This window comes from Equus przewalskii, chromosome 2 (assembly GCF_037783145.1).
Source record: "Equus przewalskii isolate Varuska chromosome 2, EquPr2, whole genome shotgun sequence".
In the NCBI taxonomy this organism is placed as follows: Eukaryota; Metazoa; Chordata; class Mammalia; order Perissodactyla; family Equidae; genus Equus; species Equus przewalskii.
Window position 1 is genome coordinate 11,315,360 of NC_091832.1, and position 71,102 is coordinate 11,386,461.

At 46.6% G+C, this 71,102-nt stretch overlaps 2 protein-coding genes and 1 long non-coding RNA gene across 6 annotated transcripts; 2 read left to right on the forward strand and 1 right to left on the reverse strand.

Moving 5' to 3' along the window:
• Positions 1-5,505: 5,505 nt before the first annotated feature.
• On the forward strand, positions 5,506-28,250 carry LOC103565681 (cytochrome P450 4B1-like). Its single transcript, XM_070592910.1, is given in 14 exon segments — positions 5,506-5,821; positions 17,307-17,448; positions 17,629-17,673; positions 18,242-18,322; positions 18,325-18,368; positions 19,151-19,186; positions 19,188-19,279; positions 19,579-19,730; positions 19,882-19,994; positions 20,775-20,965; positions 22,990-23,131; positions 23,853-23,936; positions 24,037-24,119; positions 24,534-28,250. Coding segments are annotated over 14 exon segments (1,575 nt in total). The 5' UTR covers positions 5,506-5,644; the 3' UTR covers positions 24,727-28,250.
• On the reverse strand, positions 27,432-47,651 carry LOC103565698 (cytochrome P450 4A6-like). 4 transcript variants are annotated; one of them, XR_011532612.1, is made up of 13 exons: positions 47,356-47,645; positions 42,823-42,964; positions 42,111-42,155; positions 41,507-41,634; positions 40,386-40,510; positions 39,856-40,010; positions 39,296-39,402; positions 39,019-39,209; positions 38,786-38,919; positions 37,812-37,876; positions 37,594-37,670; positions 36,424-36,661; positions 27,432-28,447 (listed from the first exon to the last, which is right to left on the reverse strand). XR_011532612.1 is itself a non-coding variant. In XM_008541828.2 (12 exons), the coding sequence occupies exons 1-12, from the start codon at positions 47,605-47,607 to the stop codon at positions 28,279-28,281; spliced, it is 1,590 nt and encodes a 529-aa protein (XP_008540050.2). In that variant the 5' UTR covers positions 47,608-47,651; the 3' UTR covers positions 27,432-28,278. The 4 variants fall into 4 exon arrangements, 2 of the variants coding, with proteins under 2 accessions (XP_008540050.2, XP_070448986.1); XR_011532623.1 differs by having other exon boundaries at positions 36,424-36,763; XM_008541828.2 differs by lacking the exon at positions 36,424-36,661 and having other exon boundaries at positions 47,356-47,651.
• On the forward strand, positions 46,476-57,540 carry LOC139079237 (uncharacterized). The gene is made up of 5 exons (XR_011532659.1): positions 46,476-47,227; positions 49,814-49,907; positions 50,009-50,077; positions 50,444-50,520; positions 57,407-57,540. It is a non-coding gene; the product is annotated as an uncharacterized lncRNA (long non-coding RNA).
• The last annotated feature ends 13,562 nt before the right edge of the window (positions 57,541-71,102 follow it).

A 71,102-nucleotide genomic window follows, 5' to 3' on the forward strand; every position in this document is an offset into this window, starting at 1 on the left:
GAATGTCTAGGCAGCCTCCTACAGCTATCCTGCTGGCAGCAGCAGGGAAGCCCTGGGACAGAGCACAAGAGGTGTGAAGTGAGGTGAGGTGCCAACAGGCTACAAGTGGGTGCAACTGGCTACTGCAGAAATGGTCAGAGCAAAAAGGTGGGCAGAGAGGATGTGAGACGGGGCATAAAAGCTGCCAGAGCAGCCGTGCACAGTTTGCACACAGGAGAGCACAGAGCACTGCCATAATCTCAGGATCCTCAGCACAGCTCTGTGAACCCCTAGATGCCATCTGATTCACTGACATGGGGCAGCTGAGGCACTGAGAGCAGAGGGTGTCATCTGAGGTCACCCAGTGAGCCAGAGACAGACTTGAAACCAGAACCTGCATTTCCTGGCTCCCACCCAATGGTCTTCATTTGATAGGGCTTATATGCAACTAATCTTCCCATGCGCAGGGTCACCTGGCGGGCAGGGGAATGCCTGAGTTCTGGACTCAGGCTCCTGGCAACACAGGGAGAAGTCTTTCTTTTGGCAGAACCATGTTAGAATGTGAGCTCCTTGTCTGTCTTATCATTTTATTTCAGTCCCAACAGACTTTCTGGCCTGTGGTAGGTGCTCAGTACACATGTGTTGATGCACGAATGAGTCCGTTTGGTGACTGATAGGGGAAAAGTGGCACCACTCCTGGCTCCTCCTCTTGCATGCAGATGGGGGCAGTCCTCTTCTTTGGTGTTGACCTGCACAGCACTGACAGGCCTTCCTTCCCTTCCTGTAACTCAGGTCTGCTGGGTTTTGCCTGTTCTCTTCCCTCACCTCCCTTTCTCCTCCCGTTTGCCAAGATTGTAGTGTTCTTCCCAGGGACACATCTCTTACTCATTTTCTTCAGAGTGACACACGGCTCACAGTTTTTCCTGGAACCTGAAGGATCCCACTATTCCAGGTGGTGCCCTTGGAAGAGCAGGGATTCTGAGACATGCCCTCCCCCATCATGCTGCATCCTTAGTTAGCTGTCCTCGTGGCAAAGCCATCCTTGGGTGGATCAGAGCACCTTGGAAGGAGGCCCCTACCGTCTCCAGAGCCTCCACTCAGCACAGAGCCTGCAGAATGACCAACTCCTGCCCAGCCCAGCCACTTCACATTCCTCACTGCCCTCCTGCCCTCCCATCTACACCATCCACACCTCCCTCTCCTACATCTCACTTTCAGGAGCAAGATACTCAGCCAAAGCGGGTTGGGATTGCTCATGGGCTAGTACAGTCTAGGTGGAAGGAGCTGGGCAGACCACAAAGATCGGGAAGTTCCACATGCGGGGGTCGGGGGAAGCCATCTCCCCCGCCTCCCCTCACCCATTTTGGGCACTGATCCCTCACCTGTGCACCAAGTTTACCATGTGCACAGAGCATTGCCTGCTCTCCAGATGCCCCCCATCCCCTGAAGAAGGTCATGTGAGCAGGAGACACTGGAGTGGACAAGCCCAGAGGACAGGGAGGCATTGAGGGCATCAGACATTTCTAAAGCTGCCCAGGAGATCCCACGTGCAGCCAAGATCTAGACTGTTTTGGACACAACACTTCTCCTCCTGGATATAATCTGGGCCCTCCTTTCCCCTATCAGGAAGTCACACTCAGCACTCCCTCAGTGTGCCTGACATCCCTGGGAAATAGAGGTGGGTGTCAGGTTGAGGAGGATGGTGAGCTTTGGGCTCCTCATCAGGCAGTGGCTGCTGGGACCCAGCCACAAGAGGTGCCAAATGTGCTGTCCAGAAGGACACTAGTTTGGCGTTTCCAGTATATTTTGCATTAGCCAGTCAACCTTTCCTCACCTTCTCCTCCCCACAACCCCCAATATAATAGCCAATCTCTTCAACATCCATTCACCGAACAAATATTTATGAAGTTCCTACTGAGTGCTGGGTGCTGGGGTGGCAGAGATGACCCTGACATGGACCATCCTCTGAAGGTTTATGGAGTTGTGGGTGGGTATGCACAGGGCGGTATGGTGGGTGCACATTGCCAGTGTTCTCTCAACCCTGCAAACCTCAGTGCCTGCACAACCCTCAAAGGTGGTCCATTCTTTCTTATATGCGCCTGGTCATTGATTCCCTGAGTGCTGGTATCTTGCCTGTCTCAGCTCAGCCGTGCAAAGAAGGGGAAAGACAAGCTCAGGCTCTGGCTTGCAGCAGAATGGGAAGATTTCAGGACAGGACAAACACTCTGAAACATGCCATGAGGGAGAAAGTCAACAAATCCAAGAAGAGTTGCAGGCAAAGTCTTCAGAGTCAGAAGACTGGCTCTAACTGGTGTTTCTGAAGTGGAGGAGGGGTGTGAAAGAATGCTTTCTGGAGGAGAACTGGAAAGCATTTGGATAAATGCAGAGTCTGACGGTGTGCATCTTCCTGACATGCACACTACTGCACTGGGGCTCATCTATAAGCTTTTCCTTATGGCTGACATTTTCCACTGGGCCCTTGAGGGTAGACTTTAGACCAGTGGGTGAAAGCTTCAGCAAGGCACATCTTGGCTTCCAAGAATCACACTACCAAGGTGGCCTCAGGGGTAGCTGGTAGGATCAGGACCCGGGAGTTGGCGGCTGGCCAGTCTCTGATTCTGGCCACATGATGACCTGTCCTCAGCTCTAGAAGTGGGGATGACTGTCAGATTCCAGCCAGGGAGTGGAGAGCAGGGTGTGTGACAAATAGACCATGAGTGCTGGGAGTGGCAGGAGAAGGTTTGCAGGACCTCAAACGCCATAAGCAATGTCCACCCTGCTGGGCCTCCCCCTGACTTCCTCTTCCTGATTGCCAACCCAGGCTCCCGGCCCCTTCCACACCAGGCCAGCTCAGAGCCACTGCACACACAAAGGGGGAAATCTTTCTGGAACATACCTCTGACCACCTTTGTTCCTCTGTTTAAGATCCCTCCATGGCTCCTGTCAGCATGGAAGACAAAGTCCAGTCTCCTCACCCCTCTGTTCTGTTTGAGGCTCATGTTAACTCTGCTCTTGACATTCCAATGTCCTGACCCGCTCCTCCCCGTGTGGTTTCTGCTTCATATACCTCAGATGTTTGCTTCACCTCCAAGCCATGGCCTTCAATTTCTCCATAACCAGATCGTTTCTTGCTCCCTCTGAAGGGAGCTTTGCTGAGGTTAGTCTCACTTAGAGCTCCTCTATGAGCCCTCTCAACACTTCCCAGGCTAGCCCCACTGCTCAGAGGCTACCATGTCTTTCCCACTTGTCCCTTCCCAGGTAATTCCATTCAATTTGTTGCAGGCTAGCTCCCTAAACAGGTTTCAGCCCAACTTAACCAAGCCTTGCCCACTTTCCTGGGCTTTCCCCAGTATACCACTTAGGAATCCTTTGGTTTTAGGTAACAAAAAACCTAACTCAAACTGAATTTGAACAATAAGGAGGATTCATTTGCTCACATAATTCAAATATTTGGAGGCACTCCTAGCGCCAGGTGAAGCTTGATCCAGGAGTTTGAACAATGTGATGAGTGTTCAGTTTCTCTCTGTCTAGTTCTCAGTTCAGGTACTTTGGCATGGAGTACCTTCTCGTCTGACTCTCCCCACACAGATGGCTCATGAGAACACATGCTTCCAGGTTCAAATCCAATCCTGGAGAGAGAGTCTGCTTCCAGAGAGCTTAAATTAGAGACTGAAATAGAATTTTAATCACCCTGATTGACTGACTTTGGTCACGTGCCGACCCTTGAAACGTCACTGTGGGCAAGCTCAGTGCAGACTGTCCTGAATAAATATGGGCCATGCTGGAGTTGGTGAGGCCAGTCCCACTGCACCCAAAGCCAACGAATTTGCAGACCGGTTGGACAGGGGAAGCAGGGAATGAACGCTGGGAGTCATTCAACCGAGGTCCACAACACCGACTTACCACCTTCTAGGCTAGCCCTATTCACTTCCCAGGGGAGTCCTAAATGGTCCTTGCCAGGAGCCGTGGCTCTTTCATCAGGTGGGAGCTCCTTGAGGCTCTCCCCTAAACACTGCCTTCATTACCCCGCTGGGCTGAGACCACGCTGATAAACAAATTCACCGTAAAGCATGGACATCTGCTGATAGCTCTTCCTGCTCCCTTACTCTGACCTGGATGACTTGCATTTTCCTGGGGCACTCAAGTCTCGATCTAGGGACATGAAGCATGAATGCAGAATTTCAGGAAGTCCCTTGGAGTGTTGTCATCTTGCCTCCTCTGCCTATGGGTAGGAAGGGGTGTGGTGTCTCCCCAACAGAGGAGGAGGAGGCCATGTTGACACTTTACCATTCTCTGAGTCGCACCTGTGATCTGAGCTCTGAGATTGAGTTCCAAGTCCACCTGTTCGCTAGTTTTCCCCCTGCCACCTCCATGCCAGGCCCAGCCTTTGCTCTCTCTGCCCTGCTGGGAAGCTGATTTCCCAACACTGACTGCCCGAGCCTCCCTTGCCCTCTCACTGCTGGTTGGGTTTGGCGGATAGGAGACACCAGGAAGAGATTGGAGGGTGGGGGAAGAAAGGCTGGCACATTTCTTCTCTGCTCCTTCCCTGTTCCGGCTTCCCTTCTCCGGCAATAGCTGCCTCCACCAGGCTCCAGCAATGCTGTTTCCTCTCTTGTTCCTTCAGCCTACGGATGTCGAGGGGCCTCTGCTGTTGCTCCTCTCTGGATGCCCCATCACACCTTGTTTGATTCCCGACTCTGCCTCCCCTCTGAAAGGAGCCCTGCATCCAAGTCTCTTCATCTGAAGCATCAGCAGTGAATTCTGTTTCCCGTGGGATGCTGACTGTTACCACCCAAGACTGGAGGGAGAAACCGCAGACTCTGCCAGACAAGCCTGGGGCCTGGGCCAAGCTTGTTCTTCAACAGAGCCTGGGATAGGGAGTTGAGAGCTGCCACTGCCCTGCTGTGAGCCTTTGGGCTATTCCCTGCCCCTCTCTAGGCCCAAGTGTCTCGCTCCATCAATCCAGGAGTAATTGAATGTGATGATTTCTCGTTGTCACCCTCAAAGTAATAGTCTGTGTTCCTAAGCGTCAAGGTTGTACTGTGGTCTTGCGGGTGGAGTTGGCTTCTTTCTGACCCAGGATCTCCCTTCTGGGGCTAGAATCTTGTCCCTGAAAATGTCTCACAACAAAGGACTCAGAGCATCATGAGCCGGGCATAAATGCATCCCACCCAGTGGTCCATACTGATGGGGACAGTGGAAGCTTTCTTGTAAGAAAGTACAGGCAAGCTGAGCCTCAGTCTCATTATCTGGAAAATGGGTATAAAGAGTAAGTACTTATGACCTGCTTGTTTGGGTTAAATGAGAGAGTGTCTAGAAAGTGCCTGAAACAAACATGCTTGGATGAAAAGGCAGTCATTATTAGGTGATGATCACACCAAGAATTGCCTTCTGTGTGCTCCTCCAAGGAACCAAGGCCAGACACCCATTGCCTGGTTTCTTTGAAGTCCACCGCCTGGTTTCTCTTCAGCTGAGTTCTGTCTCCTCTGTTGTCTGTGGCTCCTGAGGCTGCTGTCTCCGCGCTGTGGGGCTCAGCCTAGCCCGGGCTGCTGCTGGCTGCAGGGCGTGGCTAGGGGTGGGAGCTGGCAGGTGCCTGGGTCTAGAGTATAAGGGAACCTGGGACAGCAGGAGGCAGGCCAGAGACTAGGTGGCTACATCTCCAGCCATGGTGCCCGTCTTGCTCTCCTTGAGTGTCCGCCTGGGCCTGGGGGCTTCTGGACTGATCTTGGACTTAGGCTTCCTCAAGCTCCTTAGTCTGCTGCTGCAGAGGCAGAAGCTGGCCAGGGCTATGGACAGCTTCCCAGGGCCCCCCACCCACTGGATCTTCGGGCACTCCCTCGAGGTACGTGGAGGGGAGAGAGGGACAGAGAAAGAAAATGGCCTCCTCTGCTTCAGAGAATCAGGCCTAATCCCCTGGAGCCATGGAGGGAGACCCTATGTTTGGGCAGGAGGATGACGTCCTGGAGCCATGGTTCCCGTTCAGCTTTCCACTGATCTCGCCCTCACTCCTGCCTTCTGAGCTGGCCTCAGATGGGGAGCACTTCAAAGTTGGGGCCAAAGCAGGTCACAGACTCCTTCCCATCATTCTGAGGGCCAAGGTTCAGGCAACGCTGTGTTAAGGGCTCAGCAAGAGTGTTGGGGAGAAATCCCCTGGACAGTCCGATAGAACTGGGCAATGTTGTTTAGAGGGTAACCAGCGCCCCCTTTGTTCTGTGCAGTGTAAAGATTTCCATTTTTAAGACTGAAAAGGAAAGTGAAGGCAGAGATGAGTGCTGTCACCTGAGAGACCTCCCCGAGTGTCTAAGCAGTTGGTGCCCTGAAGGTGGGGTTCTCCCTGTCATGCCTCTGGGCTGGCTTGGGAACCGTGGCATCTCCTGGCTTCAGATCCTGGCTTGTTCTGCCCAGTTATTTCAGCGTGGTGGGGCCCACATTAGCACCCAATGTCAGGAACACCTCTTATCTCCCTGCCATAATGGGGATCTGGACCAGAGATTACTGAACACAGGGCAAGGGACACCTGCTTGGAACCAACTGGGAGAAGCAGATTCCTTGGCCCCTGGCCCCTGGAGATCCTAATTACCATCTTGGAACCAAGAGTCTGAAGTTGCAAACCTCCCCAAGTGTTTTGATCTGCAGCCAGGGTTGGGAAGCCAGAGATTAAGGCTCAGAGAGAGGCATGATGATTTCTTCCACCTCCTGAGTACACTTTCCCATTTCCAGTCTAGGGAATTGCCTCTGCTCCATGGTTGATGTTGGGAATGAGCTGGACCTCCGGTGAGGACTGCCCAGGCTTATTCTTGCCCCTTCAAATAATGACCCTCTCAGGATGGCCTGGTAACCTACATGCATCCTGGAGACACTCAGCAAAGCAAAGGGTGGGTCTGGGAGATGAATTAGACCCAGGCCCTGCTCTCAAGGAGCTTCCTGTCTAGAGGGGAAAACAGATAGCAGAGCCTTCCCTGCCCCAGGCGAGGTGGGGTGCCTAACCAGGATTGAGCATCAGCCCCATGCTCTGTATCTCACCACTTGTCCCATTGGGTTGTCATCTTTTGTTTACTGGTTCATCTTCCTCACTAGACCTGGAGGATGGAGATCTGGTCCGATTCACCACTGTACCCTCAGGGTCCTGCACAAAGCCTGGCACAGAGCAGGCATCACCAAAAGAAACAAACAGTGAATGTTCGAGTGCAGGGAGTCGACAGAGCAGACAGAGTGATGGAGAAGACAAGTGGAGGGACCAGGAGGGGTTTGGGAGAGGCTTTGCTAAGTCCGCATGGAGGTCATGGGAAGGTTGAGGTCTAACCCTAAAGGGGGTATGAGAGGCACTTAAGGAGACCTTCAATCCCTTCCCTCTCGTGTCCTCTCCACTTCTACTTGCCTCCATCAAGCCTGGGCTTGCCCTTAGCCCATGGTCTTCCCTAGGACAGGGACCTGGCTCCCTCATCCCCATGTCAGAACTGGCTTCCCTCTTTCTCCCAAATGACCCTGCCTTTCACATTGAGAGTGTGTGGAGGGCCTGGAACACAGCTCAGCTCTGGCTTCTTGGCTCTAACACAGTAACTGAAGGGCCTTGGTGCCAGGAGTGGTGGGCAGGGCTACAGAAGTTGCTGCTCTTGGGAGCTACAAAGGTTTCCTGGGAGCCTTGGCAGACACCACACCTCTGCATTCCTCCAGGTCTTGGCACTTCTGCTCTCAGTTGGAGCCAGACCTGAGCCTGAGAAATGAGGATGGAAGAGAGGGATTATTTTTTCTAACATCAAGACAAGGAAACTGAGGTTCAGAAAGGCAAGGTGTTTGCTTATGTCCATGTGGTAGCTCAGGAACTGAGTTGAGGCAGGGCCCAGGACTCGTGCCTTTCCATTCAGGACACGATCAGTCCATACAGAATGACTGATGTTTGAATGCTGGGCCTGGCAATGACGGGATAGGACGGGAAGGAGGAGGACTGGTGGTGGAAGGAAGGGCCCGGGGCTGGGAAGAGCTGTCCATCAGGATTAACTGCTCCCTTCTCATCTCCAGTTACAGTGTAGAGGCCCTGGAAACATCTACCTGTGATCCTCAATTCTCAGAATGTGTCCCCTTGAGGCGGGGTCATGTCCCATTCTTGTAGGGTCCCCTTCATTCCACTCAGAGCCCAGGGAGGACTTTGCACATAGGAGGTGCTCAGCCATATTGTTGGTCTGAGGTTGGGGCTCCTGGTAGGGGCCCATGAATCTGACCTGTGTGTGTCTGTATGCCTGTGTTGGAGGTGGGGGATGGGAGGGGAAAATGCCAGCTCACAGTCTGGGAAAGGTGATCTGAGACTACATTGGCCTCTTTTCTGGCCCCACTCATTGCTGCCACCGTTCCCTTGACCTTGTGCTGTGCAGTAAAGAGCCCAGGTCTGGGGCTCTGGCTCATTTTCACTCAGCAGATGTTGATCATGGGCCTTCACTGTGCCTCCTCTCTGGGCTTCCCTTTCCTTGTCAATAACATGGAGACAAGCCTTTTTGCCTCACTGGGTTAGAAGAGGATCAGAAGAGATCAAGTACAGGTGCTTTTCAAACTGCTGGGCAGATGGATGTCAGGTGCTAAAGCATTGTAGAGGTTTTCTTGCTACAAAACACCCTCAGGCATTTGCTTCCTTCCTCCTCTTCCTTCCTCCCAAATCAACCCAGTCTTTGGGGGCCTGATGAAGTTTCTCTTTTCCCAATCAATGAGCACTGTCTGATCAATAAATCTGGACTTGGCCCTATCCTGAGGCCAGAGGATGAAGAAACAAGACTAGAGGTGGCCTTAGAGGACCCCGGTCTGTAGGAAAGAAATAACACAGCTCAGTGCTCCAGACCCTTGGGCCCAGGGAGGGGATGCTGAGGTGAGACCTATGCGATCTGGAAGTAGCAGCCTGTGGACGTGCAGAAGGAAGAGTGGAAGACACTACCTGCGCAAAGGCACAGACGCTGGAAAGAGTGTTGCGTGTTTAGGAAATGTTTGTTCAACAAACGTTTGTTTCTCGAAGTCTCATATGTGTCTATGTTACCAGCTCTGCACAGCTAGAGTGATGAGAGGGAGACAGAATGTAGAGGATGAAGCTGGTAGTGAGTAGGGGCAGATCACATAGGACCTTGTAGGCCACGTCTGAAGGCTTTACTGTATTCTGAGAGCAATGGGGGACCAGCAGGGGAGTGACAAGCTCAAATTCATGTGGTGGAAAGATCACTTTGGCTTTGGGTGGTGACTAGATTGGCAGAGACTTCAGATGATTTAGGGAGACCTGGAAGAGGCGGAGGCAGCGACACAGGCAGATCTTGGTGGAGTGAGGCAGCGAGACAGAGAGAAGTGAGAGGTAGAGAGGCTGTCTTGGCACCGTGGGCACGGGAAAGGGAGGCATTAATGCCCCACCACAGCCAGACGTGGGGTGTCAGTGAGGCGCCCTTCATGCACTAGGGAAAGGGGGCACAGGATTGCCCTGGGAGCTTTGTTACACTGTGGCATCAACATAGCTTGATCAGAGCAGAGTTCGGCAAAGTCACCTAAAGAGAGAAAAGGATCCTTGAGCCACAAGACTGGACTGTAACCAGGAGGAATGAATTCCTACTTATAAATGTAAACATGTGAGGATCTGAGACCCAGGAAGAGGAGGCTGAGGGGCTGGCGGCAGCTGTCAGTGTCTGGGCACAGGAGCCTTGGGTTCTGGATTTGGAGAGTGTCATGGCAGGACCCTCCTCATGGGAGCTGCTCCATCTGGCTCTCTTAGTTGCAGCTTCTGGATACCAATGTGAGAATCACTTGGTGGACCTGCAGGGGAGAGGGGCAGCCTCCACAGGGTAGCCACCTTGGTATCACTATAAATCATGGGAAAAACTCCATTCCGTGATTCTGACTGGCATCAGGGTGGGCGGTGGTTCTATTCCTATGCCTATGAGAGGCAGATTTGGGGGACAAATGGGTTGCATTCATGTTTGGAGATGCTGGGTCTGAGGAGTCTGGGGGTGTCAAGCAGAGTTATCCAGGGGTGGTTGGTCTTGTTTCTGGAGCTCAGGAGAAAGATAATCTGGGAGGAGCTTTTTACTTAGGAAGCAGTGTCAGGAGGATGGGAAAGGAAGCCATGGGAGCTGGTGAGCACCTATGGGGAGAAGGTGCAGCGTGGGAAGAGGCCAAGGGCTGGATTCTGGTAACCTCAGTCTTTCTTTAACAAATGATGGGTGAGAAGCTGCTGAGAAGGGGCATCAGGAGAGGTGAGAGGACATGTAGGAGATAGTTCCAGAAAGAGAGGGGAATTGACTGTGTCACAGCATCTGGAAGTCCTCTGGGCTTACCACCAAGGAGGGCACTGGTCATCTTAGCAAGATCAGTGTCAGAAGGTGGGTGCTGAAGAGGGCGGAAGTGGAAACAGTGGAGTCAACTTTTCGAGAAGTTAGGTAATGAAGGGAGCAGGAAATGGAGTGTAAGCTAGAAGAAGAAGGGGAACCAAGGGAGATTTTGTTTTGTTTTTTAAGTGGGAGAGACTTGAGCCTATCTTATATGCAGATGGGCAGGAGCCAGTGGAGAGGGTGGAGTCTGTGATGTGGGAGAGAGAGAGACTGATTGATGGGTGAGGTGCTTGAAGGGAGGGTTGGAACCCCAAAGATTGGCCTTGGAGAGGCCCTGGACACCTCCTCTACTGGAATGGAAGGGAAGGTGGGGAGGTTGGGTGAGGGCAGCTGGTTCTTCAGGTCTGGTGGCTGACCTTTAGGGATTTCTTATCTAACAGCTTGTATCTTCTCTGGGAAGTGAAGCAAGGCTACTTTTCTGGGAGCCAGGTGCAGAGGGGTGGAGGGGACAGTTGGGGAAAGAGAAGTTATGGAGGTGCAGATTGTGGCCAATGCCATGGGGCTTTCTAGAAGGTATTTCCGCTGATCACTGCTCAAATGTCACCTCAGAGGGGCCTTCCATGACCCTACCAACCCCTGTCGACAGTAGCAGCCCTGCACTTATCCTCCTGTATTTTTCTTCCTAGGGTTTTCCTGCCTGAAATTATCTTACTGGTCTATTTGATTCTTGCTGATTTCCTTTCTCCCCATCTGGAATGTAAGCTCAGGGGGCAGGGCTTGTCTTGTTCCCACTGTTTTCCCAGGGTCTAGCATCTCACCTGGCATTGAGAGTGGGTGCTCATGCCCTTTTGAATATGTGAATGAATCCCTGGGGGACCCAACTTGGGGCAGTAAAGCTGCTCACACAGGGTGAGGACCAATGTCTGCAGCCCCCTGGACTCTTGGGCACTTCTCTCCGGTATTCTTAGGTGTTTGGGTGCTTCTCTGTGCTCCCCCTCCAACCGGGTCATCCCTGGAGCTGTGTCCCTCTTTGGTGCTGGCACAGGGAGGGGCGGGGGTGGAGTATACACTTTGGAACAGAAACACCTGGACTTGAAAGTTGTGAAACTTTGGCAAGGCCCGCTGTCAATCTTCAAAAACAGCAACCAATTTAAGAGGGAAGAGAGTCCATCATCATCAATCTTTGTCTCGAGATGTGTGTTTTCCTATTAGCTTCACAGTTGTTTGGAAGACAATATTTGTTTGGCCCAGTCTAAAGGTCTGGCCCAGTTCAAAGAGTCCAAACTTTCAAGGAGTATGACGTGTAGGCAGTTCCTCTGAAATGGCTGCTCTGGCTCTATTTTAAAAAGGCTCCACTCTCTCAACTTTTCACACCACCAGCACTTCCTAGCCAATACGTGTGCCTAGGGGAGTCGTGGTCACTCATGTCAATCTCACCCAAAGTCCCTCTGCTCTTCCTATTGAGCCAGAGTTTCCTTCAGTGTGTTGCTTGTTCACATGTGTTCTTGTGTTCACACGTTCACACGTATATGTGTGGTTGCACACTTGTCTCTGAAAAAGAGGCTGGAGGATGAAGCCACCTATTGGTCACTCTGTTGTGGAGGACGTCACTTCTCTGTTCCTTGGGGCGTTACACATTAGATCCCCTCTGTCCAGGCTCCCGTGGCTGTGCGCTCAACCCCATAATTGAGTCCCCAAAGAGTTTGTGTAAATTGAGTCCATTTTGTTTGATGATTTTTGTGGTTATTTCAAAGATACTGCCTCTTCTCAGTTTTACTTGGTTCTTCTTGGTGGGCACTCCTAACCCGTGAGCTTTGAATACACAGCTTTGCTGTCCTTGACACTGGCTAGGGCTCACGCACACACAGAGTGCTGACCCATCTTGTCAGGGGCACAATGACTGTGGGGTGGGGGTGATGACTGTGACTAGAGCCCCCAAGGGCACCTGAGGATGTCCATCCTGGAGGAGAGCAGACCCAGGAGGACCTGGCCCCCAAACCCCAATCCCTGCAGGACGTTCTGGGCTGTGGGAGCCTGTGTGGCCCCAGAGACAGAGTGGAGACTCATGGGGGGGCCACAGGCCAGTGGCTTTCTGTTCAGTGACCAAGAAGTATTTTAAAGTAATTAAGACAGTCCAAGGGTAGCTGAGCTGTTTGAAAGGCATTCAGTTTTCTGTCCCCAGAGATGTGTGAGCTCTTGGGGCTGGATTTCCACATGGTTAAGGTGCTGGGCCAGGCCGCCCTGGGTACTGGGATTGGAGATCAGCATGAGCTGCCTGGAGGGAGCCTCACCATGTTGGGGAAGAGAAAAGCCCTGCCCGCTCCCCTCCATATCCATCTGTTTTTCTGAACTCTCATCTCCACTTTGAACATATTTATTTTTGTTCCCAAGCAGCCCCCTGGCAGAGCTGTGGCCGAACAGACTGGCTGAGCAGGTAGCTTGTTTCTTGAAGACTGGCCAACTGAGCTCCAGTCAACTGGCTGCTGGCCTGGGCAGGCTTGCTAACAGGGGAGGCAGCAACAGAGCCTCAGTCAGTGTCGCGGTCTACCTGACTCATGTGGGACAGCTCCCTGTGGTCTATGGGCTGCGCTGTTCTGACCTATAAAGACAGAGTGTGGTTCCTCTAGGTGATGTTGAAGTCTCAGATCTGATTCTCGGAGGAAAGCTTACTCGGACTGGTGGGTGAGGAGAGAAGAGGGTAGTGACTTATGCTTGCTCTTACTAATCTGCCCTGTTTTGTTTTCTTGGCGAGGCCAACAAGGAGTGCAACTGTGAGGCTGAGGGAGTGCGGCTGGGGAGCTGGGCTCAGTGAATTACCTCCATGCTTTGCTCTTTCCCTACTTCCTTCCTCCTGGAGAAAAACAAGCCAGCCCAGACTCAGAGCTCTATAGGGATCCCAGCTTGGGGCATCTGAGGACGGCTCTGGGGTATCCAGTTGTGTAACCCAGAGGAGCTGGCCAGGCAGCCATCTGGCCCCCAAAGGGGATGCCCAGTACTCTTGGAGAGGTTGCAGCTCCACTAGTGGGTCCAGGTGTGGAGAGCTGTCCTCACTCCTACCAGGTTCCTGGGACAATCAGGGCACATAGGAGAAGGCTGGCACGGGGAGGCAGAGGCCAGCTCAAGCTGTGAACATGTGGTCAGCATGACATCAGGGTCTCCAGTCCCTGGCGAAGATGTGGCAGAGAGTCACACTCATGGTTGATGAGGAGTGGAGTGGAGTTCAGATGAACCAGATCCACCAAGAGCTCCTTCCAACCCTGAGATCCCGTGAGTCTGGCTTCCCTCTGACTTAAGCCTCTCTTTGCTCTCTGTCTGGTTGGGCTCCCTGGACCTGGGGGGAATGGAGAGCATGGGAACAGCCATGGTGATCAGAAAGTTGGTAAGGGAAATCCAGGAAAGCAGATGGAAAAACAAGAGAGTACACAGGGGGAAGGGGGCAATTCCGGGGACACAAGCCAGGAAGGAGGCAGGAAAGGGAAGGGGTTAGGGACACCAGAAGGTTCCCTCTTACCAGTGGATGGAGATGAGCTTCATCACTCTGTGCCGTTTTTGACAGCTGTGCACAAGGGCAGTGAAAACTCTCACAACCCCCCTGGGTCAACTCAGGATGCCGAGTTCAGAGGCAGTGAGGGAGGGGATCCGCGGGGGAGATTACACTGCCTCTGCAGAGGGTCTGGAGAGAGGAACCCCAGAGAAAGCACAGACGAGTGGCTGGAGACCAAGGTAGCCAGGCCCAAACCCCAGGTCCCTTGGAGAACATTGAAGTGGCTTAGGTCAGACAGGATCCCTGGGGGCTGCATTATCAGATGCCCTGTGTCGTTCCTCAAGACAGTTTCCTGGAGATACAACATGGATCAGTTGTGTGGCTGAGGACTATAAAGGGTGCTTTACAGGGAGAAAGAGCAGGACCAGCACTTGCACAGACCTTAACGTGAATGGCACACAATGGATTGTGCACTTCCCAATTTATGCAACTGAACACAACATCCCTGACAGACTACAATGTACAGAAGAAAGTGTGGGGCTCTAACCTGAGTTAGAGTACCACTAACCTACAAGCAATGGGCAAGTCAGTTCACATCTCTGAGCCTCAGTTTTCTCATCTGTAACAAGGGAGTAATTATCTGTTTCACGTTAGGTGCGTGAAGCAATCTGTGAACTCCCTCACATAAAACCCGGCATATAGTAGATACTCAACACATATCTGTCCCCTTCCATTCTCTATGTGCAGAGACAGAAAGTGGAAACACGTGGTGAAACTGGACACTAGCCAGAGCACGCAGACTAGGGCCTGCAGGAAAAACAAATGGAAATCTGCAGTGCGGCTCCCACATAGGAAGTGCTGGTGGGGCCACCACCTGGACTGTGTCTGAGGCCCTGTGCAGAGTTCCACGGTGACCTGGAGATGCCACAGTGTGATCTGTGCACTTGGGAAACTCACAGCCCAGAGGTGCAGGTAGGGGTCCTTGATGTGAATCCAAGCTCCATGGCTAAAGAGCCATGTGATCGAGCTTCCTTTCCTAATCTATGGAATGGAAATTATGGTTGTGCCCATTTTATAGAATTTTCTGAGAATTAAAGGAAAGATTTTAATAGCAGGATTTATGCAGTGTCTGAACACATTAAATGGTCAATGAATGTTAATGTTAACAGTATTAATTTTGTTTTGTTCTGGATGCAAGCAATTGTAACATCAAGCACAATGTGGATAAGGCCCCAGCAGTGCTGAGAGGCCCAGAGGAGGTAGAGATTTCAGTCACGGAGGACCAGAGAGGTTTCTGGAGAAGGGCATTCAAGATGGATGTTGAGCAACAGGTGGAATTTCAGCAGGCGTCCTGGCTAGAGGGTGTACGAGGAGCAAGGAATGGTCTAAGCAAAGGCACAGAGGTGATGCCACACTCCAGGAGGCCATCTTAGCTCTAAGCATTAACACTCACAAGGCTACTGTGGGCACAGTGAGCATCAGTCCACTCCGAGGATCTGGGCAGCTTGCCAGCAAGGCAGCGTCACTCTTCCTCACCACATCCACACAGACATGGGTGATGCATACCAGTGGGTGTGGGCCCATCCTGTCTTAAATCCCAATGCCCCACAGAATTCCAGCACCCACTAACAATCCCAGGGTTCCTGCAGGGGCCACGCACATTACAGGATTCATCAAACTCAGGGAAGCCTAAAGCATGGTGTCCTCCTGATAGTTCATTCATGGTTCTTCCCAGTTCAGAAATTATTTACCAACCATGTTCATTTTTGCCATAGCCATGTTGCCGAGTGTCAACATAAAAATCAAAATTACTTGTTATTTTGTCATCAAAATTAGTTTATTCGGGAATAGCCAAAAGAACTGCGATTTGGGATGTGCACGCTATGGCACCATAGGCAAATTGAGAAAACAAAGGAGGGAGCTGCTTTTATAGAGAAAAAGGTGGAGTAGGGAGTGGCTTTTCTAAAGTAAAGTCCATTGAGGGGAAGTAACAGTTCAGGGCGGCAACGGCTACTCATTGGCTGGGCTACAGCATTTCTCATTGGCTGAGCTGTTGCCAGGTGGGGAGAGAAATCTTCCTTCAGTAGTAAGGTAGTTTTAGTTCCTGTCCAAGATGCAAGCATCCCTCTCTTCCTGGTTGGTGTAAGTGACATATGGGGTATGCGTGAGTGTTTCCCCTCCAGGTCCTCCTGACTCCAACTTAGTTAAGGTTCCTTTGATTACTTTCCACAGCAGTGACACGGTTAACATTCTCCAGTTATCAGGTTTCCTGGGAGACTGAGTAGGAGAGTGTAACGCATGGTCTGCTTCCTAGGGGACCGGGACAAGGTTTGGTTAGTCCTTACCCACAGGTGGAAGGATTTCAGGGCGTGTTCGGAGCACGTTCTCTAGTACAGTTTGGGGGCGATCGGGAAAGGATGTGGCGGGAGAGGCAGGGAGGGGGCTTGGAGGAAGATGTTGGGGGAGGGGAGGCTTGAAGGGAGAGAAGTCAAGGCTTAGTCTGTGCGGGATCCAGTGCTAGATGCCTCCATGCGTTATGTCACTCAAGGGCCTGGAATGCCACACGACGGTTATGGACTAGTTTGAACAGAGGGACAACGTATATTAAATGAAAAGCAGAAGGTTTCAGAAAAGTATTTATCACAAACTCCATCTACATAAAACCCCTCTGGGTGAGTAGTTGAGCTATAAAACCCCCAGAGAGCACACAGCTCCCTCTGGATGGTCCCTCCAATCTCATCTCAGACCTCTGTCCCACCAAGTGGCAGCTCCTGGAAGACCCAACACTCTTTCCCACCCCAGAGGCTCTGTGCTTGCTGTTCCCTAATCAGCAAGGCTCTTCCCTTACTCTTCTCCTGGCCAGCTCCTTGTCATCCTTTGGGTTCCACCTGAAATGTCATCTCCAACAGGAGCCGTCCTGGACCACTCCATCTAAGCAGGTCTCCTTGTTGGTCTGTCTCATAGCACAACGTTTATTTCCTCCTTCACAGACACTACTGTCTGTAATCATTTTACCTAATTGTTTCCTTACTTATTATCAGCCTTCCCCAGAGAATGAAAGGGCAGGACCATGTCTGCTTCATTCCCCTGAGACGTCTAGACAGTATCCTGCACATACCAGGTCCTCAATAAAACTGTGTCAAAAGACTTAACAGGGGTGGAATCGAGGTGTTTCTGTATTGCACAAGCTGGTATAATCTTTCTAATGAAAAAGCTTTAGTGCTGAAGAGAAAGCTCTTTCTGGCTGCAGTGTGGACAGAGTCTTGGTGGCAGGCAGGAGATGGAAGCAGCTTGGGCAGTTTGGGCTTGTGGAGCCAAGCCAAGTGCAACAAGAGTGTGGCTTGGGCTTAAAGCAGTGGCTCTGGGGCTGGAGAGGGGCCTGAGCCCAGAGATGGATGGGACTGGGGGACTGGCTGGGAGGGGGTGCAGGAGGAGGGAGAGACCCTCCAAGGGCCTGTCTGGGAATCCTCCTCTCTTCCCAGCCCAGGGTCTTGGGGCCTGGCTGGTGGTGTTGGGTTCCTGAGTGGCCTGGACCTCTGTTGCCATTTCAGATCCAGCAGACGGGGAGCCTGGACAAGGTGGTGTCCTGGGCCCACCAGTTCCCCTACGCCCACCCACTCTGGTATGGGCAATTCGTTGGCTTCCTGAACATCTATGAGCCTGACTATGCCAAAACTGTGTATAGCCGAGAGGGTGAGTGCTCCTGGGAGAGGGTGGGGCTTCCTGAGAACAAAGGTCTTAGGGCACCATGTGGGGAGGAACCCAGGCCTGCCCACTGAGTCTGGGAAGGTGAGGTCCCCATCCTATTTATGAGCAAGACTCCTCTGGGCTCCCCCAGTCCCCAGCTGGCCTGATCTTCTCTTTTTCCTGCAGACCCTAAGGCATTGGACTTTTCTGACTTCCTCCTTCAGTGGACTGGTGAGTGGGCAACTGCCCTCCCAACCCAGACCTTTGGAGCTGGGTGACCAGGATCCTTCCTGCTTTGTCCCTCCCTGCCCCGTCCACTAGTCAATTATCCCATTAACCAGACTACCAGGCTCCCATGGGCCCCTCCTAAGCTCAGCTGCTCCGTGGGGAGACAGGGAAGGAGGCAGGACATCTCCTGGCTGGTTGGGAAATGCGGCTCAGGTACCTTCTCCTGCCGGGTGAGTCCTTTTCCCTGAACAGGCAGGGTCAGGGCTCTGCAAATGTGTGAGTGTCCAGAACAGCTTCCTGGAGGAGGTGGCCCAAGATTGGTTCTGGGAGATTTTATGGGGTTTGGTGACCAGGGCAGGGCCTGAGGAAAGGAGGGGTGGTAGGACCAAGGCAGGTGTCACGGAGGCTGTGAGGCTGTCTGGGTGGCTGGAAGGCAGAGCTGGGTGGGGATACGAGGCTGTGCAGGCAGGACAGGGGTGGGATTAGGTGGGGTGTGCTTGTCCACAGGATGCCAGGGGTGGGGCAGGATTGTGTGGACTGACCGGCCCTCCCTCTCCCATCCTTTCCCCAGGGAAAGGCCTGCTGGTCCTTCATGGGCCCAAGTGGTTCCAGCACCGCAGGCTGCTCACGCCTGGCTTCCATTATGATGTACTGAACCCTATGTGGCTGTGTTCGCCTACTCTGCATGCGCCATGCTGGTGAGCACCCTGCCAGGCTCCTGGAGGCTGTGGCTGCTGGCCAGCCCCTCCCCAACCGGTGTTCCCCCAAGGCCCCCTTTGCCTGCTATAGCAGTGCTGAGCCTTCTCCACCTGACCCCTGCTGCCTGCAGGTGCTGACCAGGTGCGAAGATCCCAGTGGCCAGGCAGCCCTGGCCCTCCTCTCCACCAGGAGACCCAGCCCTCCCTGCCAGACCAAAGGGCCTCCATGGGGCCCCAAGAAGGCTCCTACTGTAGCAGATTTGAGGGCTGCCTGTGTGTGAGGATATCAGGAAGGTCTTTCACATATAAAAAGTGTCTCCTCCTCATTCTCTGTCCCCCTCGGCTGCCTAAAACAACACCATTAGCACCTCGTCTCTAAAAGGGATGCCATGGTCAGGGGGCAGGCTCAGGGTCTCAGGGCTGATAATCCCAAAGGTTACCAGGGCTATGATCTTCCCTTTGCATGAACTCCTCCCCAGCATGGCAGCAGGCCTGAGTTACTCACAGACTGTGCTGGGGAGCTCATCCCCATTCAGGCCTCCTCTTCCCATCTGTGCAGGCTGCCCTGGCTGGGAGGAAGTGTCCTTGTGCCTGTGCAAGGCCTGCCTTTAGTTCTGCCCTCTCACCTGCAGCCCCTACCCATCTCCACCCCGACATTCCGACAGGATGGAGGCCAGGCCAGGGACTGGGGTGCACGGGAGGACAGGCTGTGGGTTCTGGAGGGCAGGGGTGGGTCACTCAGTCCAGCTGGCCCCTCATATTACCTTCCATCTCTGCTCCAGGACAAGTGGGAGGAGAAGGCTCGTGAGGATAAGAGCTTTGTTTGACATCTTCTGTGATGTGGGCCACATGGCGCTGGACACGCTCGTGAAGTGCACCTTTGGCAAAGCAGACACTGGCCTGGGTCACAGGTCAGGGGGCACTTGGGGCTGACCACACTCTCCACCCAGGCCAGCTCCGAGGGGAGACTTGGCAGGACTCCTGGGCCCTGGTCTGAGAGGAGATAGGGTCCTGCCCTGGGGAGCCCCAGCTCGGGGGGAGCAGGGCTATGCCCATGGTGGGGGAGACAGATTCTGTCTTTAGTGGGGAGACTTAAGGACAGGGAGAGGAAGGCAGAAAGTGCTGCAGTTGGGGAGGCTTCTGGAATGGAGCTGCTCGGGCTCTGCTGGAGGTCAGTGTCTGAGAGACCCTCCCTTTCTCGGCTGTGCAGGGACAGTAGCTATTACCAGGCAGTCGGTGAGCTCACTCTGCTGACACAGCAGCGCATCGAGTCCTTCCAGTACCACAACGACTTCATCTACTGGCTCACCCCCCATGGCCGCCGCTTCCTGCGTGCCTGCCAGCTGGCCCACGACCACACAGGTGGGCCTTTGCTGCCGGGCCCACCCACAGAAAGCCTAGCTTCTAATCCAGCTCCTCTTGACCCCTCCAGGGTCTCTCCTTTTGCAAGAGCTCAGTTCCCCTTAGACCTGAGGATGGGTCCCCAGGAGTGACACCCTGTGCTCTGGCCCAGACCAGGTCATCAGGGAACGGAAGGCAGACCTGCAGGATGAGAAAGAGCAGGAGAAGATCCGGAATTGGAGGCACGGGGACATCCTGGACATTCTCCTGAGGGGTCGGATGAGTGCAGGCCAACTGAGATTGGTCCCAGAGGGCCTGCACACCATCCTATGGGACAGGGCTCACTGGACAGGAGCAGGGGCTGTTAACCATTGTTGTCTTCTTTCTCCTGCAAACATGACCTGTTCCTTGTCCCATGGCACATATCAGCACAGGCTTGGACATGAGATAGTGCTGGGTGTGTCTGGCTGTGGCCCTGGGGAGAGATGTCCTAGCAGGGAGGTTGGGGCACATGCTGAAAAACCTGAAGACCAGCTCCAGACTTCTAAGACAGAAGAATCTTAGTGTCCTAGAATCATAGAATCTTAGACTTTCTTCATTCATTCATTCATCCTTTCATTTGGGCCTTTATTCATTTGCTCACAAACTCCCTGAGCCCCACCTTGGGTTTGTTCCTGTGCTAGGGATGCAGAAGATGAGAAACACCTGGCCCTGCCCTCCAGACTCTTACAGTCTAGTGGAGGAGACAGGAGCTGCACGTTGACGGAGATCCCTTCCTCCACCAGGTGGCATTCTGTGTGTCAAGTGAGCAGAACTGGCAGTCAGGGCTGGGTAAGGTCACAGGTCACGTGGCCAGAGGGATCAGGGAAGGCTCCCTGGAGAAGGAGGTTGGCAAGCTGGGCTTGGGAGAACAGATAGGAATCTGCGGGAAGGTTCTAACCCTCAGTCTGAAAAGGAACTGTCCCTCCCTCCCTCGGATGTTCATGTGACAACTACTGTTGTGGCTTCTTCTTGGTACCAATCTCAAATGCCTTGGGCCATGTCGTTATGCCTCCCCTAACCCAGGATGAAGATGGGATCAAGCTGTCAGATGCTGAGCTCCGCACTGAGGTGGACTTGTTCATGTTTGAAGGCCATGACAGCACCACCAGTGGCATCTCCTGGTTTCTCTATTGCATGGCCCTGTACCCCGAGCACCAGCAGCGTTGTCGGGAGGAGGTGCGCAAGGTCCTTGGGGACCGAGACTCCTTCCAGTGGTGAGTGAGGCTGCAGGTGAGCCCAGTCTGTCCTGCTCAGCCCCAGGGAAGGACTGTGCCCATGCTGTCTGGTGTCATCCTTGGATGACACAGCCCATCCTGGAATCCAGGTGAGGGTGGTGGCAGCTCTCCTGTTCCCTCCAGTGTGTGGCGTTTTTGGGGAGCTGTGATGGACGCACTTCTGAGCCCATCCTCCCACAACGGAGGCTTTCCAGGTGTGAGTCCTGAGAGAAGGTTGTCAATAGGAGCCTGATTTCTTGTGCGCTGCCTCCTCTGACGGCAGAATCAGATGACCTTTCTGGGTTCCTGCATAGAGCAGGGAGCTCTGGGAGAGAAAGAGGCCGGAATCGGGAATGAACAGAGCTGGGAAAGCCAGGGGAGCTGATCTCTCCACTGCCGTTGCATGTGCCCTGCAGCCTCCAGAGTTGTCTAGGGAGGAGAAAAGGCTGTTTCCCAAACTCCGTCACTGAAAACCTTTCCATCGTTTTCTGTTTCTTGGTTCAAGCTTGAACTCATTAACAGGACACCGATTGATGCCGATCTCTCTTTGCAGCATGATCTCTGGGACCTCCCACAGGCTCCGCTCCCACCTCTGTCCTGACATCCCTCTCTCCCTGCCTCCCCGCCTCTGGTGTTAGCATCTGGTCACACACCTCACTTTTCTCTCTGGGCTCCATGAGGCAGGCCCACAGCAGGGACACAGAAGATGCCCAATCGATGGGAGAAACTTCAGATTCACTTGAGGGGGGCTGACCTAGGATTCCAGGGCCTAAGGTTTGGAGGACGAAGTCTTCACTACCCACTTTTTTTTTTCTCTTTTTTAAAGATTTTATTTTTTTCCTTTTTCTCCCCAAAGCCCCCCGCCGTTACAGAGTTGTATATTCTTCGTTGTGGGTCCACCCAGTTGTGGCATGTGGGATGGTGCCTCAGCGTGGTTTGATGAGCAGTGCCATGTCCGCGCCCAGGACTCGAACCAACGAAACACTGGGCCGCCTGCAGCGGAGCGCGTGAACCCAACCACTTGGCCACGGGGCCAGCCCCCACTACCCACTTTTATTGGCCAGCTGTTGGAACCCTCCCAGAGTGTCCAGCTGTGTGTCAGGTCTTGTTGGGGGTGCGAGTGGGGAGAGGAGGAGGAGGAGCCAAGTTGCTGCCCTTGGGGAGCTTTCAGAGACAAAGTCATCTGACCACCACTAGAGAAAACCCTGGAGTAGGGAAGATGGAGTGGCCCCTTACTGAGGGCAGAGGAGTCAGAACGGGTGGAGCTTGAGTTCCTTTCTAGGGAGGGGTGAAACTCAGATAGGCAAAGTGAGAGAGGGCTGGGCATTCCAGGTTGGGTAACACTGTGAACACAACCTGCAGGCAGTGAGTTAAAATATTGACTTTATGATCACTTCATTGCATCTAGAGCTTGAAGCAACTTAAAGGACATTATTTAATAAAACAGTAAAACACAAATGAAAATGGACCAGAGTGAAAACCTTAGAGTTTGGGGCTCTGTAATAAAGTGTTACACAAGAGTTGTAGTTAGACCACTGTGAGCTTACTGGTGGCAAAAGGGAAAATAAAAACATATATGTATATATTTTTACCTGAGATTTCTGTTGTTCATGCATTTATTACCTCATTTGACCAGTGTATATCAGCCCCTGTTCCTTTCCATTCTAGCTCCACAGGGGACACGAAGCAAAACTAAAGCATTGTCCTTGTGTGGCTTCTGTGGGGCCCTGGGAGACCCAGGGCTGACATTGTCTTTGATGGCTGGGTGCACATACACCTCTAGGGTCCTGTGCTTTCCCTTCCCAGCAGTGAAGATGAGGGAAGGATGGAGGCAAGCGGCACCAGAACCCTTGGGTCTGAGTGGCCATGCCACGTCCAGTCTCGCCTGGACCGTTGGAGCGCTTGTGTCCCTCTGACTCTCGGGTGTGTGCTGGAGATGAAAGGGAGGCTGGGGCTGGAGCCTGCCTTCCCGTGGGAGCCTGAGGCTCCCCATCCCCAGGACGGCCTGGTCGTGTTGCCGGCAGGGATGATCTGGGCAAGATGACCTACTTGACCATGTGCATCAAGGAGAGCTTCCGCCTCTACCCGCCCGTGCCCCAGGTGTCCTGCCAGCTCAGCAAGCCCGTCAGCTCGTGGATGGCTGCTCCCTACCCCCAGGTGGATGGGGTGGCTTTGGGGATGGTTCTCTGATACTCTCTGTGCCTTTGGCCAAATCTGTGCACCAATGGGGAAGAGCTCAGGCTCTGTGTTTGGCCTGGTTCCAATCCTGGCTGCACATGAATGGGTCCCTCTTCCCCTCAGCCTCTGTTTTCTCTTCTGTGAAATGGGAGTGTGAAGTGTCCCTTCCTTACCAGGTTGTTGTCAGGATTAGAGACAATGTCCATCAGGGCTGTCATGGACCACCATGCAGGTTGTGCCCTGAACAATTTCAGGAAGGATCATTCCCATAGACTATGATGCTGTGCAGTGCACGACCTGTCCAACTGTAAGTGGTGGCTTTCTAAAGAATGTTTATCTCGGTATCCGGCATATAGTAAGCATCAATGAATGGTAGCTGTCACTATTGATAGAATAACATTGTAAATAATAACTTCCCTTAAGAGTCAGTTAATTGAAAGCAGAAAGTGTGTAATGGTCCTTGCCTGTCCTACCTCGTGGTGGGGTAGCTTCAGTGCTCCTTTTTGTGCTGGGTGCTGTGCCCAGTGCTGGGGCTGCAGGAGGCAGGTGTGACGATGATCAAAAGCCCTTTGATGTGTTGAGTATGGTTGTGAAGTTTCTGTCACTGCCAGTGCTCAGGCAGAGGCTGGTGCCCAGTTGGGGGGACACTGGGGGATTCTGGCCCAGTGAGGAGGTGGACCTGGCTCTCCCAGGACCACCTGGTCACCAGGCCTCCGCTCTGCCCGCAGGGATCCTGGTCTCTCTGCACATCTACGCCCTCCATAGGAACAGCGCAGTGTGGCCCGACCCTGAGGTACCCCAACCCCAGGCCGGGGGTCAGCTGAGGTGGGAGGCTGTGGGGGTCCGCCTTCCACAGCACCTGGCAGGTGTTTAAGCAAGGCCTGTCCCCTCAGGTCTTTGACCTACTGTGCTTTTACTCTGAGAACGTGGCCAGGCGCCACCCCTTTGCCTTCATACCCTTCTCCGCTGGGCCCAGGCAAGGAGAGGCCCAATTTCCCCAGATGTGAGGGGCAGGGTGGGTGAGGTTGGAAGACATTGTGGGGGAGGCATCATTTTGGGGAACTCTGTGGTGAGGGGGCAATGCTGGGTTTGTGGTGACTCTAAGGCAGGGTGAGTTCCAGGGACCTTCTTGCCACTAGCCTATTCATGTCCCTGGCAGGTGGTGGGTGGGTGAGTCATAACTAGAGAGAACCCCAAGCCAGAATGTGAATCTACCCGGTCTGGACCCCTCACCATGCCCCCAAGAAGAGTTTCTTAAGCCCAGGTCAATCAATCGATCAGCCAATTGTTCTCCTCACAATCCTTGCTGATTTTTGTTGGCCACTAAGAGCACTGCATCCCTCACTCTGGACACCCCACAGCCTGATGCCGTGTTGTGCTCTCACCGCAGGAGCTGCATCGGGCAGCAGTTTGCCATGAATGAGATGAAGGTGGTCACGGCCCTCTGCTTGCTGTGCTTTGAGTTCGCCCTGGACCCCTTGCGGCTGCCTATCCCGTTGCCCCAGCTGGTCCTGTGGTCCAGGAATGGCATCCATCTGCACCTGAAGCCGCTGGGCCCGGGCTCTAGGAAGCAGCTCTGCTGAGAGTAGGGCCTGGACAGCCCAGGCCATGGCCTGTCCCTGGGCACCGCCCTCCCCAGGCTGGGTTGTGCAGTAGCTGTGGCTCTCTGCCTTCCAGGGGCTTGTAGATTAGAAGGGGAGGAGGCGCTAGTGTAGACAATCACCTCGAGGGCAGGGCCATGTTGTCTATAAATGCTTATCATGCCTGTATGTCTAGGGCTTGCACCTACTTGCTGCTAGAATCTTCGCTTATCTCCCATAATTGGCAGTCTTTCTAAAATGTAGCAGAAACTTACATCCAGCCTGAATGACACAGTGAACGCCTTGGAAATTGTGCCTCGGGATTCACAGTTATGACCAGGCACTCACCCATCCCATGTGACAGAGAGGTGACTTTGTCCCTTCACTGAGATGTGTTTCTTTGTTTCACTTTTGTGTGTGTGCTTAGAATATAACAGAAATAAGGGAAAATCGCCTAAAGCAAAAATGTCCAGAAGAATGAGTTTCTCCAGCAAACTCCCAGGTGACCGCCGCCCAGGTCGAGGAATATGGAAGAAGGTCTCACGGGTCTGCCTTCTGCCCCCCGAGATAGGGTTCTGTGGCACTCCTCACATCGTCAGCATCTGTGTCACTGTCACTTGGTGCTCTAGGCATTTGGGCTTTGGCTGGGAAGGGGGCAGAGTGGCATTTGAGGGGTCTTCCTGGAAGAGATGGTGCTTGAATCAGGCCTTGAGGCAGGTGAGGCCCGAAGCTGTAAGGAAGGACTTTTGGGGAGGCCTTAGGTGGGGCCCATGCTGAACCAGAGACCCTTCCCCAGGAGTCCCTGCAGCAGCTGCCTGATGGCTGGGGGCACACTCTCCTCTAGCGCTCCGGCCCAAGGCCATTAAGTGGGCTCCAACTGAGGAATTAGACAGCTGTGGAAGGGAGGGCATGGAGAATGGGGGAGGGACGGGAGAGGGGAATTCTGGACCTGGGACTTGGGAGGTCTCTATGCTGCCCTGGAGATGCACCATCTGGAGAAACATCCTTCCTGGTATTGATGCTTCCCCCCTCAGATGTAGGCTGCAGCCCTGGAAGGTTGGCATGGGCCACCTGCTCACTCCTACAAAGCCCTCTTGAGACCCAAACCTCCTTGCCCACCTGAGGCTGGGATGCTGAGGCTCCAGCCAGAGTGTCCCCCATACCACTGGCTTCCCCTCTGTCCTGACCCTGGACAGACCTTTCTCTGCTAAAGTGAAGATAGGGTTTCACTAACCATCACCTGGGAGCTGAGCCCAGCGGTCATAACCACCTCTGGCCCATGAGTGGTGCCCAAGTCTAAGATGTGTCTACTTCCCAATGTCTTTGGATTATCGGGAGGCCTGTGAGTCAGGACAGGAGGAGGCCAGCATCCCACTTCAATATTAAGGGAAGGAAGCTGCCAAGATGCTCCTTAGGGAAGAGCTTGAGCTGGGGCCTTCCAACTCAGGCCTCTTTTGACCAAGACTCTGTAGGGAGCAGTGACTCTCTCTGGGGCCAGGAGTCAGTGGGAAATAGAGCTGAGAGCTCCGGAGCCTGAGGGAAGGGGGAGGCTCCCTGTGGGAGGGGAGGACAGGCTGAGGACCCACAAGCACCAAAGATGAATTCCATTCAATCCTTCTGGCTCTCCGAACACAGCCTGCTGCCCCCAGTGATCCCAGGAGTTTTCATGCATGTGTGTGTGCACAGTGTGACGTGAGAGGGGCACATGCAGGAATGGCTGCACAGCAATGTCTCTGTGGGTGTGTCGGGAATATGCATATATGTGTGAACTCAGCCTGGGTTTTTCCCCTTGTCTAGAGCCAGTAGGGTCATGTCTTGGTCACTCTGTTTATCTCTGTGGAATCCTGTGGTTGGAGCTCGTGACCATGGCCTGCTGCCCAGAATTCAATGTTCTTGTTGTCTTGTACTCTCTGAAGCAGTCAGCCGAGCCCTTCTGCACCACCTGATGCCAGGGACCTGCTGACCTTCTTGTCCAGGACTCTCCTGGCTTACTCTCATGCCCAAACCACTGGTCAGGCTCTGAGTGTCTATCCTTCTTCTCAGAGCAGGACTGAACTAGCCCAGTGACCTAGGAGACCAGGGGACTGGGAGGGACGTCCTCGCTGCAGGCACTGGCTGAGGATGAAGCCCCTTCAGAGAGGCAGAACATGGCATCACAGCACAGGCGGAGGGCTTCAGGGAGGTCAGTCTATGGCATCCATGGCCCTGGGCTGGGAATGGTAGGGGGTACAAGAGGGAAGGACCTGTGTGCAGAATCGGCAGGAGAGCAGGGCTGGGTTGAGAGAGACCAGTGGAGGAGTGCAAAGGGGCCTGGTGCTGGGACAGGGCCCAGGGTCAGGAGGATCAGCCCCCAAGCAGTCAGCCAGCATGATGGGGTTGAAGAAGCCGCTCCTCCCACAGGGTGGCCAACCAGAGATACAGGGGACTGCCAAGGGGCTGTCCTGTGAGGGAGGTGCCATGGCTGTTTGCTGCTTGGGGTGTGACATCCTCTCCCACCAGCCAGCCAGTCTGCCTCTCTGGGCTCCTTCTAGTCCGTCCCAGACAGACGCCCATGCTGTAGCCTCTGAGGAAATGGGTCACAACTGGCCCTGCTGGGGTCCTGGCACCACAGATCAGATATTACCTCCCTTCCTTGTCTCCTCTGTCTTCCCTCCCTTTGTCTCTCTCTTCTCTTCATCCATCTCATTCCAAGGGAGGACAACACTCCATGCGACACTGTGAACTTTATTGCAGACAGTGGGAAAGAAGGAGAAGGTATGTGAATGACAAACGGGTAGACAGTTCACACATCAAAGTGATTGAAAACATATAGCAATGGTGGTTACACAGCGACTCAGCAGGCTGAATATTGGCTCCCCATGGTGTCCATGTCCTGATCCCTGGGCCCTGCAACCACATCCTGTTTTAACTCAGTGGGGTCTATGTAATCACAAAGGTCCTCACAGTGAAGAAGGCCAGGTGAAGACAGAGGAGAGAGATATTTGAAGACACTGCTGGTTTTGAATATGGCGGGGGCTCCAGGAGCCAAGGAATGCAAGGAATGCAGTTCTAGATGCTGGAAAGGCAAAGAGGTTTTCTCTCCTAGTGGTCTGGAGGTAGGGTGACCCTGCCAACACCTTGGTTGTGGTCCAGCAAAGCTATTTCAGACTTGTGGCTCCAGAACCGTAAGAGAATAAATTTGCATTGTTTTAAGTCTCTATGACTGAGGTAAATTATTATAGCAGCAAAGGAAACTAATATAGGGACAGGCAGGCAAGCAGAAGGGAAAAAGACAAGGATAGAACAGACAGGCTGGAGGACAGGCAGGTGATGAGGAAATTGATGACAGTCATAGATGCAGGTGAGTCAGAGACAGACAGACACACAGGTAGGGAGCCTGGAGAAAATGAGAGAGAGAAGGGCCACAGGTTAATGGGCAGGAGGCAGGAGATAAGGGAGGCTGGCAGGTGGCAGAGAGAAAGCGGGAAGTGGGCAGGTAGGTAGGGGCAGGAGAGAGCGACAGAAACACAGGACGGCTGCAGGGGCCCCTCAGAGCCCACCCTTGCCCCACAAGAGTTAGAGGAGCTTCCTGAGATGCAGGTGGATCCCATTCTTGGACTTCAACACAATTCTTGGAACGGGAACAGCGACCCTGGAGGGATCTGGTGCCAGCTCAAAGCGAAGTAGGGTCAGGGCCACGGCCACCTTCAGCTCGTTCATGGCAAACTGCTTCCCGATGCAGTTCCTGGGCCAGGGAGGGGAAGCAAAGTGAGAAGTGGCCTCAAGTTTGTTCTGAGTTCGACAGTCATTGTCCACTGAGCCCCAGCCAGGAACAGGGCGTTCAGGGCTTTTCTGCATTTGATCCAGCCCTGATCCTATCCATACACGGTACACACACCTCTACCCCAAGCCTGGTTCACACCCTCCCCCTGACCTCTGATAAAGCCTACCTCTCTCCCAGGACTAGCTCCTAGGTGCTAACTCTGCTCTCAGCGGGCCTGAAATCCTGGTAGGTGAGGGTCAGTGCTCTAGGCCACCAGTCAAGTCAAGTGAATCACTAAAAAAGTTAATTATTAGTTTGTTCACTCCCTCCACAACCATCATGGCAGAGTTAGTTGTTCCCTTTATCTCTCCCCTCTAAGTTACAACCAGTCATATATCCATTGAGCCCAAAAGGACTCCCTGCACAGCACAGCAGAATGCCTGAGAGATCCATGGATCCGTATATCTGAAGTTGGGTGGACTGGACATCCGGGAAGCAGTGAAACTATGGGAGCATCAGAGGCCCAGTGGCTCTGATCCAAAATGCAGATCCTCACACTGGCAGGTGTGCCGGTGACTACAGGCTGTAGTGGCAAACACGGCATTTGTAGCTTAGCCCTTGTCCCGCCCCCCAGCAGTGTCAAGTGGCACACATGTCCTGAGGATTCAGGACAGAGCAGAGCCTGTGACCCAGCCTCCTACCCATCTCCCAGCAGTGGCTCCAGTCTTTCCAGCAGTGGGGGCAGCATCCAAAATGTGAATTTCCCCAGTAGGGGCAGGGTGCCCTGACATGAGGTTTTAAAGTACACTAGCACAGGTCAATGGCCAGAGGCTACTGGATCAGCAACAACATTTGTGGCTTAGCCCCTGCCTCTCCCCCACTAGTGGCAGGTGACGCCCATGACTTGAGGCTTCAGGTACCACAGCAGAACCCATGACCCAGCCTCCATTGATGGTACCCCCAACACTGGCTATACCAGGAGTGGAGGCTGCATACAAGAACCCAGGCCGCTGGCAGCCACATTGAACCTGTGAATCCAGCACCCTTGGCAGCAGTGCTGCCAGCACCTTCAGATGACAAAGGAGCAGCAGTGCATGTGGTGCATGGGCAGCAGCACCCAAGGAGAACTCACAGAGAGCTAGTGGGGGAACACAAGACCCAGGAAACCCTGGAAGCAGCAGAATTGCTCACAGCCTGGTTATCCTGGTGGTGACACATGAGACTGCAGTGACATCATAAGCAGCAAGGCACCAGAAACCTCAGGGGCACAAGCAGTAGAAGGAGGGCATAGATGATGCCTCTAGCAGTAGTTGAGGGTGGAACGTGTAGGCTTTCAAATACAACCCACAACACAGTACCAAAGCAATCAAAGCCATACCAAAATAAGAAAGGTGGTTACTACCACAAATACACAAGCAGAGGATCAATTTACCAAACACCATGAAGAACTATAGTAACACGGCAGAAGGGAAGCAGAATGACCGCTTTCCAGAAACCAAACTTGAAGTCACAGCATATTACAATCTGATTAACAGAGATTCAAAATAATTGTCATAAAGAAACTTGAGTTACAAGAAATCTCAGAAAGACAGTTCAATGGGCTCAGGAAAAAAATTAATGAACAGAAGGAGTACTTCACCAAAGAGAAACTCTAAAAAAAAATAAAGAAAAAACAAACAGAAATTCTGCAGATGAAGAAAATTATTAATGAGAGGAAAAATAAAGTAGAAAGCATTAAAAATAAAGCAGATTATATGGAAGAGAGAATTAGTGAGCTCGAAGGTCGGAATCTAGAAATGATTCATGTGGAGGAGGAGAGAGAACTAAGATTTTTTTAAAATGTAGAAATTTTACAAAAAATATCCAAGTGAATTAGAACAAGTAACAGAAGGATGATTGGTAGCTGAGAAGGAGAAGAGAAGGGGAAATGAGCAGAGAGTTTACTCAAAGAAACAATAGCTGAGAACTTCTCAAACCTGGGGAAAGAACTGGACGTCCAAGTACATGAAGTTAATAGAACCCCTAATTACCTCAATGCAAAAAGACCTTCTCCAAGGCCTATTATATTAAAAATGCCAAAATTCAATGACAAAGAAAAAATGCTAATGGTAGCAAGAGAGAAGAAAATAACCTACAAAGGAATTCTCGTCAGCCTTTCAGTGGATGTCTCAGCAGAAACCCCACAGGCTAGGAGAGAGTGTAATGATATATTAAAAATTGAAAGAAAAAAGCTATCAGCCAAGAATACTCTATCCAGTGAAGTTATCCTTCAGATATGAAGGAGAAATAAAAGGTTTCCCAGACAAACAAAACCTGGAGGACTTCACTGTCCCTGGACCTGCCTTACAAGACATGTTGAAAGGAGACCTTCTACCTGAAACAAGGGGGCATAAGTTTATAAAGCTTTGAGGAAGGAGATAAATAAATAGACAGAATCAGAAAATTGCAGCTCTATATCAGAATAGGTTAGTAAAATCTTAATTATTACATGAGACATAAAGGGAAAAGGGCATCAAAAATATAACCATTTCAATTTGGTCACAAACTCACAACACAAAAAAGAGTAATTTGTGACAACAAAAACAGGGAAGGGGAAGAGGAAAAGGATGGAACCTGCATGGGCTAATGCAGATAAGAGGTTATCAGAAAAATGACTATGTCATCTGTGAGATTATTTATACAAACCTCATGGTAACCACAAAAAAAAAAAAAAATCAAAGCAGAGTCATAAATCATAAATAAAGAGGAAACTGAGAAAACCACCCAACTGAGATGGTAGTCAGAAATGCAAGGAAAAAGAAACAATGGCAATATAGAACACCCAGAAAACAAAAGATAAAATGGCAGTATTAAGCCTCCATATCTCAATAATGACTCTAAATGTAAATGGATTGGATTCACCAATAAGAAGAGACAGAGTAGCTGGATGGATTAAAAAACAAAACCCAACAATATGCTGCCTCCAGGAGATCCATCTCAGCTCCAAAGACAAACATATGCTCAGAGTGAAAGGATGGAAAATGATACTCCAAGCAAATGGCAAGCAAAAGAATGTAGGGGTAGCCATACTTATATCAGACAAAAGAGACTTTGAGACAAAAAAGATAACAAAAGACAAAGGTGGGCACTATATAATGCTAAAAGGGACATTCCATGCAAAGACATAACACTTATTAATATATATGCACCTAACACAGACACACCAAAGTATATAAAGCAACTTTTAACAGATCTAAGGGAGAAACTGACAGCAAAACCATAACAGTAAGGGACTTTAACACCCCAGCTATATCAAAGGGTAGATCATCCAGAGAGAAATTCAACAAGGAAACGGTGGGCTTAAATGAAACAATAGACAAGGTGGACTTAATATATACTATATAGAGAGAACATTCCATCCAAAAACAGAGAAATACACTTTCTTCTCACGTGCACATGGAACATTCTTAAAGATAGACCATATGTTGGGAAACAAAGCAAGCCTCAATAAATTTAAGAAGATTGAAATCATATCAAGCATCTTTTCCAACCACAGTGCTATGAAACTAGAAATCAACTACAAGATAAAAGCTTGGAAAGGCACAAATATGTGGAGTTTAAGCAACATGCTACTTAACAACCAGTGGATAAATGAAGAAATCAAAGTAGAAATCAAAAAGTACCTGCAGACGAATGAAAATATAAAGACAACATACCAAAACTTATGAGATGGAGAATAAGTGGTATTAAGAGGGAAGTTTATAGCAATACAGCACTTCTTCAAGAAACAACAAAAATCTTCAACAATCTAACACTATGTGTAAAAGAACTAGAAAAAGAAGAACAAGGCTCAAAGTAAGTAGAAGGAAGGAAATAACAAAAATCAGAGCAGAAATTAATGAAATAGGGACTAAAAGAATAACAGAGAAGATCAATGAAACTACAAGCCAGTTCTTTGAGAGACAAAGAAAATTGACACACCATTTGCTAGACACTGAAAACAGGAGAGAATTCTCAAATAAAATCAGAAAAGAAAGAGGAGAAATTACTATAGACGCTGCAGAAATACAAAGGATTATAAGAGAATAATATGAAAAGCTATATGCTAACAAATTGGATAACCTAGACAAAATGGATAAATTCTTAGAATTGTGCAACCTCTCAAAACTGAATCGAGGAAATAGAGAATCTGAATAGATCAATCACAAGTAAAGACACTGAAAGAATAATCAAAAACCTCTCAAAAACAAAAGTCCAAGAGAAGATGGTTTCTGTGATGAACTCTACCAGATATTCAGAGATTTAAAACCAATCCTTCTCAAGCTCTTCTGAAAAATTGAAGTCATTTTATGAGACCAACATTACCATGATACCAAAACCAGACAAGGACCACAGAAAAAAGGAAAATTACAGGACAATATTGCTGATGAACATAGATGCAAAAATCTTCAACAAGATATCAGCAAATGGAATACAATGAGACATTAAAAAGATCACACTTCATGATCAAATGGGATTTTTTCCAGGGATGCAGAGATGGTTCAACATCCACAAATCAATCAATGTGATACACCACATTAACAAAATGAGTAATAAAAATCACATGATCGTGTCAAATGATGCATTTTCTCAAGCATTGACAAGATCCAATATTAATTTATTGTAAAAACTCTCAATAAAATGGGTATAGAAGGAAAGTACCTCAACATAATAAAGGCCATATGTGACAAACCCACAGCCAACATCATACTCAATGGTGAAAAACTGAAAGCTATTTCTCTGAGAACAGGAATAAGACAAAGATACACACTCTTATTACTCTTATTCAACTTAGTTCTGGAAGTTTTAGCCAGAGCAATTGGGCAAGAAAAAAGAAATAAAAGGCATCTAAATTGGAAAGGAAGAAGTGAAACTGTCACTATTTGCAGATGACATGATTCTATATATAGAAGACCCTAAAGAATCCACCAGAAAATTATTAGAAGTAATTAATGAACACAGTAAAGTTGCAGGGTACAAAATCAACATACAAAAATCAGTTGCATTTCTATACACTAATAATGAACTAGCAGAAATAGAAATCAAGAATACAATCCCATTTACAACTGCAACAAAAAGAATAAAATACATAGGAATAAATTTAACCAAGAAGATGAAAGACCTATACACTGAAAACTGAAAGACATTATTGAAAGAAATCAAAGAAGACATAAAGAAATGGAATGATATTCTGTGTTCATGGATTGGCGGAATAAGCATAGTTAAAATGTCCATATTACCTAAAGCGATCTATATAGTCAATGCAATCCCAATCAGAATTCCAATGACATTCTTCACAGAAATAGACCAAAAAATCTGAAAATTTGTGTGGAACAAGAAGGGACTCTGAAAAGCCAAAGCAATCCTGAGAAAAAAGAACAAACCTGGAGGTGTCACACTCCCTGAATTCAAAATATACTACAAAGCTATAGTAATCAAAACAGCAGGATACCCTTAGAAGAACAGACACAGAGATCAATGGGACAGAAGTCTTTTCAATTAAAGGTGTTGGGAAAACTGGACAGCCACATGCAAAAGAATGGCAGTAGATCATTATCTTAACACCATACACAAAAATTAACTCAAAATGGATTAAAGGCTTGAATGTAAGACCTGAAACCATAAAACTCCTGGAAGTATACATAGGTAGTATGCTCTTTGACATTGGTCTTGGCAGTATGTTCTCAAACAGCATATTCACTCAGGCAAGTGAAACAAAAGAAAAAATAAACAAATGAGACTGCATCAAACTAAAAAGCTTCTGCACAGCAAAGGAAACCATCACAGAATGAAAAGATAACCCACCAACAAGGGGACAAAATATTTGCAAATCATATATTTGAGGAAGGGTTAATTTCCAAAATATATAAAGAACTCATACAACTCAAATGACAACAACAAAAACAACCCAGTCAAAAAATGGGCAGAGGACATGAACAGAAAATTTTCCAAAGAAGATATATGGATGACCAACAGATACATGAGAAGGTGCTCAACATCACTAATTATCAGGGACTCACACCTGTCAGAATGGCTATAATTAAGAAGACAAGAAATAACTAGTGTTGGAGAGGTTGTGGAGAAAAGGGAACCCTCATATACTGCTGGTGAGAATGCAAACTTGTGCAGCCACTATGGAGACAGGATGGAGATTTCTTAAAAAATTAAAAGTAGAAATACCATATGATCCATCTATTCCACTACTGGGTGTTTATCCAAAGAATATGAAATTAATAATTCAAAAGAGCTTATGTACCCCTATGTTCATTGCAGCATTATTTACTATAGCTAAGACATGGAAGCAACCCAATTGCCCATCAATGGATGAATAGATAAGCAGTGGTGTATATACATACAATGGAATACTACCCAGCAATAAAAAAATAATATTGTGCCATTTGTGACAATGTGGATGGACCTTGAGCGTATTATGCCAGGCAATGTAAGTCAGACAGAGAAAGACAAATACCGTATGATTTCATTCATATGTGGAAGATAGACAAACACATGAATAAAGAGAGCAGATTAGTAGTTACCAAAGGGGAAGGGGTCGGGGGAGGAAGAAAGGGGTAAACAGGCACGTATGTGTATGCGGTGACAGATAAAACCAGACTATTGGTGGTGAACACAGTGCAGCCTACACAGAAACTGAAATATAATAACGTGTACGTGACATTTACACAATGTTATAAGCCAATATAATCTCAATAAAATAATTTTTAATCAGTTAATCATTAGTTTGCTCACCCCCTCCACAAGCAGTTTCTGGCTTCACAATGTGGAGGCCGGGTTAGGTCATAGTAGGAGGAGGTAGGCCACACTCTCAGATGCTCACCATACAGGGGGACACACAGGGACATTGAGCCTCAGAGAGAGACTACCATGGAGTTGTGTAAGGACATCAGAAGGGCAACAGGGAAGCTTCCTGGGTTGTCCACAGGTTTGTGAACCTCAGCCTGTTGTACCATCTGCCTCCCAATTAGTGGTCCAGACTCCTGCCTCCCCCTCATCCTCTCAGTCAACCAGCTTCTGTAGCCTTCCAATCTAGTTCCAGAAATGTCCCCCTTGCCATCCCTCAGTCTCCTCACCTGGGCTTTTCTGTCTGTCTGCCTCTCCTCCCTCTACACCGAAGCAATGGCCCAGCTCAGACGCTCCTAAGCCTCCATCACGGGAAGGACATGTCCAAATGCCTCAGCTGGCACCAAAACTCTAGATGGGTTGTTGCCTCACTCGCCTCTTACCTGTCCAGCTCCACTTCCTAGCTCATCTCATGTTGAGATCGCCGAGATCGCCTCCCTCCACTTCTGCCTGCCACATGCTCAAGGCTAAGACCAATGACAGCCTGCACTTACCCCTCTGCTGGCTCTACCTCTTCCTTTCCAGACCCCCAAGGCACCATTAGTGTTTTACTCAATGACACATCACCGTCCTGTGCCCAGGACAGTGCCAGGAACATGGAGCATCCAACAATCTGCTCAATGAGTGAATGAGTGACTGAAAGAATGAGTGAATGAATGAATGATGTGTGTCTTGAGTAGAGGTATTTGCTTCTTGACTGTGAACTCTCGGAGGCAGGGACAGTATCTTTCATCTCTGTGTTCCCATCTCCCAGCACAGGACTTGGCAAACAGAGGCAGGCTTAGTACATAGTTTTATAATTGAATCCAAAAGGGAAAAAACCCAGAATGGCGTAAAATAAAAGTAGACGTTAGTTCTAACCTAGGAATTGAGCTGTCTAATACTCTCCTGTCCTCTGGTGGCAGCCACAGCCTGCAGTTCAAGTCTGTGATGAAGGACCCAGTTTTGGGAGAAACCAAGTGCTAGAGCCAATTTCTGGAAGCACAATTTGCTTAAAGCCTGTTTTGTGAAAGTTGATTCACCATTTGAAGAATTTATAGAATTATGGATTCAGAAAAATCTTGTTTCTAGTAACTACTTACAATGTTTGTGGAAGTTCCTGTTTCACAGGACGATTTCAGCAGCCCTGGAGGATTTTCACAGCAGCCGCTCTGGAGTGGACTCGTCCAGCTCAACAGCTGTCTCGAGTGTGCTTTAGATTTTACACACCAGGAAGCTTTCGAAGGCGTGTGTCATACACGGAATAGTGGATCTTCTCTCAAAAGCAATTGACTGTCCTCATGTTTTTTTTGCCAACGTTGGACTGTAGAGACTCTGGGACTATAGTGTATATATTCCACGTCACATAAAGGTTTTTGCCAATTGGAAGAGTTGTCATGGTTATGTGAATATTAATATACGGTCAAATTTTATTGGGATAGACTGCAAAAATAGAGAAGACACACACTGGTGTGAAACCTTCTCCCAATGGCTACTGTAACCTTCCATGTATATGGCTGACCAGTTAGGACAGGGAAGGCCTGGAAATCAAGATGCATGCAAACATCACTGAGGCAGTGAGTAGCAGATTGGGGAATTAAGGAGAAAAGGCCCTGGGCTGGACTGTGAATGTGGGAAGAGAGAAACGACCTGTTAAGATTACTGACAATTGAGGAAAGCAACCATCTGAAGTTTAATTTTCTTCTTCTTCTTTTTTTTTTTTTTGTGAGGAATATTGGCCCTGAGCTAACATCTGTTGCCAATCCTTCTCTTTTTGATGGAGGAAGATTGTCGCTGAGCTCATATCTGTGCCAATATTCCTCTATTTTATGTGGGATGCTGCCACAGTGTGGCTCAATGAGTGGTGCTAGGTCTGCACCTGGGATCCGAACTCGCAAACCCTGGGCTGCCAAAGCAGACCACACGAACTTAACCACTACACCATGGGGCCGGCCCCTGAAGTTTAATTTTTATGGAAAATTGTAATTCTGAAAAGTCATAATCCTAAAGTGTGGAGAACACTGAGTACACTGAACTTTGGAACAGCTGCTATCACTGATCATAGCTGGCCATCGGAAAAGTCAGTGGGTCAAAGTCCCCGTGGCATGCCCTGAAATGTTACCTTTCTTGTGTACAAAGAGACACATGCCTCCTTCTCCACACACTGACATACAAGGGCATGTAGACTCAAATATAAACATGGGAGGTCACAAACATTGAGTGGGCACCCAGTGACACTCCCCCACCCCCAGACCAAATATGGAAAATCTCACCTTGATCCTCCTGAAAAGGGCAGGAAAGCGTGGCTGTGTTGAGAAGAACCTGGTGCAAACCGGAAAGGATCAAACACCTGCAGAGAGCACCAGGACCAGGCAGGTGGAGTCAAGTCCTTCCTTCCACCCACGAGGGGACAGGAGTCTCAGAGTTTGGAGTGAGAGGAAGTATTGGTCTTGAAAGATCATCCCATACCCTTCTCCCATGGCCATCATACCTCTGGGTTTGGCCACACTTTCGGATTGTGGTGAAGGGCATAAAAGGAGAGCATGACCATGATTCCTGTGGGGCAGGAGGAGAAGAGAGAGCACTGATCATACTCATGGGGAAGAGCACTGTCCCTCTGCTGGCAGGGAGCATGTACATGCAGGAAAGACTTGGGAGCTACAATGAGAGCCACTTCCCATCACTCTGAGTGGAATGATCCTGACGTAAGAGAGGTGGGGTGGACATGGCAAAGCTCATGGAGATAACCATGATCCAGGATTGAGAAGCAAGAAAGAATTGGAGGCTTACTTTTTGTTTCAACTCAAGTGAAAACTCATATGTATCAGATACCATCCATGAGCCCTTGGGGAATATGCATTAACTGATTTAATTCTCACAACCCTCTAAGGAAGACTCTCATGTCCCCATTGTTAAAACAAGGCACCTGAGTCTCAGAGAGACTGAAGGACTTGACTATGATCACACGGCCAAGATGTGTCAGGGCTAGGATTCAACCCAATGGAGGTGAGCCAAAGGATGACCTCCAACAGGCAGAGGTCTCAGATCTGGTCATCAGCTGCTTTCTGCCAACAACCTGAGGGATCCTCAAAGACTGGACCATCTGATCCATGACGATGGATTACCTAATCTCCTTCATTTGATGAGACCCCATAAGAAAAGAACTACATCTCCCTCTACCCCTGTCTGATTATCTCTCCAGCCCTCAGATCTCAGGGAATTATAATTTTATGGCTACTTCCCGAGCCCACATTCAGAGGCTAGCATTTGTTTATTGAGCTTTTGCTGGGTTAAAGTTCTGTGCCTAGTATTTCACACACCTCATCCTAACTACAAAGTAAGTATTGATTTTCTTGAGGGGAAAACAAGAACCAGAGAGGTTCAGAACTGCTCTAGGACACGTGTATTTCTGATCCTCCTTGTGTTCTTCAGGGCTCAGGTTAGTGAGTGTGATGAAGCTCATACCTCTGGGTAGGGAGCGTCCATCAGGGAAGGTGATGGGTTTGCTGAGCTCTCTGCCAATGCCTGGTACTGGTGGATAGAGTCGCAGTGCCTCCTTGATACACATGGTGGTGTAGGGCATCTGGTCCAGGTGGTCCCTGAAACCGAAGCTTATTCTGAAGGGAGGGCAGGGTCTGGGCAGACCAGGGGCTTCTCTAGCTGAGTGGGCAGGGCTCTCCCATTTCTTGAGCACTCACCAGCTGATGGAGGTGCCATCCCCCAGGAGGCCCTGGATCTCCTCCCGGCACTTCTGCTGATGCTCGGGGTGCATAGCCAGAGCATAGAGAATCCAGGAGATGCCACTGGCTGTGGTGTCGTGGCCCTCGAACATGAACGTGTCCACCTCGGCACGGAGGTCCTTGTCAGACAAGCTGCTCCCATTTTCCATCTGAGGAAGGCATGGTGAGAGTACAGCATTTGCCCCATGTTCTGCACTCCTGGGCAAAGCCTCAGGCCTCTCCTACACACACTCACTCTGGCAAAGAGGAGGATGTCCAGGAAATCCAAGTGCCTCTTCTTTCTGACCTTCTCCAGCTCTCCCTCCTTCCGCAGCTGAGCCTTCCTCAACTTGATCACTTGTTCTGTCCCAAAAAAGTGTTTCCCAGGTAGAGCTGAGAGGTCTGGTTGCCCAGATACAGCAACCCACAGTAGCCCCATCTTCCCCCTGCCCCAATCTGGGTGCCTGGTGGATAAGGATGAGTGTGGGAGTGGGTGCACACATTAGGGGTGAGAGCCCTTGCACCATGTGATTGCAGGTCAAAAATCCCTTAAATAGCACAGCCCATAGATTCTCTGTTTGAATGCTGCTGGGAGGGAGTCTCATGTAACCATCAACCATGTGGTACAGAGTTCCTGGAACCCTAACATCATTGGGACAGTTCCCATCCTCTGCACCAGGGAAATACCCAGCATGAGTTTGTCCAAGCTCCTGAAGAGGAACATATGAGCCTGGCTCTACCTGAAGGGTCAGGGCCAGTCCCTTTGAGATGTGCCTGATGATGGAGGGGAGCAACCCATGGAGAAGAAGCCAAAACCTGTGTGTTGATGGGCGAGCTTGCAGGCCCGGTGGTTCCAGCTGCCTTCACGGGTCAGCCTATAGATGATGTCACTGTGGTAGAAGACATTCCTCAGGCGGACATAAAACCGATTGTTCAGATCCTCAACAGCATGGGTATAGGATTGGGAGTTCCTAAAGGGAGAGGATGCAGAAGAGAGTAGAGTGGAGGAAGGTCTCTGACCTGGAGGTGGAGTGGGGCTCTGGATGGAGGTTTCCTCAGTCAGTGGGGACAGGACGCTGATGCATGGGACATTGTTGTCTTCTGGCCCTCAAGACTCTTAGCCTTCTATAAATGGTGTGGGCAGCCAGGCTTCTACCTTAGCCAGAGATCAGGGATCCATGATTGAGTCGCAGTTTGGTCTGGCTGGGATTTGAACTTGTCTAGAGCTGTGGGCAGAATCTTGCTTCATGTAGAGGTGAACATCTAAGTTGTCCCATTTGCTACTCAGGTAAGTCCACACCAGTGGGTAAGAAAGAAGACACAGCAGCTGAAGGGCAATCACTGACCTATCTGTCTGGATGCTGCCCTGGTGGCTGAAGGCACACTTCATGATGGTGTCCAGGGTCATCAAGGAGATGTGTCCAAAGATGTCCAGATGTGAGTCCTGGTTGATGAGCTCCTCCCATTTGTCCTGTGGTGAGAAGGGGACATTGACCCTACTCTGTCCCCCAGAAAACCTGTGATGACAAGGCCATGCGCTCTCTGTGTCTCTCCAGATATCTTGTTTGGAATCCCTCACTTTCAAGAACAGATGCATTAGAGCAAATTAAGACTGTAAAGCAAATGTTTGTCAAGTGAGGCATATTTCTCAGAAACTTTTATTATATATAATTAAACACATTCTGTAGCAATAGTCTGAATTGGTTTTGAGGTTTTAGGAACAAGTTACCATTATAATCACCTTTTAGCAGCCAGAAAGCATTGTTTTTCAGGGGACAAAGGGGGAATCTTCTCTGTCCTGGGGCTGAGCTAGACCTGAGGGATAGGTGAAGTCCAACTTTAGGGAGCAAACCTGTCAAGCCAAGAAAAATCCTAAGGGGAGACTACTGGGGCTCCTAAGGAAGGGACATCAGGGGCTTCAATTCCTTTCATTCCTCAAATGTTAACTGAGCACAGCTGGTGAGAAATCAGAGTCCTGATCAGAGGTATGGTTATGGCAGGTCCTGGCTCTGAGAGTGTAGATTTTGTCTCCATTTCCATCCATGGAGTAGCTTGGCTCAAATGCATCAAGAAGCCCTGGGACCCTGGCCAGAGCCCACCTGAGTGACATCCTGGCATGTCCACCTTGCCAGTTAAGCTGCCATTGCTTAGGTAAGTCAGGGTCAGCTTGTCCTGCTGTCAAGGGGAGTAACACTTGCTCTAGTCGACTGTGCTGAAGACGTGGAGGTGAAAGGAGAGTGGACTCTGTATCTACTATGGCCCGCCTTTTCATTGGCTATAAAGGAAGTGTGGATCCAAGATGATACCTGGTTACCATCCTTTCCTATACACTTTTGGGGAGCCCTGTCTCATAGAATTATTCTGGGTGCCTCTACTTGATGGATGTCTTAGGGACATTGTGTCTGGACTGGCCTCTGTGAGTTGTGCTATGTGTGAACATGTGCAGGTGAGAGAGGGATAGACTTACCAGCATCACTCGGACAGAGTTGGCCATGAGCCCTACGTAGGGCTTCAGGATGTCATAGTGGAAGGCTGGGGTCAGCATCCGCCGGTGCTGGAACCATGTCTGCCCATTTAACAGGAGCAAACCATACCCTGGACCAGAGATAGGGGTATGTGGGAGTGAGAGACTGGATCAGAGTGACGACTGAGGACAACTTAGGAGGAACCAAGGGTGCTAGAATAAGGCCCATCATGGGGAAAGGCAGGAAAGGTAATACATTTAAGGATTGAGAATTTCCCCAAATGAGTGGTACATAGGAAGTGATTATGACAGCTGTGAGATAAAGGTTGAAAAAGAGTAGAGGGCAGGTCAGAGAAGGATTTGAATTAGTCAGGCTGAGATCATTTGTGAGGACTGAGAAGTGATGTGGAAGAAGCCAAGCTTCAGGAGGGCTTCACTGCCATTACAAAGGGGGAGGGTCTTGTTACAAGAAGAGAAATGAGGCTTGATCCAGAGATGAGGATGGTGACATGGGAGCCAGGCACCTGTTGCTCTCTATGAGCCCAATAGAGAGCTCTTGGCAAACCAAGCTGGCAGGTGGACCACAGTCCTAATCAGACGTACTTACCAATCCAGGGAGCCATGAATTTGTAGGTACCAAGAGACTTTGGGTCTGAAAGGTAAGGAAGGACGTTACAGGAAGCTGCAGGGGACCAAACAAGACCAACAGCTCTCAGGAGGCAGCTGGAGTCCAGACCATGGGCTGTGATCCCTTTCCAATGATTATCAACTGCCAGTTTGTCTTAACCCACTGCCCAACTGCCTCCCCTCCTTGACTCTCTGTCCTGATAGTCACTGTGGGCTCAGGAAGGCAGACGCAATGTCCCAGCAGCAGGGAGCCCAGAGGACTAGGATGTTGAATCTGCAAGAAACACTAGCTCTGTCCTCAGTGCCAAAGAAAACACAGAAGACTGGTTTTCCTGCAATTGGTGGTGGCTTAGCCATCCTATGAACCAGGACAGACAACAATTGGAGATGCCAAACCCAAATCAGTGCACAAAGAAAATTGTCTTTCATTCTGGGGCAATTTGCATAACAGATCATCTCCATCTGGTTAAAAAGGAAAGAAAAAAAGAAAAGAAAAAATAAATTCAGTCCCACACAGCTCTTTAAGCCTTCAGTTTATGTAAACAGTGTTGGCCTTAGGCTGGCTTGTGTGCCAGAAGGATGGATGAAAGAGTCAGGCTGAACTACCAGTCTCTTCTGGAATTTCATAGACCCAGGGGCATGTACCCGAGAGGGAAAAGTTTCTCCAGCTGGGATGCGGGTTTTGCTCTCACCTGATCTCCCCAGGATCACCTTCATGTAGTCAGGGTCATAGACCAGTAGTTGGACACTTGTGCCCCCCAGCCAGCGAGGAGAGGCACACGGGAATTTCTCTACCCTTTTCAGAAGGTCTTGTAAGCCTTGGTCATTTCGTAACTGTAACCAAGGGAAAGACAAATCAATAAAACCTTTCTCTTTAGGTCCAGTGCTTGGAGTGATGGTGAAGGGCAGGACAGCCACAGGGAGATAGTTCTGGATGTATCAGCAGTGATTAGGAACTTGGAACTGTTTCTAATGAGTTGGTCTTGCTGTCTCACCAAGAGTTGGTCTGAGGCCCGATTCTCACTTCTGGTTGGGCCATTTCTGGACCTCTTCTCAGAACTACCTTCAGAATCTTACCCATAGTAGGTGCTTGATAAGTGTTCTGTAGTAGACTCCAAGGTGTACAAAACTTTATACAGGCTTATTATATTCGAGTTATTGGTTGAATTGTGCCCCCCTCAAATTCATATGTTGTTGTCCCAATGCCCAGTACCTCAGAATGTGACCTTACTTTGAGACAGGATCTTTACAGGGCCAACAGGTTAATGTGAGGTCCTTAGGGTCAGCCGTTATCCAATATGACTCCTGTCTTTAAAAAAAGGGAGGAATTTGGATACAGAGACACTCATTTTTTTTGAGAGAAGATGATGTGAAGAGATATGAAGAAGATAGTGATTTACTAACCAAGGAGAGAGCCTGAAGCAGATGCTTCCCTCAGAGTCTGCAGAAGGAACCATCCCCGCTAACTCCTTGATTTTGGAGTTCTAGTCTCCAGAACTATGAGACACTAACTTTTTGTTGTTTTAGCCACCGAGTTTGTGGTACTTTGTTATGGCAGCCCAAGGAAACTAGAACAATTACGTAATGCTCAAGGCAAACCCAAGAAAGAATGGATGATTACTTGATCCAGTTTCACTGAAGAATCAGGAAACCCAGGTTGAAGGATATGTCCAGGTGAGCTGCATTTCAACCCAAGCCTGCTGACTGCAAGGTGTCCTTCCTCCAGGTTCCCAAGGCTCTCTGGGTGTCTCTATCATCATATTTCAATTCAATGTTTTCATTGCTGGGCACTATGTTGGCAAATATGGGATCTCTGTGTTCTTAGAGCCAGCATAGCGCACGTTTCATAGGAATTACGTGTTAATTTTCAAAGAAGGAATAAGTGCATAAGGGAATGAATGAGTACAGGTAGGAGAGTGAATGAGTGAGTCTTGATTAAAATTCATGTTGCAAGTGACAGATACAATCTTGAGCTAATGTAAGACAAAGGATAACAAAGAAGGCTGAGGACCCAAGAGTGGCTCACAGAGCCCAAGGGCAGGGGACAGCCAGAACATGGAACGGGCAGATCCAGGGACTGGAGAGCTACCAGGACTGAGTCTCTCATTCTTTCTCCCTGTACATGCATGCATTCATTCTCTCAACAAACATTTATGGAGGCTCTACCTTGTACCAGACACACTTCTAGAATGTGATGATACAGCCATGAATAAAAAGGCAACAGTCCCTTTTCTTGTGAAGCTGGGACCCTGTGGTGGAGAAGAGCAGTTCTGAATTTCTGGAGTTGGGACATTATCATTCTACCACACGTCATGTCTGAGTGTCCCTGTGAATACCATTCTGAGAATCTGATTGTAATATCATGGCCAAGGTGTCCACCTGCTACAATCAACTGTGGCTGGGCTTGAATAGGGCTTTCAGGGGTCCACCCTTTGTGAGGGAAGAGATCTCAAGGCAGGTAAGCTGGGCAGATATCAAAATGTTTCTACTACAGTGAATGAAAAAATACATGAATGCGTAGATAAGCAAATGGATTTACTCAATCATTTCTTTACATGTGTGATGAGTATTTACTTTGGGTCAATTACCGTCCTCACTGCTGTAGATTCAACAGTGAACAACTCAAGTCCCTGCTTCCATGGAGCTTATTTTCTAGCTGGAGTAGGGGTGGGGCAGACAATCCTGCCCTTAACTGAGAAGTGTCCTGCTTGAATTACTTCCGAAGGCCTCTCTGTCCTCCCAGGTCATGTCCAACACCAGGGCTGCCCTTCTTCTTTGATCCAGTGTGGGAACTGACCAGTGGGAGCGTCTTATCATCCAAGCTATGTTACCTGGTCCTCTAGGATCCCTTCATACTGGCCCAGCAGAAGCCTGGGGACCCTGGTTCAGCACAGTAGCATTCCTCCTTTCTGTTTGCTTGATGCCCAAGCCAGTCAGCTTCCTGGAAACCCTGCCCTTGGGCACTGTCACTAGTTCCCATAGGAACCTCAAGGAGCTAAACTGTGTTCTGACCGTCCATTCTCCTCTCTGGGCCATTGTGGAGCCCACTGGTCTGTCAGCCCTCTAGTCAACAGCTGAGGCGGCCATCTATCCCTTAGCAGGTCTGGCAAGAGCCAGTCGAGACTCTTGAAGAGTAGATGATGTCCATGGTGGCAGTGGCAGTAACCATGTAGGCAAATACCTGTGTCCATATGGGCTCCAGGCAGGGGCTACTCAGGGCAGACAGTGCTCTCCTGGAGCTGTCCTTACTTGGCTGCTCCTGGGAACTGCAGCCACAGAGGAATTTCTCCCAAGGGGGGCACAAGGAGAACATGTAGATAGGTAATAATGCAGCCACACAGGCCATCACCAGATGTGTGGGCTCTGCTGACAGGGAAGCTACACCCGCGATAGGAGGGAGGACACGGGAAAGATTGGGCTGTTTGGGGCTATTTGGATCCCAAAGTTGTGAGTCCCCTTTCATAGTTCCTACTGGATTTCAACCCTATTTAATGCAGTGAGTTTGTTAAGCCTACAAAATGCTTGTCCTTCACAGGCATTAATATTATTCTAAATTCATGCAAAAGTGTGAGTTAACCGTGGTCTCTGTCTGTGCTAGTCCTCATTCTAGGATTATAATAACTCACTTGAGTAATATCAGTATCATCATCATCCCCAATTTATAGGTGAGGAAACTGAGGCATAGAGCGAGTATTCAAAGTGTGTGGCAGAGCTGGGATGTGAATCTAGGTAACTTGGCAACAGAGCCCATATGCTGAACTGCCCCAACTTGTCACTTGTCATCTGGCCTGAAAGATTAGCTTAAGCTAATCACGTGTGGTGTTCTAATCCCTGACTCTGCCAATAACAGAGGTATTGAATAAATGAAAATCTCAGACAGTATTATAAGCAAAGAAAAACTTGGCTGCAATATCTGTCAGGCCAGCAGAAGGTAAGAGGTGATTCAGTACCAGGAGTGTGTTAGTTATGTAAATAGAAATGATCTACTTCCTGGGTCTACCTATCATCTAATGACCATCCGTGTCATGAGAATGTCACTGGAGGAAACTTTAGGGGCTCCTTTGTCAAATCCTAGCTCAGAAATGTGACAACTACATCAACAAAAGGCCACAATTTCCCCAATTCAGGAAATAATCTGGAGTCATCAGTACAAATTACTTGAACAGACTGGGCTTTGGCTGTCTCTCTGTGGCTGATATAACAATTCCCGTCTTGGCTACTCTGCTAATAATTACCCTTCCTTCCTCTCTGAAAAGAGAGGAAGCCTCAAGTCTCTCCAACACCCTGCCTCCTATGTTCTGCACCCTCTCCCCACAGGGATCAGTGCTAACAGAGCTGGCTGGAGGCACAGTCTCTCACTCAACCTGCAGGTTGCTCCTTCCTCTGTCACTTCACACACCTGGGTGAGGCATCCCTATGTGTCAGGCTCTGTGCTGGGTACTGGGGCACAGGAAGGGGGACGACATCTTCAGCCCCAAGGAGCTCACAGTATGGGGGTTTGGGGATGAGAGCTGGGAGGCAAACAGACTCTGTTCAGTGGCACAACTCAAATGTCAGTGCTCCTTACCTGGGGCCATCCTGGAAACCTTCTCACTCATGTGTGCTAGTGACCTGTCAGGGTTTTATGAATGAAATCACCAGTCTGGAAAATTGCTCAGTCTCATGCACATCGAGCTCATTGTCCCCCTACACCTGACATCAACCCTCAGATCAGCAAGTGAGCTCTTTTCCTGTGACATGACACCTTCTTAGATTTCTGATTATCTTCTCCACAGACTGTGAACCCCACAGGGCAGGGTCACATAGAGTGACATCTGTGTTCCCAGTTAGGCTCAGGGCCAGGCAGAGGGGTTGGGGTTGAGTGACTGGGGCGAGGAGGCATCTAGAAGCCTTTTCTGTGAGAACAGCTGAGGCTGCTCAGCCTTGAGAGGGAGGAGATTCAGGAAGGAACAGTCATTGTCCTAAAGTGCAGGGCTGTCAGATCAGCCTGCAAATCTACCTAAGGAAGGTGTGTCTGGCAGACCAGAGAACACCGGCACAGGCTTCCTGTGAAGGAGTGAGCTTCCCGGACTGGGATGAGGAGCAGAGACCTGAGAGGTAAGCTGGCTTTTCCCAGGGGCCACATGCTCATCATACAACACGGCTTTGTCAGATGGACGTGCTGACCAGGCTCTCAGAGCCCCAGCCCCCTCGACCCTCCCCAATCCCATCCCACTCCTTCCTACCTCCTGGCTGTGCCCGTATAGCCAGTGGGAAGGAGGGCACGGGAACTCCTGGAAGGCTTTGAGCAGCCACTGTCTGCGCAGGTAGAGCTGGGCAGCCTTGAGCAGCAGCAGAACCAGGCCGAGCAGGGAGGCCACTTGCAGGAGCCCAGAAACACTGCCCAGGGGTCTGGGGGGGCTCAGCCCAGAGACACTCATGGTGCAGAGGCTTCCGGAGCGCTGACTTGCCTGACTGTTGCAACCTCCCCTGTGCATCCTAGAGCAAGTCAGTCAGGAGACAATTGGCACGCCCACTCGTGGGGAGGGTGAAGGGTGAGGGCAGAGCTTAGACCTGGGCCACCGTTGTTGATTAACTATGGAGGATCCACTTTGGGAAACAGTGGGAGAAAATCTTTCTCAGCTGACGGTGATAATGGCCCAGTACATATCAAACTTCCACTCATCAGTTTCCTACCCAAACTTTCAATGTGCACCTACTATGTGCCAGGCAGGATGCTAGGTGCTGGGACATAACTGCAAGCAAAACAGACATGAACCCTGGATTTGAGGAATTCACTCTCCAGTTTACAAATGGCCAGTAGGTGAGGTAGGTTTATTTATTATCCCCATTTGAGAGATGAAAACTAGTTAGAGAGGCAAAGTGATGGGGCCATGGTAAAACAGTTAGGCAGAGCCCCAGCTTGGACTAGAACAATTCTCCATTGGACTCTGAAGTGGCCTGTCTCGGCTGACTCTGCAGTTTTCTCAGGGGTTTGTCCCACTCTACTCTTCAGTGGTGATGCAGGGTGAATGTGCCAGTGAATAGAGCACTGGCCTTGGACTCCGGAGGCTCAGCCCCAGGTTAGGGTTAATACATGGAAGCCAGTAACTTACACTTTCTGAGCCTCAGTTTCTCCTTTTCTAAGGGGGGATAATAATCCCATTCCTAAGTACATCCTAGGAGTGCCCATTTGCTTAGTCATTCATTCACTCAGCAAATATTTCTTGAGCACACAGTCTAGGTAAAGGCAGAAAACTAACTGAGAACAATAAAATATGCAAGACCTATACTGGAGGAAAGAATAGTGAACTGAGGCCACCCAGGGAAGGAGAAGACTAAAAACAACAATGGGGTCTTGAAGGATATATAGGAGTTCATTAATTGCAGACACTTAGAGAGAGAGATGAGAACTGAAAAAGTCATGGAGATCATATGCAAAACAGGAAGGGATGGGGACAAGTTAATCTTCAAGTCTCTCACCCTCATGTTTTTCATGATTATCTCCTTCAAGGTCACATCTAAGGCCCATAACTCACAAAGTAAAACACAATATATTTCAGGAAGAATTCCTTAAAGGCAGCCTTTCAAGGAGATGTTTCCTCCTGACCTGTTTCCTTACCTATGTTACATCTTACTCCCAACACCCTATTCCTTTTCACTACCTCGTGACAGGTTATTCATCACACAACCCGTGGGGCCTGAGTTCTCTTCTTTCTTCCCTAAACCCTAGGCTCCTGTTCAAAACCCAGCCCATGTAATTACTTACATCCCTTCAGGCCAATCTTCCCCTAGTTCTGTGATACTTTCCATCTCCCTCTATTTCTGCCTCTGGGACTCTTGGGTCCTGACCCTTTCCCTTACTTGGCTCAGCACCAAGGACTTTTCACCAACACCACCTGGGGCAGTAGTGGAGAGGACTTTGGAATCAGGGAGCCTGGCTCTGAATTCTGGTTGTAACTCTCTTTCCCTCCCTGAGCCCTCAGTTTCTTCTGTATAGTTGGGCTCATAATGCTTGGTAATTGCTAACATTCAGAGAGCACTTGCTATGTTCGGGGCACTGAGCAAAGAACTTTGTGTTTTCTCCCACAACAACCCTACACAACAGATTTTTTTTTAAATCCCCAATTCTTGATGAGGAAACTGAGGCACAAAGAGGTTCACTACTTGCTCATGGTTACCCTGTTGGTAAGAGGTGGAGCCAGGATTGCACCCCAGGCATTCTGACTCCAGAGACTTTGCTGTTAACCATTTATGTAGAGAGAAGCTTATTGGGTTGAGCCTCCAGTCCATACATGGCAGCCCTTGAATTTTCCACAGGGCATTTCCTGTTTTCTCCAGTGTTTCCAAGCAGCAGGAGAGTGTTTCAGGTTATCAGCTCCACATATTGGCCTAAATGTGAGCCTCACTATCCAGATCTGTTGTGAGAAAGTGTCGGGTTAAACATGTGGCTAGATGTGTCAGTCATCGAAAATGATGTTTCCAGAGGATTTTTAATGATATGAGGAAATCTTATAATGAAGTGATCAAAGCAGAATGTACAACTGTGTGTAGAATATGAGCTGAACTCTTAGAAAGTTGTGCTGGCTGGTCAACAGTTATTAACCAGTAAGTATGTTTCCCATCCATTTGCTGTCCATACACCCAAACCAAGGGCTCCTTGCAGGTAGTAACTAGGCCTTCTGTGTCCTTATGCTCCCACAGCATGGAACACATGACTGTGCCTACTGATGGTGCCAAGAAATCCTTACTGATATGATGACTGAAGGAAGGAGGGAATGAGGAAGACTTTGGACTGGTTAGATCACCATCTTCAACACAGCAGGGTCAGTTTTGGTGCCACATTTTAAAAGGAAATTAATGTTCTTATTCCTGGATGGTTCCTCATTCTGTTTATAGGCAACAGAAAGGCAAAGGAGGGGGACAGTCAATCTCGAAGGCAGCGGCGTGAAGCAATTACTCCTGTGGGTAGGTAGTTCCTGTTTTCTTGGTTTGGTAAAGTTGGGTTTGATGCTGATGCAATTTATGATGCTGTGTTTACTTTTAATCTCTATGTGGATGGCATCTCCCAGGTAGAAGCTTTTTCTTTTCTTTAAAAGAGCTTTACTTGGGTATAATTTATATACCATAGAATTGATCCATTTACCATCAATAGGTTTTGGTATATTACGTTTTATAATTTTTTAGTTAATAAAATATATATAACATAAAATTTGCCACTTTTGGGGTGACGTCAGTGTCATGGTGGAGTGAAGTCTCCCGGGACTCTCTCCCCTCCAAATTACAACCAAAAGGAGCAACCGCATTCCAACAAAAAAAATCCTAATACCACAGAAATCGTCAGAGATCCACAGCAGCCAAACAACGGAGGACGGAGAGGCTGAAGCCCCCCTCATTGGAGCTGGAATGGGGTAAGAGAGAACTTCGCTCCCTGCCTTAGAGACTGGGATCGCTGCTGTGGGTGAGGGAAGGAATGGGGGAGGGGCCGCCATCTCGGCTGAAGGCAGAGGGCTCAGAACGTGCTGCTTTCGACCCCTATCTAGTGGTGACAGCCTGTAACCGCAACCAAATAATAGCATTATGCGTAAAAACCATTCCTCCACCATCCAGCAATTTATAAAATCCCAGACCAGAAGGAAAACAATAAAAGCACAGAAGTATGTCCTGATGACTTGGAAATAGGTAAAGTAAGTGACAATGAATTCAGAATAGCTATCATCAAAAAACTCAATGAGGTAAAGGGAAATATAGAGACATGAGTCAACGACTTCTGGAGTTACTTCACAAAAGAGATTGAAACTATAAAGAAGAATCAATCAGAAATACTAGAGATGAAAAATACAATGGATCAGATAAAACAGAATATGGATTCCCTTACTGCCCATGTAGACACCATAGAGGAGCAAATTAGCATAATCAAAGATAGACATGTTGAATGGCTCCAGACAGAGGATGAAACAGAACTAAGAATTAAAAAAACTGATTAAAATCTCTGAGAAATAGCCGACTCAATGAGAAAATGCAACTTAAGTATCATCGGTATTCCTGAGGGAGTGGAAAAGGAAAATGGAGCAGAACGTGTGCTCAATGAAATAATAGCAGAGAACTCCCCAAATCTAGGGATTGAGAGAGAAAAGTGTGTGGAGGAAGCTTTCGGATCTCCTAGATTTGTAAATGTAAGACATAGATTTGTACTGCAAGACATAGAGTAGTAAAAATGGCAAAAATGAATGACAAAGAAAGAAACTCAGGGCAACAAGGCAGAAGAAAATAACCTACAAAGGAACCCCTATCAGACTTTCAGCAGATTTCTCTCCAGAAACCTTATAAGCTAGGAGAGATTGGAATGACATATTCAAAACTTTAAAGGATAAAAATCTTCAGCCAAGTATACTCTAGTCAGCAAAAATATCCTTCAGATATGAGAGAGAAATTAAATCTTTTCCAGACAAACAAAAGCTAAGGGACTTTGTAGCCACAAACCCCCCCCCCTTCAAGAAATCCTCAAGAAGGCCCTCATACCTGAAAAAAGAAATAAAGGGAGAAAGGGGTCAGAAAACACAGAGTAGGGAGACAAATGGGTAGAATCAGAATAGGATAGCAAATATTTAACTATAGCATTAGGATAAATGGAAGGAAATCACCAAACCAAAAACAATCTTATCACTCTAACCACAAACTCACAACACAAGTTGGAATAAGAGATGAAAATAATAATTTAGGAGGGGAGGAGGAAAGGGACTTAATCAGTTTAGGTTAAGAAAGTAAGAGATCACAAGAAAATGGACTATGTTATGCACAAGATTCTGAATACAAACTTCAGGGTAGCCACTAAACTAAAAAACAGAACAGAGACACAAAACATAAATAAGGAAAAATATAAGGAACTCAGCATAAGAAATTGCAGAAGTCAATGGATAGGCTAAAACACACAGGATGAGAAACAAAGGAAACGCCAGAAAACCAGAAAACGAGTGATAGAATTACAGCATTAAGCTCTCATGCATCAATAATCACCCTCAATGTCAATGGATTGAACTCTCCAATAAAAAGACACAGAGTGGCAAGATGGGTTAAAGAACAAGATCCAACAATTTGTTGCCTCCAGAAAACACACCTCAGCTCCAAGGACAAACACAGGCTCAGAGTGAAGGGGTGGAAGACAATACTCCAAGCTAATAACAAACAAAAGAGAGCAAGTGTCGCAATACTTATATCAGACAAAACAGATTTCAAGATAAGGCAGGTAGAGAGAGACATAGAGGGCCAACATATAACGATCAAAAGGACACCTTATCAAGAAGAAATAACACTTACAAATATCTATGCACCCAACACAGGAGCACCAAAGTTCACAAAGCAACTATTAACAAAGCTAAAAGAGGATATCGAAAAAAACACAATAATAGTAGGGGACCTCAATACCCCACTTACATCAATGGACAGATCATTCAGACAGAAAACCAACAAGGAAACAGTGGAGCTGAAGAAAAAGCTAAGACAGTTTGACTTAATAGACATATTTAGAACTCTTCATCCCAAAACAGGAGAATACACATTCTTCTCAAGCATACATGGAAGATTCTCAAGGATAGACCATATGTTGGCAATCAAGGAAAACTTCTACAAATTTAAAAAAATTGAAACAATAACAAGTATCTTCTCTGATCATAATGCTATAAAGCTAGAAGTTAATTACAAGAAAAAAGCTGAGAAAGGCACAAAGATGTGGAGACTAAATAATATGCTATTGAACAAGCAATGGATCATTGAGGAAATTAAAGGAGAAATAAAAGAATACCTGGAGACAAATGAAAACAATAATATGCCATACCAACTCACATGGGATACAGCAAAAGCTGTATTAAGAGGAAAATTCATTGCAATACAGACACATCTTAACAAACAAGAAAAATCCCAAATAAGCAATCTTAAACTACACCTAACTGAATTAGAGACAGAAGAACAAACAAAGCCCAAAGTCAGCAGAAGGAGAGAAATCATAAAAATCAGGGCAGAAATAAATGCTATTGAAACAAAAAGGCAGTAGAAAGGATCAATAAAACAAAGAGCTCATTCTTTGAGAAGAAAAATAAAATTGACAACCCCCTAGCCAGACTTACAAAGAAAAAAAGGGAGAAAGCTGAAATAAACAGAATCAGACATGAAAGAGGAGAAATAACAACAGACTCCGCAGAAATACAATGGATTATAAGAGAATATTACGAAAAACTATATGCCAACAAAATGGATAACCTAGAGAAAATTGATAAATTTTTGGATTCCTACAATCTCCCAAAGGTCACTCAAGAAGAAGCAGACAATTTGAACAGACCAATCACAAAGAAAGAGATTGAAACAGCAATCAAAAACATCCCAAAGAATAAAACCCCAGGACCAGATGGCTTTCCTGGGGAATTCTACCAAACTTTCAGAGAGGATTTAATACCTATCCTTTTCAAGGTATTCCAACAACTTAGGGAGGATGGAACACTTCCTAAAATATTCTACAAGGCCAACATCATGCTGATACCAAAGCCTGACAAGGACAGCACGAAAAAGGAGAACTACTGGCCAATATCGCTGATGAACATAGATGCAAAAATTCTCAACAAAATTTGGGCAACCCAAATTCAGCAATTCATCAAAAGGATCATACATCATGATCAAGTGGGATTCATACCAGGGACACAGGGATGGTTCAACATCCGCAAATCAATCAACGTGATACACCACATCGACAAATTGAGGAATAAAAAACACATGATCATCTCAACAGGTGTAGATAAAGCATTTGACAAGATCCAACAGACGTTTATGATAAAAACTCTGAACAAAATGGGCATAGAAGGGAACTACCTCAACCTAATAAAGGCCATATGTGACAAACCCACAGCCAACATCATACTTAATGGGCAAAAACTGAGTCCCATTCCCCAGAAAACAGGAATGAGGCAAGGATGCCCTCTATCACCACTCTTACTTAACATAGTACTGGAGGTTTTGGCCAGAGAAATTAGGCAAGAAAAAGGAATAAAAGGAATCCAAATAGGGAGGGAAGAAGTGAAACTCTCACCGTTTGCAGATGACACGATCTTATATATAGAAAACCCCAAAGAATCCATTGGAAACCTTTTAGAAATAATGAACAACTATGGCAAAGTTGCAAGGTATAAAATCAATTTACATAAATCAGTAGCATTTCTATACTCTAATAACGAACTAACAGAAAAAGAACTCAAGAACACAATACCATTCACAATCACAACAAAAAGAGTAAAATACCTGGGGGTAAATTTAACTAAGGAAGTGAAAGACCTATACAACGAAAATTACAAGGCTTTTCTGAAAGAAATGGATGACGACATAAAGAGATGGAAAGACATTCCATGTACATGGATTGGAAGAATAAACATAGTTAAAATGTCCATTCTACCTAAAGCAATCTACAGATTCAATGCTATCCCAATCAGAATCCCAATGACAGTCTTTACAGAAATAGAACAAAGAATCCTAAAATTCATATGGGGCAACAAAAGACCCCAAATTGCTAAAGCAATCCTGAGAAAAAAGAACAAAGCTGGAGGCATCACAATCCCTGACTTCAAAACATACTACAAAGCTACAGTAATCAAAACAGCATGGTACTGGTACAAAAACAGGTGCACGGAACAATAGGAAAGAATTGAAAGCCCAGAAATAAAACCACACATCTATGGACAGCTAATCTTGACAAAGGAGCTGAGAGCATACAATGGAGAAAAGAAAGTCTTTTCAACAAATGGTGCTGGGAAAACTGGAAAGCCACATGTAAAAGAATGAAAATTGACCATTCTTTTTCACCATTCACCAAAATAAACTCAAAATGGATCAAAGACCTAAAAGTAAGACCTGAAACCATAAGGCTTCTGGAAGAAAATGTAGACAGTACACTCTTTGCCGTCAGTATTAAAAGGATCTTTTTGGACACCATGTCTTCTCAGACAAGGGAAACAATAGAAAGAATAAACAAATGGGACTTCATCAGACTAAAGAGCTTCTTCAAGGCAAATGAAAACAGGATTGAAACAAAAAAAGAACCCACTAACTGGGAAAAAATATTTGCAAGTCATACATCCGATAAAGGGTTAATCTCCATAATATGTAAAGAACTCACACAACTCAATAACAAAAATATCAAACAACCCGGTCAAAAAGCGGGCTGGAGAAATGAGCAGACATTTCTCCAAAGAAGATATACTGATGGCCAATAAGCACATGAAAAGATGCTCATCATCGCTGATCATCAGGGAAATGCAAGTCAAAATTATACTAAGAGATCACCTTACACCCATTAGAATGACAAAAATAACCAAAACAAAAAGTAACAAATGTTGGAGAGGTTGTGGAGAAAAAGGAACCCTCATCCACTGCTGGTGGGAATGCAAACTGGTGTAGCCACTATGGAAAACAGTATGGGGATTCCTCAAAAAATTAAAAAGAGAACTACCATACGATCCAGCTATCCCACTACTGGGTGTCTATCCAAAGAGCTTGAAGTCAGCAATTCCAAAAGTCCCACGCACCTCAATGTTCACTGCAGCATTATTTACAATCTCCAAGATGTGGAAGCAACCTATGTGCCCATCAACAGATCATTGGATAAAGAAGATGTGGTATATATGTTCAATGGAATACTACTCAGCCATAAAAGAGAACAAAATCGTCCCATTTGCCACAACATGGATGGACCTTGAGGGAATTATGTTAAGTGAAATAAGCCAGTTAGAGAAGGACAATCTCTGTATGACTCCACTCATATGAGGAATTAAAAAATGTAGACAAAGAGAACAGATTAGTGGCTACCAGGGGAAAGGTGGAGTGGGGGGTGGTCACAATAGGTGAAGGGGTGCACCTACAACACTACTGGCAAACAATAATGTACAACTGAAATTTCACAGGATTGTAACCTATCATTAACTCAATAAAAAAATAAATAAATAAACTTCCTTTATTGTGTTGTGGAAAGTCACCCATTGGGTATTTTATTGGTTACTACAGCTAGCATAAACTCAACTAATGTATTTATTTATTTATTTTTGCTGAGCAAGACTCGCGCTGAGCTAACATGTGTGCCAATCTTCCTCTATTTTGTATATAAGTTGCCACCACAGTATGACTGCTAATGAGTGGTATAGGTCTACGCCTAGGAACTGAACCCCAGGCCACCAAAGTGGACCATGCCACACTTAATCACTAGGCCATGAGGCCGGCTCCCATTTATTTTTAATTGTTTGCATCCCCTCTAAAATACAAATTTCAAGCGGTCAGTCCTTGTCTGTCTATTCATTGCTGCATCCTCAGGGCCTAGAACAGCATTTGGTGCACAGGAGTGGTCAATAAATACACATGAGTGAAGAATAAGTGTAGACTGAATTATGTCTCCTAAAGCGGGAGTGAGCTAGACCAAGCCGCACAGCCTCTTACCAAACCCCAGCTGAGACTGACATCATGAGTCTTGCATCAGAGCTGCAATGTCTACTTTTTCAGAACATAAATAACTGTTCTTTGGCTGCACATAATAGCTGGGGCCAAAGGTTAGCTTGTGGTCATGGTTCGTTTGTTCATCCGTCCATCGATGAACTCATTTATTCATTAACCAAATATGTGTTGGGTGCCTACCAAGGCATGGGTACACAGGGTTATGGGGTCAACCTGTGGCTACAGTTGGGGCCAATCTATAGTTAGATTTAGTTAGGCAGACATGGCTCTGTATTCCACAAATAAGTGTTACTAGTCTCAATTTAGAAAGAGAAAGAGGGGCCAGCCCAGGGGCACAGCAGTTAAGTTTGCATGTTCCGCTTCGGCGACCTGGGGTTCACCTGTTCGGATCCTGGGTGTGGACATGGCACCGCTTGGCACGCCATGCTGTGGTAGGCGTCCCACATATAAAGTAGAGGAAGATGGGCATGGATGTTAGCTCAGGGCCAGTCTTCCGCAGCGAAAAGAGGATTGGCAGCAGTTAGCTCAGGGCTAATATTCCTCAAAAAAAAAAAAAAAAGAAAAAAAAAGAAAGAGAGCATGGGTGATTCAGTACAGCAAGTTTCTAGCTAGGAGGTACATTTAGAGCACTCTTCAGGAATGGAGGCCTTTCCTGGTGACTAGCATACTAATTCATAGAACAATGGGTTGGGGTAGTGGGAAGAAGTAAGGAAAAAATTGGTGTCCTTATTAGATATTTTAGAGAAGATTGCCAGGGAAGCTGTAGTGCTCCATTTGGAGGGTGATATTCACATTGTCTTCTATTTGAATTTGCAGGGCTGAAGACTTCATCGTCAAGACCTCTCAAGATTGGAGAGAGAGAACTGTGGACCCTTTCCTTCAGCTCTTGCCAGTGTTCTTAGGGAGACTCTGGTTCCTGGAGTGTTGAATAAATATGCATTCTGATTTCATCAAATGTCACTGATGTCCCTACTTTAAGCATCCTCAAGTGCCAGAAGAAGTAGGCTTATAACATCTTAGATTATTTTGTTCATTTCTGGGCATCAGGCTTTAAGGGGGATGTTGTCAAACTCATTTGAGTTCAGAAGAGACAAATCAGAAAAGTGTTGGATATGAGGATGATGATATGTGAGGAAAGCAGCAAGAACTAGAGGTCTGGATTCCCATTCAAGAGGGATAAGATGGGGCTGCTTGAAACACTAGCCAGAAACTTGGCCAGAAGTTCAGTGTTGAATGGTCAACGAGACCTGAGAGAACGTGTAGTTCAGGCCTCCTTCTTGAGGAGAAAAAGAGAGTCAGGATTTGGAGAAATAATTCAAAATGTAAATATTAAGTCCAAATACCAGAAGTAGAATTGTAAAATGAGAGATAAAACAGAGAGGCAAGAGCCTAAATTGGTCCCAGATTGGAGTAGGAACAGAAGAATAGTTCCAAGATGATTGCCATGGACACCATCTAGTCTCCACATCTTGACTCTGTGGTGGTGGCTATTAGTGCAAGACCACATCTGACTTGCTAAAACTATAGAGCTGAAACACTGAGGACTTGGAAAGTCTTGATGACTGTCTCTAACTACTTAAAGAGTTGCCAGGGCTCCAGAGTTCTGGGTCTGCTACTCATAACTGAGAGACCTTGAGTGTGCCACCTGATCTCACTGAACTTCCCTTTCCTCATCTGGAAATGGAGCATAATAATAATAAATATACACATTACAAAGGGGTGGTACAGACCCAATTATGTAACAGTGGTACATGGACTCTGAAAATTATAAATTGTTGAAGAAGTTTTGAGTTGTACCAATGGTTGAAAGTTATAAGAAGGAAGATTTTGATTCAGTATTCTGAAACTTTTGTCAGTGATAACTGCCTACAGATGGAATGCCTGAACTAATGGGCATCTCTGTTGCTAGCCGCAGCCATTTGCTAAAGTTCTTAAGGATATTAAGGTAGAGGAAGGGATTTAAACTGGGTCCAGGCATGGGCTCATAGAGTCCACTCATGCCGTGAAATCACAGACAAACTCCGTCGGTGCTTGGAGTACCTGAGTATTTCTGGAGATCCACAATTTTCTTTAGATTTGTAAAAAGGTCAATGATTCACAAAAGGTAAAGAATAAAAACATGATAACTTCATGTAACTAAAACTCTGTTTGGTGTATTATCCTTTACAAAAAAAACTTTAGGATTAGTGCTTAAGAAAATGATCACCATTTTTTGCTTCTGTGCTATCTCTGAGTTCAGGGGACAAAAAGAGAGAGTCATAGTATTTTCTCCAGGCCTATGTGACTCCTTCAAGATGCTTGCCCACCCCATCCATTCCTGGCTTAGGACTGAATATTTATAAATTTACCTCGATGGCCTGCTTTATGATGGCTCTTGATTACTAAACTCTAAGTGCTATGACACCCTTCATGCTCAGCACTATCCCTGATACTGTTTCTATTTTAAAGGACCTGTCCCAGACGATGCTTAAATGATAGGCCGTTTGTGGCAGAGATGATTCAGTGTCTAATCAACATTCTTTCTGGACTCCTACAGAAATAGAACTCTTAGCTGAGCACACGGTTGCTAGCTAAAGACCACCTCTCCTGGTCTCCCTCTTAGCTACAGGAGGGACTAGGCTTTGTAAGTAGTTTTTTTGTAAGAGCTGTGAGCAGAAGTGATGTGTACAACTTGCAGCTAACATCTCAAAAGCAAAGGGGCGTGCCTTCCCACTCCCTTTTATTTCTTCCCACTGGCTTGAAGGTAGATGTGGTGGCAGGAGTTAGCAGCTTAGATCACTAATTGGAAGTCATGTGTTGAGGATGGAGAACAACAAGCCAGAAGGAGCCTGGAGGCCTGATGACCTTGTGGAGCAAACTGCTCTGCTAGCTCTGGACCACCTACTTGTTCAATACTTTTGAACAAGAGAGAAAGACACTGTTATCTTGTTTAAGCTCCTCTGTTTGGGGATCTTTTTGTTGCAGTAGGCTGTTAGTGATGTGACCAGTGCTTTCTGCTCATTTCCTCTCCATCTAGATAGTCAACATCAGTTTGTTTTTTAAAGATTTTATTCTTTTCCTTTTTCTTCCCAAAGCCCCCCAGTACATAGCTGTATATTCTTCGTTGTGGGTCCTTCTAGTTGTGGCACGTGGGACGCTGCCTCAGTGTGGTTTGATGAGCAGTGCCATGTCCGTGCCCAGGATTCGAACCAATGAAACACTGGGCTGCCTGCAGCAGAGCACACGAACCGAACCGCTCCGCCAGCCCCCAACATCAGTTTGTTTTTACTTGACAGGGACAACAAACTTCCACCACTTGTTTCAGGGTGATTTAACCTGTCCAGCTATTTGCCATAACTCTGTTGCTAGGAGGGACATGAGAAAAAGCCAGGGTAGCTTTCATCATGATCTTTCAGATATAAACTTGTATGTCAGCTTCTTAAAGATGATTTTCCAGTCAACCCAATTTAAAGTACGTTTCCCTGGACTACACTCCAGCTCAGCCCACTCATTTCCTTCATGGCACTTAGGAAAACGTGTAATTATCTGTTTCTCATCCATCTTCCACTTTAGAGCGCGAGCCCCATGAGGGCAGGGGCCGTGTCTGTTGATCCACTGATTCCCTAGTGCTTGTCACAGTATCTGACAGGGAGTAGCATTTAAACATCAAATGAGTGAGGAATCTGGAAATCACTTTAAAATTCCTGTTCAGGCTTCACAAGAGTTGTTAGGACCAAGAAAATGTGTAGAATAGCTAGATAATATTCAAAATGAAGGCTTTCTTAGCCAAGACTCAAAACCCAGAAACCATAAAGAAAAGTTTATATATCTTACTTCATGAAAATGTAGAAGTTCCATATGGTAACAAGCACCATAAATACAGTTTTAAAAAAGTAGAAATTTTTTACTGTTTAGTGGGAGAAAATTACAAAGAAAAGTTACAATCAGGGATTATTATCCACAATATGTAAAGAACTCATCAATAAGGAAAAGAAATGACTCCACAGTAAAATAAACACAGATGACGTACAAATAAGAGAACAAAACAAAGATAAACACAGATGACTAAGTGTGTTCTTAAACCTACAAATAACTATCCCATAGGAAAATAGTTAAATAAATTATAGTACAACCATATTACAGAATATCATGAAGCCATGATTAGGAATGAGATGTATTTTTATTAAGTGAAAAAAGCAAGAAAAATATAGATATGAGCCCATCTATAAGAGTACATAAACACATATGTACATATGAATGTACAGGAAAAAGTCTGAAAGAACGCACACCAAGCTATTCTGCTTTAGGAAAAGCAATAGGTTCGTCAGGATGGGGAGATGTGGGCCATGAGAAGTGGGATTTTTACTGTTTACTCTACATACTTTTCTAGTGTTGGAAATCCCTTACCGTGAGCATACCTTCACCTGTTTTGTAATTCTAAAAACGATATTAAAAAGACAACGGAAAATATATGTAATTCACCTAGCAAAATTCTTGTATCTAGCATTAATAGTAGCCAGAATCAAACAGAAAATGTTTTAAAAATCTCCCAAAGTCATACTGAAATAGATCTAGGTGACAATGTGTGTCACCTAGAAATGTTTTTGGATAATGTAAAGCTCCACAGAGACCCCATCCCACCCCCTAGCCCTCCCACCACACTTTGCTTCCTCTCCATTTCCTTGGATCATTAGCCGTAATTTACTTTAAAACAAAATATTTATAATCATTGTACCCTGGGCTCTAACATTAGGGGAGTTTCTCAGGTGCAAGTGGACCCCATGCTTGGGCTTGAGGATAATCTGGGGCAAGAAGACAAGAGGCCTGGTGGCGTCTAGAGTCACCTTGAAGTGGAGCAGAATCAAAGCAATGGCCACCTTTAACTCAGCCATGGCAAAATGCTGCTCAGTGCAGTCCCTGAAAACACTGGGGGAAAGAAAGAGTTAGTTGAAGAAATGCTGCTTCTTCTGACTCTTTAATAAGATACTAGACAACAAGTCTGAAGTTCACAGTAAAGCAACAGTTTCACAGTAAATGCCACAGAAACTTCTGGGCTTTGGACTCATTGTTCCCTACAAGAATGGGAACTGGGAGGCTCCAACATGACGCCCTCCCTAAACAAGGTGACACTTGGCGTTGCTCATAGAATTGTGTCTCCTTGTGTCCCCTGTGAGAATACAACGTAAAACATCATGACTATAGTTGATAACACTGTATTCTATAATTGAAATTTGCTAAGAAAGTAGAACTTAAATGTTCTCACACACACAGAAAAATAAATATATGAGTTGAAGGATGTGTTAATTAACTAGATGGGGAAGAATCCTTTCACAACATATGTGTACATCAAATCACCATGATGTACACTTTAAATATCTTACAATTTTATATGTCAATTATACCTCAATATAGGTGAAATTAAAAGGAAAAGAATTATTTCTCCTGCATTGGGGGTCGACTGCATTGAGCCTATGAGCAACAGCTTGCATCCTGGGATGGCTTTCAGAGGCACGGCTGTACAGGATGTGATAGAGAAGGGTGTTGTCTTTTGTGAAACTAACTGGCCTTTTCAGAGGCTCAAATAGGCACCAAGATCCACCTCACAATCAGGTGAGAAGATACGGTTCCATAAGTGAAATTATAGAGCTGAGGGGCTAGAAGGAGAAAGCTGTTCCCAAGTAAACATTTTTGCGTATTTTCAACAATTTCATATTGTCCACATCTTGGTCCAGCTGAGAATGGTAAGGAGGAGTGGGGGTGTCTCTGATCAGAATTCTTCCAAGAGAACTTCAGAAAGTTAAAGACCTGAGATGAGAGGGCAACCCCACCACCATCCCCAAAACACCATTAACACATTTCTTAAGCTACTACTTAGCACTGATGAAGAGAAATATACTGTAAGCCATATATGTAATTTCCAATGTTCTGGTAGCCATATTTTAAAAAGGTGAAAATTAATTTTAATAATAGAATTTACTTAACAGAAAATATCATTATTCAATATGTACTCAATATAAATAATTATTAAGGAAATATTTCACATTTTTTCACACCTTTCACGCATTTTTTTCTCATCTTCAAAATTCAGTGTATATTTCACATTTCTAGCACATCTCAGTTCCAACTAGCCATGTTTCAAGTGCTCAGTAGCCTTGTGTGGCTAATGGCTACCACACTGCACAGAGCAACTCTAGACCTGCAGACCTTGTCTGACCTCCCCGTGGACTAGTCTGCTACCCAGACTAAGTAAAGGGAAAGCAGAAATATAATGGCCAGCGGAATTATTTTTACTTTGGAGGTAAGAGTGCACTTAGAAGTGAAACCAAAATGACTATGTGATCAGTTGTTACTGATACACACGGTCCAACTTCCCATTGGACGTGGACCCACAAGTAACAGATCTTAAGCCCTAGCAGCTTGAGTAAAAGGAAGTGTCTGTATGTGTTGTGAGTGTTTAAAGTTTCAAGAACACTGAATCAAGGCACTCAGGTATGCTACACACAACTTCTTTTAGCCTTTTAGATCCTCTCTCCTCCCTTTCCCACTATGTTCTGAGCTCCAAGAAGCTGACCCACGTGGTTTCCTGTTTGGTTTGTCCAATAAAATACATTGATAGGCGATCTGGAGGGAGGGCGAGAGAGCAGTTGGCTTATTTATTCCTTGGGCCCCTCCCTACCAGGCTGCCTCAGGTTGGCTGCAGGCTGTACTGAAGCCACACTCCTGTCTGATTGCCTTTCCCAGTAGCAGTCTCTCTCCTGTGTCCCATTGTCCAACTTGTGTGTGCCATCATTTCCTGACAGAATCCTGGTTGTTACATCCAGCAAAGGGAGTTTGTATTGCCTGAATTACCAAGAGTCTACACTCTTGCTCATGTCTAGGTCAATGCTTGGGTAGAGCTTATTAAGTAAATAAGCTATATCCACTCTTGTACAGACTGTGGCGATTTAGAGCAGATTATGTGGCATTATGGCAATCTGTTCATTCAAAGCAAAGATAAAGTATGAATAAGGGAAGAGGACAGTTTTCCTTTGGTGGAAAAGTTTCACATTTTTGGTTTTTGTGTTTAATTCTGTTTGCTTTGTGTCATTTTCCACTTCCACGTATAACTAACAAAAAGTGACTCACACAGCATTAGTTCTTTGATGTGTTTACATGGAAGACAGTCATACATTCGGGTTTTCACAGACGGCAGGGCTGCAGCGAAGACCACAAATACTGACAACCATATTATTCCTGAAAAAGTAAGGAAATAAAGAGATTGCAGGAGAAGAAACACATTGTGGGCTGCAGTTATATGGCTCTTCAGTAAGACTTTTCTTGAAGGGAAAGAGATAGCTCCTGGCAGCGCCCTGTGTGCTGTAGCTGATGCCAGCAGTGAAGGACTCATGGGAAGATGAGACTTGGTAGCACCTTAGTATTCAAAGCAATGATCTATTTAATACATGATTCTATCTTAAGGAACTATTGGTATTATGTCAAGATGATAACCAGGCTTACCTTTTCTGCTACTTGTGAATATTACTTATATATCTATGAATGTGCTATAATGTACTGGAATGTACTGGAGACGGTTTGGGTGCATAAGAACACAACCGTAATTCCATCATGCAGATCCAATGACAATTTTCTGTTGGTGCTGGGGAATTTGTGCAAATATCCATGTAGTTTGCATATTAAAAAAAAGAGGAGAGAGAATTTGAGGATTTTTGTTTATCAGAAATAATTCTGGTAAATTAATTTTGGATATGTCAACAAAGCTGCAATAAGTGACAGACGGTGTTTGACAGAAGCAATCCTGTCAGCTTGTTTCCAAGGGCAAGAGTCAATAGAACACTGACACAGATGACTGAAGTCTGTCTCACGTGACCCCTCTGCTTCCCAGTGAAGAACACTGGGCTCTGGGTGCAGGACCTCTGTGCAAGTTCTAGCTCTTCTCATCTGCACGTTCGTATCCCCCAGTGGGTTTTGGCTACACCAAAAGTATTTGAAAGTAGTTTGTAAATTGCCAAGCACTCCGTAGTATCTGCTCAGATCATCTTCCAAGGGGAAAAGAAATGACAGAATTTGTTTGAAGGCTGTCTGTAAACTATTATGTGCTGCACACTTATAAGAGTGATATTATTATGATGATGAAGCCAATGACCCTCCTTGGGTCTTCTAGATAAAGACAATGGTGCTCATCCCCCATGAAGTCTCACCTGGGTCTCAAACTCAGCCAAACAAGAATTAACTGAGAAACAATGTCCCACAAGGGAAGAAATCCTGGGCTGGGATTCTGGCGACATGGGTTCTGGGCATAGCTTTGCTGCAAATGGTTTTGTGCCTTTGGGAAAGTCTCTGAAACCCATGTATGATCAAGATGTAACCCACTGAACTTAATAGATGCCCAACCCTAAGACAGCTGTCCTTGGGATTGTCTTTTTACTCCTCCAAGGGTTGAGAAACCTACTGGTCTTCGTCACTGTGGTCCCCAGGATCCCATGGTTTCTAGAAATCGCTTAGGAAAAGAATGCAAAGACCTGCAGGCAAGGAGCATCCATCTGGGAAGTTAATGAGCTTGCTGAGTTCTCTGGAAATGGATGGACTGGAGGGGCCAATCAGAGTGACTCCTTGAAGCACATTGTGGTATATGACATCTCACCCAGGTGGTCCCAGTGAGGACAAAGGAGGGACAAAGGAGGACAAAGGGAACTCAGACTCCATATCCAGTTTGTAAATACTGACATATTTTTTTCTATTTGATATTTGTTCCTGGTAAGTATCATATTTAGGTTAAAGCTATTTTGCTAATTCGTTTATGCAATAGAATGTTAAAATGAGACTCTTTCTGCCTCAGATCAGCTGAAGTCCTAGAAGAAGGGGAACAAAACAGGTGCCAAATATCCTCATTATAAATGAGGGTGCTAAATTAATGGTAAAGGATTTGCTAACAAGATTTCTGAAAGCTACTTTTTCTTTAAATTATTATTATTATTTTATTGAGGTCATAATAGTTTATAATATTGTGAAATTTCAGTTGTGCATTATTATTTGTCAGTCACTGTGTATATGTGCCCCTTTACCCTGTTTGCCCACCTCTCCACCCCCTTCGCCTCTGGAAACCACTAATCTGTTCTCTTTGTCCATATATTTGTTCATCTTCCACATATGACTGAAATCATACAGTGTTTATCTTTCTCTGTCTGGCTTATTTTGCTTAACACAATACCTCAAGTTCCATCCATTTTGTTGCAAATGGAACAATTTTTATCTTTTTTATGGCTGAGTAGTATTACATTCTGTATATATATACCACATCTTCTTTGTCCATTCATCAGTAGATGGGCACTTGGGTCACTTCCATGTCTTGGCTATTGTGAATAATGCTGCAATGAACACAGGAGTGCATGAGTCTCTTTGGATTTTGATTTCAAGTTCTTTGGATAAATATCCAGCAGTGGGATAGCTGGATCATATGGCATTTCTATTTTTAAATTTTTGAGAAATCTCCATACTGTTTTCCTTAGTGACTGCACCACTTTGCATTCCCACAAGCAGTGTATGAGGGTTCCCTTTTCTCCACATCATCTCCAACATTTGTTGTTTTTTTGCTTGGTAATTATAGCCATTCTAACAGGTGTAAGGTGATACCTCGTTGTAGTTTTGATTTGCATTTCCTTGATGACTAACGATGTCGAAAATTTTTTCATGTTTCTGTTGGCCATCCATATATGTTCTTTAGAAAAAATGTCTGTTCATACCTTCTTTTCTCTGCTCATCTTTTGATCAGGTTCTTTGTGTTTTTTTTTGTTGTTGTTGTTGAGTTGTATGAGTTCTTTATATATTTTGGAGATTAACTCCTTGTAGGATATATAATATGCAAATATTTTCTCCCGGTTGGTGGGTCGTCTTTTCATTTTGTTCATGGTTTCCTTTGACTTGCAGAAGCTCTTTAGTCTGATGAAGTCCAACTTGTTTATTTTTTCTTTCGTTTCCCCTGCCTAAGTAGATAAGGTATTCAAAAAGATTCTTCTAAGACTGATGTTAAAGAGTGCACTGCCTATATTTTCTTCTAGGAGTTTCTTGGGTTCAGGTCTTACCTTCAAGTCTTCAATCCATTTTGAGTTAATGTTTGTGTATGGTGTAAGATAATGGTCTATTTTTATTCTTTTGCGTGTGGCTGTCCAGTTTTCCCAACACCATGTATTGAAGAGACTGTAACTGAAAGTTCGGTCTCTGAACCCGATGCCAATCCAGACAACGAGAACAGAGTCTTGAGTGGAAGAGGAAAGGTTTTTATTATGGCAGGCACAGGGAGCAAAGCAAGGGCTCATGCCTCAAAAATTGCTAGCTCCCTGATGAGGAATGGGTAGGGATTTTTATTTGGGGTTTTGGGTATGGGAGGGGGGAACATGTAGCTTGTGCAGCTCGGCGCTTTCCCACCAGCCTGCATTTGGCCTTGAAAGGCTGCTTACAGCAAGGCAGGGGGGAGGGTAAGATAGGAGGATGGCAGGTGGGCGTCCTTCGCCGTTGTCTCCTCTTCTTGTTTGAGGCGGGTTCAAGCGCCGGGAGTGAGGAGTTGAGGTCTGGGAAGCCTCTGCTCCTTGATATTCTTGAGACAGCGGCTTTCCTGGCAAACTCAAGGACACATGATTAGCTAAACTTTAGTGTGCCTCCAACTCCAGGCCACCTGGGCTTTTAACAATTTGTAACTCCCATTTAGCTGTAAAGCTCAAAGAGTCCAAGTTTAGAGAAACAGGTATTTACATATGAGTGGAGCTAGAGAAGCAGGAAAGGGGGTGGTGGGTTTTAGTTTTAACCCCGTATACGCTGGGTTCAATGTGGGGGAACTGATATCAGGACTGATGTTAAGAGCCTGTAACAAGACTTTCCTTTCTCCATCGTATGTTCTTGGCTCCTTTGCCAAAGATTAGCTGTTCATAGATGTGTGACTTTATTTCTGGGCTTTCAGTTCTTTCCATTGATCTACATGTCTGTTTCTGTACCAGTATCATGCTGTTTTGATTACTATAGCTTTCTAGTGTATTTTGAAATCAGGGATTTGATACCTCCAGCTTTATTCTTTTTTCTCAGGATTGCTATAGCTATTTTGGGTCTATTTTTTTGCCTCATATGAATTTTAGGATTCTTTGCTCTATTTCCATGAAGAATGTCATTGGGATTCTGATTGGGATTTCATTGAATGTGTAGATTGCTTTAGGCGGTATGGACATTTTAACTATGTTTATTCTCCCAATCCATGTGCATGGAATATCTTTCCATTTCTTTATATCATCATCGATTTCTTTCAACAGTGTCTTATAGCTTTCATTGTATAGGTCTTTCACCACCTTGGTTAAATTTATTCCTAGATATTTTATTCTTTTTGTTGCGATTGTAAATGGGATTGTATTCTTGAGTTCTCTTTCTGTTCATTCATTATTAGAGTATAGAAATGCAACTGATTTTTGTAAGTTGATTTTGTACCCTGCAATTTTGCCATAGTTGTTGATTATTTCTAACAGTTTTCTGATGGATTTTTAGGGTTTTCTATATATAAAATCATGCTGTCTGCAAAAAGTGAAAGTTTCACTTCTTTCTTGTCAATTGGATACATTTTATTTCTTTTTCTTACCTAACTGCTCTGGCTACAACCTCCAGTACTATGTTGAATAAGAGTGGCAAGAGTGACTCTGTCTTGAATCTGTTCTCAGGGATGATTTCAGTTTTTCTCCAATGATTATGATGTTGGCTGCAGGTTTATCATACATGGCCTTTATATGTTGAGGTACTTTCCTTCTATATCCATTTTATTCAGAGTTTTTATCATGAATGGATGTTGGATCTTGTCAAATGTTTTCTCTCCTTCTACTGAGATGATCATGTCATTTTTATTCCTCATTTTTTTTAATGTGGTCTATTACATTGATTGATTTGCAGATGTTGAACTATCCCACATCCCTGTTATAAATCCCGTTTGATAATGGTGTGTGATCATTTTGATCTTTATTCAGTTTGCCAATATTTTGATGAGAATTTTTGCATCTATGTTCATCAGTGATATTGGCCTTTCATTTTCCTTCTTTGTGTTGTCTTGTCTGGCTTTGGGATCAGGGTGATGTTGGCCTCATAAAATGTGTTAGGAAGTGATCTATCTTATTCAACTTTTTGGAATAGTTTGAGAAGGATAGGTACTAAAACTTCTTTGAATGTTTGGTAGAATTCTCCAGAGAAGCCGTCTGGTCTTGGACTTTTATTTTTTGGGTGGTTTTTAATTACTGTTTCAATCTTTTTACTTGTGACTGGTCTATTCAGTCTCTATTTCTTCTTGGTTCAGTTTTGGAAGGTTGTATGAGTCTAAGAATTTATTCATTCCTGCTAGATCATCCAATTTGTTGATATATAGTTTTTCATACTATTCTCTTATTATCCTTTGCATTTCTGTGGTATGCATTGTAATTTCTCCTCTTTCATTTCTAATTTTATTGTTTTTTTTTTTAAAGATTTTATTTTTTCCTTTTTCTCCCCAAAGCCCCCCAGTACATAGTTGTGTATTCTTCATTGTGGGTTCTTCTAGTTGTGGCATGTGGGACGCTGCCTCAGCGTGGTCTGATGAGCAGTGCCATGTCCGCGCCCAGGACTCGAACCAATGAAACACTGGGCCGCCTGCAGCGGAGCATGCGAACTTAACCACTCGGCCACGGGGCCAGCCCTCTAATTTTATTGTTTTTGATCCTTCTATCTTTTTTCTTAGTGAGTCTGGCTAAGGGTTTGTCAATTTTGTTTATCTTCTTAAAGAACCAGCTCTTAGTTTCACTGACCCTTTCTAGAGTTTTTCAGTCTCTATTTCATTTATTTTTGCTCTAATTTTTATTATTTCCTTCCTTCTCTTGACTTTGGACTTTGTTTGTTCTTCTTTTTCCAGTTGTATTAGGTGTAGTTTAATATTGCTTATTTGAGATTTTTCATGTTTGTTAAGGTGAACCTGTATTGCTATGAAGTTCCCCCTTAGGATCACTGTAGCTGCATCCCATATGAGTTGGTATGATGTATTTTCATTTGCATTTGTCTCCAGGTATTTTTTGATTTCTCCCTTAATTTCTTCAGTGATCCATTGGTTGTTTAGTAGCCTGTTGTTTAGTCTCCACATGTTTGTCATTTTCCCAGCTTTTTTCTTGTAGTTGATTTCTACTTTCATAGCATTATGGTCTGAAAAGATGCTTGATATGATTTCAATCATCTTAAATGTATCAAGGCTTGCCTTGTTTCCCAACATATGGTCTATCTTTTTGAATGTTCCACGTGCTCTTGAAAAGAATGTGTATTCTCCTGATTTTTGGTGGAGTGTTCTGTATATATATCTATTAAGTCCCGTTGATCTAGTTTTTCATTTAGTTCCACTATTTCCTTGTTGAATTTATGTCTGGATGATCTATCCATTGATGAAAGTGGGGCGTTAAGGTCTCTTACTATTATTGTGTTGCTGTTAATGTCTCCTCTTAGGTCAGTTAATAGTTGCTTTATGTACTTTGGGGCTCCTGTGTCATGTGCATATATTTTATGTGTTATGTCCTCTTAGTAGAGTGTCCCTTTTATCGTTATATACTACCTCTCTTTGTCTCATTGCCTTTTTTATCTTGAAGTCTACTTTATCTGATATAAGGATGGCAACATCGGGTTTCTTTTGTTTACAATTAGCTTGGAGTATTATCTTCTATCCCTTCACTCTGAACCTATGTTTGTCTTTAGAGCTGAGATGTGTTTCCTGGAGGCAGCGTATGGTTGGTTCTTGTTTTTTAATCCATCCAGCCACTCTGTGTCTGTTGATTGGGGAATTCAATCCATGTACATATAGAGTCATTATTGATATATTAGGGTTTAATGCTGCCATTTTATCACTTATTTTCTGGTTCTTCTGTATTTCTCTTGTTTTTCAAACTGTGTATTTTGGACTGCCAATTCAGTTTGGTGGCTCTCTATGATGGTTTTCTCAGTTTCTCTTTATTTATCATTTGTGTCTCAGTTCTTATTTCTTAATTGTGGTTACCATGAAGCTTGCATAAAAGATATCATAGATGAGATAGTCCATTTTCGGATAGCCTCTTATTCCCTTAGTCTAAGCACTTTCCATCTTTTTCCTCTTCCCCTTCTAAGTTATTGTTGTCACATGCAAACCAGTTTTGAACCCCTTAGTTCATCATATAAATCAAGAATGTATAGGAATTGAAGAGAGGAGGCTTAAGAGTTTGGAGAGGGAAGAAAAACATTCATTAAAAAGAATTATTGGAATGCCAAATGCCGTGGAGAATTGTGGAGGGTGCTCTACATCACATGTGAGGCAAAAGATGGCTTCAGAAGGATCACTTGATGATCTGACATGTGCTTCCTGAAGTTTGGAGAGCATAGGACTGAAAGTAAAGCTGTGACTCAGAACAGACATGCAGGCAGGGGAGAGCAGCAGGGTAAGGCAGGAATGTCCCAGTGTATCCTGTGGGCCAATGAACCCACAGGAGAGAGAGCTCTGGAACCAGCTTGAAAGGAATTCTGACCTAGG

Coding starts and splice junctions, on each gene's coding strand:
- LOC103565698 (XM_008541828.2), bottom strand. CDS start 47,607: ATGCACAGGGGAGGTTGCAACAGTCAGGCAAGTCAGCGCTCCGGAAGC. Junction 39,403..39,855: donor GCTCGCCCATCAACACACAG/GTTTTGGCTTCT, acceptor TTTTTGGGACAG/AACAAGTGATCAAGTTGAGG. Junction 38,920..39,018: donor GATGGCACCTCCATCAGCTG/GTGAGTGCTCAA, acceptor CTTCGGTTTCAG/GGACCACCTGGACCAGATGC.